The sequence below is a fragment of the Pipistrellus hanaki genome, assembly GCF_964339955.1.
Source record: "Pipistrellus hanaki genome assembly, chromosome: 2".
In the NCBI taxonomy this organism is placed as follows: domain Eukaryota; kingdom Metazoa; phylum Chordata; class Mammalia; order Chiroptera; family Vespertilionidae; genus Pipistrellus; species Pipistrellus hanaki.
Genome location: NC_140504.1, coordinates 109737546 through 109809634, shown reverse-complemented (window position 1 = coordinate 109809634; position 72089 = coordinate 109737546). Strand labels below are relative to the sequence as shown.

The following is a 72089-nucleotide window of genomic DNA, read 5'->3' as shown; positions in this document are numbered from 1 at the left end:
TTCAACTTCATTGAATTATGCCAAACTTTTTTTCTTTCTAGAAGCCATCCTGGTAGTGAGTTCTTACCATTTTCAGGTGACCTTGTCAGGTTATTAAATCCTGTGTCTCAGGTGAGTTCTCCATTAGAAAGTTTGTACTCTGGAAAAGGCACTACTGATCAAGTATACAAGATACTGGTCAGCCCTGGTCATTGGACACTCAAGTGAAGCATGGTGAGTACATGAATGAAGCTTTCATATTGGCAGAGATAGAGACTTTAGATGAAACTGACAACACAAGCTCTTCCTTACTAAGACTGATATAGATACTATTGCCCCAAATGTCCAGTCTGCTGGTAACAGAGACCAATATTGAGTCTTGATATGGGATCATTCCTGGAGAAAACCAACAGGCCACATGGTGGCAAGTTTTTTATAGGGCTTCTTTCACTATGGAGAGTAAGCAGTTAGTTCTGACAAGAATAGCCTATACATATATTCTGGGTATGTGTTGACTCTCTTGATAGCACTACTATCTAAGGCAATGGTTCTCAATCTGTGAGTCACAACCCCTTTAGGGGTCTCATGCTCCTTTCACAGGGGTCGCCTAAGACATCCTAAATATTAAATATTTACATTATGATTCATAACAGTAGCAAAATTATAATTATGAGAAAGCAATGAAAATAATTTTTTGGTTGGGGGTCACCACAACATGAGGACCTATATGAAAGGGTCGTGGCATTAGGAAGTTGAGAACCACTGATCTAAGGGTTTATAGAGTGCTGCTTCACCAGCACTGGGTCCCTCATAACCTCACATCAAACCACAAGATGACTTTATAGCCAAGAATGCAAGGGAGTAAGCCTATGACTATGTGATACTTTGGTCATATTTTATAACATGTGACCCAGAATCTGTCCGTGCTTAGAGCATGGAGACAGCCTGCTTAATGTTCAGCTGAGACACTGCTTCAGAGGAAATGATTCAAGTTGACATTCAAGTGATTATTGTGGCACCTTTTGATACTGCCTTGTTTATTTGGGAAGATAAATAGACAAGAGCAACAAATCAGCCTGAAACGACACTGGCAGCCCACTCTCAGTGCCCTTGGGGATGAAGTTAGCTACTGAAATCAAGACGTGCTAGCTCAGGGTGAAGGAAATTAGATTGGTTAGCAGAGAAGGGAGACAATGGGCAATTGTGGCGACTTTTAAACCAGATGCAGTGGTGGCAGCTGTAGTTGGTATTATTTGCTTTTCACAGTTTCCCCCAGAAAGGGATCCACTGTAATCCTGCAAGAGTTGCTAAAAACTTCTAGCCCACTAGGTTCTGCTTGCCTACTCCCTCCCATCAGGTGATCCATCAGTGCACAATGGAATGCACTGGGGAAGGCGGTCCCCAATTCCTGGGTCAGCCTACTTAAACATTACAGAGTTTCTACAACTTGACACATTTATTTTATTATGTAAAAATCTGTATTTCCCCTAAGCTTGAAACAAATAAAAATTTTATATAACAAAGTGCAAAATTGTCCTTCAAGCCCCAATTTTGATTGAAAAATGTGACAGAGAAGCACCACTTCTTGCCACTCAAATAGCTATGGATAAAATCCCTATGAGTAGTAGCAAATACTCAGTGCATTCCAGTCATCTTTCTTCTTCTTCTTCTTCTTCTTCTTCTTCTTCTTCTTCTTCTTCTTCTTCTTCTTCTTCTTTTTTTTAATGTAGCTAAGGTAGTAGAGAGTTGGCTAACTGATAGCATAACAATTCAGAATTAAAAATTTGTCATTCTGTATTTAGGTTGAGTATTTTAGTTACTGAATAATGTTCCAGTCAGGATAAATGTAAATTCAAATATAAGAAGTAATAAAAAAAATATAGCACTTCACACATAGTCAAATTTTATGAAAATACTCCTGTAATTCCCACAGAACCTGGCCCTATCTGTACCCCTTCTGATTTATCGCCAAAGATTTATGGCCAGAATATATCTATGACACTCTTTTGACCTTTCCTATATAAAGAGGGATCAGTCATTTCTGTCTTTCTCAGTCCTATGTCTTCCTTCTGTTTCTGAGTTAGTAGAATAAAGGTGGCAAATTTATAAAAAGCCCTTTTTTGAGAATTTATGGAAGAGAAATGCTATACACACTTCTATTTTTATAGAAATGTATGTTCCTGATATTTGAGTATATCAACTCTGCTAATATTCTAACAACATAACTTTTTCATGGCTTTTAAGGTCATATTTAGGCATGTCTACACAATCTAAACTAAAACAAGAGCAAAAACAGAGAACATTTTAAATTTCACAGCAAAAAAGTATTGTTTATCCAAGACGATTGTCATCATGTGAGTGGGTATCAGAGATCATATTCTGTGTATATTCTCTCTCTCTCTCTTCACTGGAGGAAAAGCCTTCATGAGAACGTGAATGCCATTATTTATGTGAAGTCTTATTTTGTTTGTCCTCTTGTTTGTAGAAAATGCTGTTGGTTTCAAACACATTATAAAAGACTTCAAATAATTCAGGGGAAGTGTCCTGATTTATGATACTTATAAATATGCCAGAATTGAGTTGAGTAGAGAGATGGAAGTAAAGCATGAGATTCCTTGCCTTTGCCCTTGTAGTTCCCTTATGAGAGGTATCTCAGCTCATTTCATATACAGAAGGAACAATACTGTATACACTGTCCATTCTGGTTCTTCATCATAGAGAAACAGATGGGAAGGGAAGCCAATCCCTATACCCTAAATCCACTACTATGTATATATTAATACAGTGATTATACAAAGAAAAATTAGAGACTCAGAGACCTCAGAGACCTCAGGAGACCTCAGATATCTTTCTTTAGTGGGATATTATTAAGTCCATGAGTCAGAACCATCATTCCAGATACTACTGAGCATGCACTTACTATGACTGTTTAACCACAAAAAAGGCTTGGAGGTTTTAAGAGTATTTTTGGATTGGAAACAGAATTTCGTATTCAATGTTATAAGCTTGGGCAATAATTTGGGAAGGGGGGAATACTAAAAGATCAAGTAATAGTAATACTTCTAACGTATTTATTGGAAACAGAGCATTTGTATTTGGTAAGTTGCACTAGAAAAAAAAATTTAGTGATTTAATATCACTGAGATGGCAGAGTAGAAGATCCTAGGTTCCATCCCCCCAAAAAGATATATGGTTAGGGAGTTATCCCTTTTCAAAAACATCCTTGTGTGAGCTCAGGAGTCCATTTAAGTAACACAGTGGATATGCCTGAGAATAACTGCACAAAAAGGGAATGAGCCCTGGCCAGTGTTTCTCAGTAATTAGAGCATTGATCAGTGAACTTAAGAGTCTCAGGTTTGATTCCAGTCAAGGGCACATACATGAGTTGCAGGGTGGATACCCAGCCCCAGTTAGGGCATGTGTGGGAGGCAACCTCTTGATGTGTCTCTCTCACGTAGATGTCTTTCTTTCTCTCTCTCTTTTCTCCTCCTCCCTCATGGGATAAATATCTCAATGAGGGTTAACAAAAAGGGATGGAAAAACAGCTTCATAGCATCAACCCATCACCCAGGCCTACACTTCTAAATGCCATGTGGGAACTCCACAGCTAGTAAAAGTTCCTGCCCTGACCAGTTTGGCTCAGTGGATAGAGCATCGGCTCTATCCTGGTGGGATCGGGTCTAAATGGGGAATCTGACATCCCACTGGGATCAGGCCTAAACGGGCAGTTGGACATCCCTCTCAAAATCCAGGACTGCTGGCTCCCAACTGCTTGCCTGCCTGCCTTCCTGATTGCCCTTAACCGCTTCTGCCTGCCAGCCTGATCACCCTCTAACCACTCTCATGCCTGCCTGATTGATGTCTAACTGCTCCCCTGCCAGCCTGTTTGCCCGCAACTTCCCTCCTCTGCTGGCCTGGTCACCCCTAACTGTCCTTCCCTTCAAGGTTGATTGCCTCTAACTGCCCTCCCTTGCAGGCCTGATCCCTCCCAACTGCCCTCTCCTGCTGGCCATCTTGTGGAGGCCATCTTGTGTCCACATGAGGTCAGGATATTTGACCACATGGGGTCAGCCATATTGTGTGTTGTCGTGATGGTCAATCTGCATATTACTCTTTTATTAGATAGTATAGAGGCCTGGTGCATGGGTGGGGGCCAGCTGGTTTGTCCCAGGCTAGGGTGGGGGTTCATGAAGGTTGTCCCAGATCAGGGTGTGGGTTCCTTTGGGGTGTGGGGCAGCCTGAGCAAAGGGCCTGTGGTGGTTTGGAGGCCGGCCATGCCCCCTGATGACACAAGAGGAGGCCTTGGTATCTGGAATTTTTTTACCTTCTACAATTGAAACTTTGTAGCCTAGAGTGGAGCCAAGCCTTCTGCTTACTCTATGGCTGCCACCATTTCTGTTTGGATTTGTTTACCTTCTATAACTGATACTTTGTAGCCTTAAGCAGAAGCCTATACTGGCAAGGGTAGGTGGAAAGCTTAGCTTCCTCTGTTGCCTGGGAAACCCAAGCCTCCCTCCTGCTCTCTGGCTGTAGCCCTCTTGGTTGGGTTTATTTGCATACTCACTCTGATTGGCTGGTGGGTGTGGCTGGTGGGTGTAGTGGAGCTGTTGTCAATTTGCATATTACTCTTTTATTAGGTTGGATAATTTTATTCTAGTAACAGTTAAACCCAATTCTTGTTTGGAGAACTGAATCCAGAGGTTGAGTGACATGGATAAGATCATATGACTTTTGAAACCTCCACTAGAGGCAGAACTATTGGAAGATCTATGTGTCTCAGTCCAAGGCCCTACTTTTATCTATTGTCTACCAAGTCATGCTACTGTTATCTAAACCAGTTTCCAACTAAGAGTGTAATAAAAATTTAGAAATCTGAGAGACCTTAAAGATAATCTAAATCAGAAGCTTGCATTGATAAAACACATACCCAGAGAGTTTCAATAGTTCTCTCAGGTGCATTAATTTAGAGCCAGAAGCCCCCAAGTCTGATTCTGGAGCTATCCTCTGCTGTGGATCATGTCAGCTGGGTCATCGAGCACCAGGGCTGCTTTTAATCATTTGTGTCTTTAACACTCTCTACTCAGTTCTATCATAATCCTTAAGTCCAACCTGGTTTATGTTTTTAACTGCTTCTAGATAAAAATAATTAACCAAAAGTTTGCCTTCAAAATACATATAGCAGTCCTTCTTTTAAATAGTTAACCATAGTTTTTCAACTAAAAATCAAAACTAGTATAGTTTCCTCTCCTTTTTTTCTTCTATACTAGTTTTTTTCTCTCCTTCATTCTTGCTTCCATATAGACATTTTTTTGTGTGTTCTTTTTTCTCCCTTTATTCTTTATATCCACTCCAAATCTTTGGTCACTTGTCTTTTAGTATTCTTTTTTTTCTTTCTTTCTTTACTTTTCTTTCTCTTCTTTTTCCTTCTTAGTCTTTCCTGTTATTACTGCATTGAGTAGCTTGATTTTCATGGTGTTTTTGGTTTGGCCCTGTTCTGTTCTGTCAGCACCTGTATACTAGCAGGTAGGACAACAGTGTGGTTGAACTTCACTGGCAGCAAGTCAGAGGGGAGATCTCTCCCACAAAATGGACATCAAAAATCAAGTCACAATTATAATAGAGAGCCCAAATAACTCAAACAAGAGGCATTCCTAGAGCATCTAGCTCAGGTGAACAAAGAAACTACACCATTGGACCCCTCAACATATTTTCTACATCAGACCATCCCACAAAGACTGGGAGGCAAAATAGTTTTATGTAATACAAAGAAGAAAATACAAAGAGACAGCTAAAATGGAGATACAAAGAAGCAACCCCCAAATGAGAGCAAAGAAGAAATTTCAGAAAAAGAATTAAATGAAATAGAAGCAAGCAAACTATCTGACAGAATTCAAAGCAATGGTTATAGATGCTTAAATAACTTAGTGAAAATTACAACAGTATGAAAAGGGAAATAGATGCCATAAAGAAATGAAGAATGATATATCTGATATCAAGAACACACTGGAAGGTATTAAAAGTAGATTGGATTAAATAGAGGATCAAATCAGTTATTTGGAATAAAAGGTAGAAATAAATACCCAATTAGAGCTGCAAATAGAAAAAAATAATCAAAAAGCAAAAATATAACCTAAGGAAGCTCTGGGTCAACATGAAATAAAATAACATCTGCATTATATAAATACCATAAATGGTAGAGAGTGAGCAAAGAACATAGAACCTGTTTAAAGAAGTGATTTGTAATTTCCCTAGCTTCTGAAAGAAAATGTCATACAAGTTCAGGAGCATATATAGTCCCAATCAAGAGAACCCAAAAAGAACTACACTTAGACCCATCATAATGAGAATGGCAAATGTTAAAGACAAAGAAAGAATATCAATGGCAACAAGAAAGAGACAGGAAATTACCTAAATGGAGTTTCCATTAGAATGTCAGCTGACTTTTTAATAGAAAAACTTCAGGCCAGAAAAGAATGAAATGAAGTACTCAAAGTAATGAAAAGCAAGGGCTTAAAGCCAAGACTACAGCATCCAGCAAGGCTATCATTTAAAATTAAAGGAGAAATAAAAAGCTTTCCAGACCAAAAAATAAAGTTAAAGGAGTACATTACCACCAAACCAGCAATGTAAAAAATGTTAAAGGAACTGCTTTAAGAAGAAGAAAAAATGGAGAGAGGGGGGATCATAGGCATAAAAAAAAAGATAATAAATTAATACTTATTAATAACTAGAGGCCTGGTGCATACAATTCATGCATAGGTGGAGGGGGGGGATTCCCTCAGCCCAGCCTGCACCCTTTCCAATTGGGGGATGTTCCCTCAACCCACAGGGATCGGGCCTAAACCAACCATCAGACATCCCTCTCGAAATCTGGGACCACTGGCTCCTAACTGCTTCCCTGCTTGACTGCCTGATTGCCCTAACTGCCTCTGCCAGCCAGCCTGATCACCCCTAACTGCCCTCCCCTGCTGGCCTGATCTTTGCTTCATCTGCCCCCCCTGCAGGCCCTGTCTTACCCCTAACTGCCATCCTTTGCTGGCCAATTTGGTTCTGATTGGTCAGTTTCTATGCCAGTCAGTATCAGAAGCTCCACCTCCCAGGCAGCCCTTGGCTCCCCACAGCACCCACATTTGGTTCTGATTGGTTGGTTCCTATGCCAGTCAGCATCTCTGGGCCTATCAACAGGGCCTTATCAGAATGGTGGGGCTGGACAGCAGCCCTGGTGGAGGCCTAGAGAAAAATGGAGTCAAGGCTGCTGGCTTGACTGGGAGAGAAAGAGAGAGGCAAGTGCTGCTCCAAAGCTGCCACAGAGGCGATGGATCAGTCCCAGCTTCTCTCTTCAGGCCTCTCTTTGGGCCTGACTTTCAGCCCCCTCAGCAGTCAGTATTGGGGCACTGCACATGCAGTGGAAGCAGTCAGTGCTGACTGGAGGACTGACTTCTGGTTAGTTGAGCCTTGTTCGTTACTGGTCGTTATGATCCTGGGTTTTTACATATTAGGATAACCTTAAATGTAAATGGATTAAATGCTTCAGTTAAAAGATAAAAATTGGACAGATACATGCAAAAGAATGAAACTAGATCACCAACTTACACCATATACAAAAATAAACTCAAAATGGATACAGGACTTAAACATAAGACAGGAAACCATCCTGAGTAATTGGGGAGGACCCAGGTTTGTAGGGGAGGGCAGTTGGAGGGGGGGGACCAGGCCTGCAGAGGAGGGCAGTTGGGGAGGACCCAGGTCTACAGGGAAGGGCAGTTGAGGGGGAGGAGGCCTGCAGGGGAGGGCAGCTGGGGGGAGGGGAGGGGGGGAATCAGGTCTGCAGGGGAGGGCAGTTGGGGGCAATCAGGCCAGTAGGGGAGCAGTTAGGCATTGATCAGGCTGGCAGGGGAGTGGTTACAAGCTGATAAGCCTCAGAGGCAGATGCAGTTAGGGGCAATCAGGCAGGCAGGCAGATGAGAGGTTGGGAACCAGTAGTCCTGGATTATGAGAGTGATGTTCGACTGCCCCATGGAACAGGCCTAAATGGGCAGTTGGACATACCTTGAGGGGTCTCAGATTGGAGAGAGTGCAGGCTGGGCTAAGGGACACCCTTTTCATGCATGAATTTTGTGCACAGGGCCTCTAGTTAAAATCTGTCACATTGGCTATCACTAAAAAATAAACAAGTGCAGGTGAGGATGTGGAGGAAAGGAAACACTAGTTGATGGCTGGTGGGAATGCAGATTAGTGCAGCCACTATAGAAAACAGTATGGAGTTTCCTCAAAAACTTAAAATGGACTTCCATTTGACCCAGGGATTCCACTTCTGGGAATCTACTCTACCACCCCCAAAACACCAATCAGAAAGAATATATGTATAATATAATTCATAGCAACATTATTTACAATAGCTATGTTTGAAAACAGTCCAAGGGCCCATGAGAAAATGAGTGGATAAAAAAGCTATGTGACATTAACACAATGAAATACTATGCAGCTGTCAAAAAGAGGGATCCCTTACTCTTTGGACAGCATGGATGAACCTGGAAAATATTATGCTAAGTGAAATAAGCCAATCTGAGAAAGACAAAAATTACATAATCTCACTTATTTGTGAAATTTAATGAACAAAATAAATTGACAAAAAAAAATGAGATCAGAAGCAAGGAGGCATGGAGCAGACTGACACACCTTGATGTGGGGTTGAGGGGATGAGAAGAGATAAACCAAAGAACTTAGATACTTATGTGCGTAGCCCATGAACATAGGCAATGAAGAATGAAGACATAGGGTGAGTGGGTAGGGGCTGAGAGGAGTGGGGTAAACAGGGGGAAATGGGAGATATCTATAATATTGCCAACAATAAAAAGTACATTTATAAATAAAAATAAAATAAATAAATAATATGAGATGTCTGTTTTTACATTTTGGAGTTTTGGTGTTTTTGTTTTTGTTTTTGTTTGTTTGCCTTTTCTGGGCAATTATATAAAAATATAAACTATAATCATTTATCATTATCTTGTAGCTCCCTGGATCTCTTTCAAAATATCTTTCTAAGGAAAATGCTAATGATCTAATTAAACTCTCGTAACACTTTTAGGTAAAATAAAGAAAGCAAACACAGCCTTCAATATCATATTTTAGACTAGCTCCCAATAATTTCCCCTAGAGCATAGACTTGTGGTTAAGCAAAAATTCATGTTCTCCTTAAGTGTGTCCACAATGGTAGTCCAGTGGTTGTGATGTCTCCTGCCACAACTACTTATGCTTTCCTTCATTCATCCTTAAGCTCTCTCTAGATCCAAGCTCCCTATAGACATCCAAAGGCACAGATGTTTATGATTAAGGTATAAGAGGCTGCAGTTCACCCACGGTTATATGTAATTACACTTTAAAAAAATATTTTATTGATTTTTAACAGAGAGGAATAGAGAGGGATAGAGAGTTAGAAGCATCGATGAGAGAGAATCATGGATGTGCCCGCAACCAAGGTACATGCCCTTGACAGGAATTGAACCTGGGACCTTTCAGTCCACAGGCCGACGCTCTATCCACTGAGCCAAACCGGTTTCAGCTGTAATTACACTTTTAAAGACACCTTGAGAGTTTGGTAAGAAATATGAAGTACATATTTAAAGCAAAATGAGAACCAGTTTGTCATTTAGTGATTGTATATCATATAACAACAATTATCAGACAGCTACCTGGTTTTTAACATTATATCTTGACATTAGTTGAATATATATTATATCTATTGACTTCTTTGATTCAAAGAAAAGTTTGTGTACCATGATTGCACTTCTATCCCAAGAAAAATAATTTACTTATTTTGAGATATTATATCATATATTTCTCCGAGACTTATGTAGGTGCAACATTTCCATTTGGCATTTACACAAGTTCCATTAATTAGATGGTTTATTTCAATCCCATTTTATATTTGTCTTAAAGCACCATTTATATTTGTTTGAAGAAAGGGCCCCAAAAAGTGAAACCTGGACAAGAATATCCTGAATTGCATGAGCACAATTTAATATAGAACCATCACATTTAAAACATTTACATGTAGAGTTGCAAATTTTCTTATTATGTGTTTTGACAGACAAAAATATATGTTTAGCAACATTTTATATATCTGTTCATTCAGTAGCAAATACAATAAATTATACATTATATAAGAGTAAATGTTCTGAAAGACTAAAAGAAAGTCTTGATTTATCTTTAAGATACAATGCTAATTTATTATTTCCAAATAAAAAAGCTAATAGCCATTACATTAGGTGAACTTATTTTAAGCTTACATTCATTTAATATTCACATAAAATGTGTTGCTTACAAGTGTAACAGTGAAGTTGGATTTTGACAATCGGTATTTGAAAGCATGTTGGTGACTCTATAGTTGTGTTTCATCTACAAGTTTGATGTTTGGAAAAACATGTGTGAAGAAACACTAAATTACCCAATAAACATATTCTAATAGCTTAAGAGTATGAATGCAAAATGTTTTATTCTAATGTTTTATTACACAGGTATTGTCTCCAGGGTTAATATAGCCAGTGTCTAAAATGTTTATGTTGCTTTTTTTTTATTGAGAATGGGTTTTTGAAAAGTATGTCCACTGAGCAAAGCTGGAAGAATACAAAGCTGCCTCTATTACCTGTGATGTCTCTAATACCTGTTTTATGCTTATCACAGTGCAAGTGATGAGTATAAAACCCTGTTTTGTGCACTTCACAACTTTATTCCTTCCTTGGAAACTAGGGGAAATTTGTTTGTGAAGGTGCCTAATTAAGGACCTTACAATTATTGTTTCCTTCCTTTTGAACTTTTACTATTTTTGTTCCTTTAAAAAATAATCTTGCTTATTTCACTTGGCATAACATTTATTATTGGATTTTCTATTAACCAAGGTTTTTTAAATCATCTAGTTTGAAAATAGGTTGAAAATAATAGGTTTAATAAAATAGAACATTATGTGGTATCTAAAATTAGTTATCTAGTTTTTAATATTTTGGATAAGGTAAACTATTTCCCCTTCATCTTTCTATTTTTAAAAAATGAATGAAATGAAATGAATTTTCACTATTAATATTTATTCTTTTTCACTGGATTTCATATGATTGTTTGAACAATTATTGCCAGACAACACTGTAAAATGTCTGTAAAGAGAATGGACTTCCCTCTTGTACTCTGTTACAATGCTGTACTCTGTTATCAAGATTTTTTGTGAATGCACAAGCCTAAATAGGTTGAAACAAAAATGTGTGGTGATATAATGGATACAAATATAATTTAGGTAGTAGGCTAGAAAACATGGTACATCTGAAGTGTCCTGTTTTCCGGACACTGTAGCCCCATCAATTAATCACTTTTACATGTCAAATTATGTCATCACTGTAGTTTTACTCTAATGTTTTCCCTACCCCTGGCTCTTCTCTCAGCCCATGTCTGAGAATCTTAGGATGTTCACTCTTACTGGTTCCAAAATTGCTCCTTCCAAGTGCTCCAGGGGGCACTGAGCATGGAGCAGATTTTGAGCAAATAAATGCGTACAAAGAACTCTCTTTTCATTTAGGTATGGATGATGTTCTGTAAAGATTTTGAGTGCAATGTCATAACCACCATCAATATTTGATAAAGCATTAAAAATATGGGATGTTACAACAGGTAAAATGATTCAATTTTATATTTTTAAATTACCCTCTAAATTTAACTCATGTTTAATAACAAAGAGATACAATATCTAATGCTTTTGAACAAATACAATTAAAAACAGGAAGTCCAGCTTCTCAATCACCGCTTTTATATAGAATATCCAAACTGAATAATCCTCACTTCATCTAAGAATCACAGAAAGGAAATACCTTTAGAAAAATTAAAATAATTCAGTCTGCCTTTCTTTATTGGATCAAATATTCAGGTAATTTTTCAGCTCAACAGTTTTCTTTGTTACACATAGCTTCAATTATTCCTGTTACATCACTTGTGGGAAAGCAATTAGAATTCTAAAATGGATACAAACCATTATACTATATACACACACATATTTTTCACTCTAGAAAAGGAACAAAATAATATTTAATGACCCATCTCATGAAAGTTATGTAGACACCAAATGTTCAAATTGATGCTTCTTCCCTTTAGGACTTAAGTTTATTTTATGCTTTCTTCTGCATTTTAAAATTCACTGGATACTTTTTGTAGTGGTAATTTGTCTACTGCCTAAGACTGGCTTATATGAAAAAGCGCTATGGAGTAGCCTTTTAAAATGTATTTTTATAGAATTTATTGGGATGACACTGATTAATAAATTATATGTTTCAATTGTACAATTATGTAATGTGTTAATTGTATATCGGATTGTTTATTCACCACCCAAATTCTAGTTAGTCCCTTCCATTACCATTTATCTCTTCATAACCTGCTTTTACCAGCCCCTACCCCTTTGCCTTTTGGTAATCACCATACTGATGTCTGTGTCTTATGAGTTTGTTCCGGATATTTTTGCTTAACTCCTTCACCTCTTTTGCCCAGCACCAGCCCAAGCCCCAGCACCTCTCATACTCTTAGAAATAAATTATCCTCATTAATACAGATGAATAAATTAAAAAGTACAAATTGGTGATCAGAATAGTCAGAGGAATGTGAAATATAATTAAGGAATAAATTCAGTAATATTATAGTAACTATGTATGGTACCAGGTAGGTACTGGAAATATCAGGATGATCATATCAGGATGACCATATCAGGATGATCATCCTGTAAAATACACTGAGTGGCCAGATCATTATGATCTCTGAATGCATAATAATCTGGCCATTCAGTGTATATCCTATATAATAAAAGGCTAATATGAAAATTGTGCCCTTGACCAAAGTAAACTCTTGAGCTGAAAAATTACCTGAATATATATATATATACTGAGTGGCCAGATTATTATGCCTTCAAAGATCATAATAATCTGGCCATTCAGTGTATATGACTGTCTAAATACTATGCTTTACACTTGAAAATAATACAAAATAATGTTGAATATAAAGTGTAATAAAAAATAAAATAAATAAATAAATACATGCATACATAAAACATAAAATTGGTGGGTTTTATTTTCTAGTTTTACTCCTGTCAGGACCTGCAGTTTGTCTCTCATTAGCCTTAATTGGTACTACTGAGCGACCTCACCTTACATATGGCTCAAGCTTACTTCTAAGCCAAGACATTACTTCTTTAATCATGAATCAGAACTTTATAAACTTAAAATGAAGGTAAAAATCCACTGTTTTTCCTGTTACTTATTCTTAATGACCTGTTGTATTTATGGTTTTAAGTTTGCCCACTAGCCATATCTTCTTTGCCCCCTGGGCTCTCCTCAGTGCATACAGTGGCTAGGGATACACTCAAAGAAGCCACTGCTCCTCCATACAGATTAATTCTATTTTCCTATCACCCTACAGTTACAAAAGTCACCATAAAATATAATTTGTGTTTGCTTTGCCTATGCTCAGAATAATACATGCTGCTATTAAAAGAAAAACACATTGCATATTCAACATGTGCTATAGTTAACACAAGTTAAGGGATACATCATCCTTCAAGAAAATCAGCTGGCTCATTCATTGCATCATTCATCGGTGTAACAGTGCGTCATGCTCATAGCTTCTGGAGGTGATTAAACTACATTCACCAGTGTGTTAGCAGACAATGTCTGGATTAGATTACCTCATTGCCTTGGTTCCTTCATCTCTGTTTCATTTTTTCATAATAAAGATACTTCACATGGCCCTCTGTTCTTTGAGTGGGGCTTTACTTATTACTGAATATCTAGGAAAACTATCCAGAGACAAAACTAAATAGGATTGAGAACACCAATGAGAAACAAAGCTGATACTTTCATAGGTACTTCTTTTAGAGTGGCCTGTACTTGTTACAGGTGTATTTTTATATGGATTTTTGTCTTCCTGGATGTTATTTTTAAATATATATTTACATGCTGCTCACCATCCCTCCAGAATTAGCCTGCTACATAAGTCTGAGAAAGCAATGTTTTGTTTAGATGGGCTATTGTAAATTATCCTCAGCCCCAGACCCTTCAGGACTGGAATCCATGTGAAGGAAAGCCTCCTTGTTGGTGAAAGTTGAGCTGCGAGTTATGCTCTGTCGGGGCTTCACAGGTGTAAGTTCATCTAGTTTAATATTTTCATTTTTTACCAGAATGGTCTTATCCATGTTTTCTTCACTATGCCTTGCAACAACAGCATCAAATACATCTAATTTTGGTGGCAAGGTTCCACTTTCAAATAGGTATTTGGCTAGATAAGAAATGCCAATGTTGGTTAAGAATGAGGTCACCATGGCCAGAGTTTTAAAGGGGAATCTCTGATTGAATATGCCATTCTTATCAGAGTAATAGCCTGGATAAAAGAACAAGGGCTGCAGGTACAGATATGGCTCCCCGCCAGTTATTCTCAGGAAGAGGCCAGAAACATAACCTGCGGCAGCTCCATACGTGTTGGTTCCCTTGACGAAGAGCACACAGAGAAGCTGCGGGAAGATGATGATGTACACGAGGTCGGAGCTGAGGTACCAGAGCCCGTAAACGGTCTTTGTGAGCAGTGCCATAGCTGTTGCAGAAGCTCCAAACACAAACACTGTGATTCGCATGACCCACACGATTTCTCTGTCTGATGCCTGCAAGAAATTACCACAGCTGGTCAAAAGAAGTTCCTGCTTTCAATTGGCTCAATCTATGGGAAAAACCAACCTAAACCACATCCTATGAAGCAAGCAATCTAGCTGGCCTCCCTGGTGGGCCTTAGGGAAGGTTGCTGAGCACAGCATGCAGGACCAGACCACCCACACCTTTCCCAGACTGTGCAGGGGCAGTGGTGAGCTCAGTTAACCTGTTATCATAGAAGAACAGCACAAAGGTAGGAGTTTGGGGCTCATTTTACATATTATGGAACAGTTATTATGTAGCAGTGAGGAGGCATGGTTTATCCTTGCTTCTTCTCTCCATAGGAACCCTACCATCTTTAAGGGAACCACCTTCAAAAACAAGTGGGAATATTTTGTTAACAGTGACCTAGAAAAATCCAGAGAAAGGCAAAGCATTGGTCAAGGAAGAAGATGGAGAAGGGCTGATGGACCCTAGTAGCCAATAGTAGCGTGGTGTTCTACAGCCACTAGATGCAGCAAAGAAACCAAATTGGGAGAGTAGGTTTGGACAAAGGTGAACTTGAGTCAAGTGAAGAGTAGGACAGATGTTAACACAAATCCCATGAAATTATTTGCCATGTTCTACTTCTACTAGGGTTCTCAAATTTCTTAACATGTTTAATTAAATTCAAAGTTATTCTAAAATATTTTAGGTTTCATTACTCTTTCACTAGACAGGAGGGTTTAAATTTTAACAATGTAACTGAACATCTTGGGAAATAATTATATTGCTTTGTTTCCTTCCGTATTAACATGAATGATAATATGCATTAAAATATCAATATATAGCATAAGTGAAATTCATCATTATTTAACCTTAAATGCTTAATGAAAGTAGGGTTGAATTTTAATATATGATATTAATAAGTATGTAATATTACATACATAATAAATATACTAACAAAGACAACAACCAAACAAGAATGTAATATTTAAAACATCTTTCTTACATTTTGTCTGAATGAGAGCTGGTAGATGTTTCGAGCAAACATTGAACTTGCTGACAAGATAGAAGAATCTGCTGATGACATAACAGCAGCAGAAACTGCACCAAGACCGAAGAAAGAAATGTACACAGGGCAGAGATACTGCAGAACAATTGGTAAAATCATGTCTGCTTCTTCATTGCTTTTGGGATCTGGCATCCCATATGCAGTCTGGTTCCAGTCTATTGAATAGAAAAAAAGGAATAAGGAGAACAAAAAGTCATATGTTCTTTGTCAATCTGGCGTCATCCTATTTACTAGATAATTTTTAAGACAATTCAGAATGTACAAATTAGCTTAATTAGGTGGGAAGTCTAATTACTCTAACTAGGTATGTTAGTCTAACTAGGTGGGACATCCATGTACTGGTCAAGTGAGATTATCTTATAGGCCTTGGCTTCTAATGGGTTTTGGTTATATTTAGTCTTATTCAAAAGACCAGCACAGAATATGATCATGATAGATCTACCTATCATTTATCTATCTATCATCTATATATTTATCATCTACCAAATCTATCATCTATCTATCTATCTACCTACCTACTACATACCTATATCTTCTGAAATTGTGGCATTCCATTATACAGAATCATATAAAAAGTATTAAACTGAAACATAGGTGATTTCTTCAATCATTTGAGAAGACATAATACTTCATCCTTAGTCTTCAGTTATAAATGCATAAATGGATTTTTAATAAATAAACTGGGGCTATTCTCACTCATCCTCTTTCTGTATATAAATGTGGGTTTGGAGCTCCCTCAGTATTACTTCTTCCCAATTAAATTCATCTTTGCATCAGTTTACAGTTACTATTATAGAAATAGGAAGTATAATAGATAAAGGAAATTCCCATTTTATTGATTAAAAAACAGATACACCTGGCCTGTTTGGCTCAGTTAGTTGGGCATCATTCCCTGCAGGAAGAAGTTACTAGTTGGATTCCTGATCAGGGTGCATGCCTTGGTTGCAGGCTGGATTTCCAGGAGGGGGTGTGCAGGACACAGCTAATTGATTTTTTCTTTCTCATAGATGTTTCTCTCCCTTTTCCTTCCTCTCTCTCTAAAACCAATAAAAACATATTTTAAAAACAATGCAGATACCAGGCTGAAATTTTCAGGTTTTTGGACTCTGTGGTAAAAGGATTTGAAACATATTTCTTAATAGATAGCTCCTTTAATATTTAGTTATACAATAGTTCTCCATCTATAGATTTGCTTTCATTGCATTCAGTTACTCACTCTCAACCTTGATCTGAAATTAGAAAATTCAAGAAATAAACAATTTATATGTTTTAAATTTCACCACAGTTTAGTGTGTGATTCAGTCTTACATGGTCCCATCCAATCTTTCCAGAGATTCATGCATGCTATACACGCTCCCACACATCCATCACTGTGGTATCAGTAACTGTCTGGTATCACAGTGCTCATGCTTAAGTAAGCCTTATGCAGTGTCACTGCATATGCCAGTCACCTCATTGCATCTCATTATGTAGGCATTGCATCATCTAACCTCATTACAAGAAAAAGAAGAATGAGTACCACACAATAAGGTATTTTGAGAGAAATAAAAACCACATTTACATCAGTTTTATTACAGCATACTGTTATAATTCTATTTTATTATTAGTTATTGTTGTTAATCTATTACTTTGCCTAATGTATGTTAAAATTAATTATAGGTACCTATAATAATAAAAGCATAATACACTAATTAGACCAGATGTCCTTCTGGATAACCTTTCTAGAAGAAGCTGGGGCTGTGAAGGCTAAGCCCCTTGCACAAATTTTGTGCATCGGGCCTCTAGTGTATGTATAAAATAAAACAGTATATACAGCAAGTCTTTGAATAATGTCATTTCATTCAGTGTCATCCTATATAATAAAGGCCTACTATGCTATGTGTCTGGTCATCCGGTTGTTCATTCAACTAATCAAAACGTAATATGCTAATGATATACCAAGGCTGCTAAATTGCTTGGTTTGACATGCCCTGACCACCAGGGGCAGACATTCAGATTTTGGTAAGTTAGCTTGCTGCTGAGGTCCAGCTGATTGGGACTGAGCAAGATGGGCCAGATATGCTCTGGAGCCCTCCCGCGGTACCTCCCCAGCTGGCCAACCTCCCACGCCCCTCCCTGGCCCTGATAGTATACCAGCGGGGTCCCTAGACCATGCATGTTTCCTCTCACAATCCACAACCCCTCAGGGGATGTCAGAGAGCCAATTTCAGCTGGATCCCACTCCATGGAAGAGCTGCCCTCTGGCGGTCAGTGTGCTCCCAAAAAGGGAGCACTGCTCAGCCAGAAGCTGTGTTCACTGCTGGTGAGCCCAGCAGCAGTGGCTGGAACCTCTCACACCTCCATGGCAGTGGTTAGAATGTCTCACTGCTGTCTTAAGCCTGCTCCCCATCAGTCAAACATCCCCTTAGGGCTCCTGGACTGCAAGAGGATGGAGGCCAGCCTGAGGGATGCCCCTGAGAATATGAATTTTGTGCACTGGGCCTCTAGTTTCATTATATTATTTATGGGATCTTATAGGAACCTAATTCTTGTTTGTTACCAATTAGCCTATGGTAAAGTTGATTTCATTATACATCATTTTGCTTAAAGTCACAGTACCTATCAGTGATGTTAAGTGGGGACTTACTATATGAGATTTGGTACTATCTGCAATTTCAGGCATTCATTGCATGCCTTGGAATGATTCCTCCATGGATAATGGGGTATTTTTGTACTAGCATATGCTAAAGAATAGAGATACATTAAAATAGCTCTTTTTTATTTATTTAACTTCTGTAATGTCATGATTACAGAATCAAATGGGAATCTTTTCCCTTGGATCTCGTCATTTTTTTCTTCCCCTTATTTTCCACTACATTGTTAAAGCCATGATTTGATTAAGCTAATTTTATAGCATTAACTGACATGTCATGATACCAGAAATAACAGCAATCAAAATATGTACTTAATCTATAAAAAAAAATAAGCTTTATATTTTTTTTCAGTGGATTGTCCTACAGCACATAGGCATAGCATGCACTAATTTACAGATCCGTCTTCTGATTGTGACATAAATGCTATATTTTATTCAAAGGCACTTAGTCACCATTATCAGACATTGTTTTAAGTGTTTGCTTGTCTCATGAATGTACAACTGGAATGCGATATGAACCATAACTGCTCTCTTAAAATTTGTCATCCAATAAATAGCTCTACAAACTGTGGGTATCATCCTGGATAATATTTACAAGCAAAACAGAGTAAAAGGTCAGCTTCTGGAGTCTATTTTAATTAGCTGAACCTACAGGGCTAATATGACATATTTGTGTAAAATACTCAAAATCTGTATAACACAGGAACATACAATTCAGGAATAATCAATAAGATCAGTAAAATTAAGGGTGAAATTTAAAAAAATCTTTGAGATAGAGTCTAACTGGGAGACAAACATTTTATAATGCTCTTTTACCAGTTTGAATGAGTTATTCTCTAAGAGACTTAGTACCTTAGTTTATCTTTATCTATACACTTATTGACTGATTTCTTCAAGAAGGAAAACTTAACTAACAATAAAAGCAACACCTTCAGGTTTAAAGTGGTCATAGTAATGGCAGGCAAACTTCTGGCTGTACTTTACTCATCGAGGGGATTTTAAAAACCCTGGTCACTGGCTCTATCTTAGATCATTAAAGTAAAATCCCTGTGGGGTGAGATAGAAATTGGTATTTTTTTTTAAAGAGTCCCTCTTCTCCTCTGCACATGATGTGAATTGTACCTTAATTGAGTAGAACTGCTGACAGGATTACATATACACAGTTGATAAATATAACAATGCCTGGGGAGGGGATGATTATAAATATTTCATTGGTGGGATGAGAGTTGAAAAATGTTTGGAGACTACGAATGTATAATACAATTTGTTGAAGACTATAACGATGGACTATGTGGGGGTAGAGGAAAGTGGGAGAGGGAGAGTAGCTGTGGTAACTGGTAACTTTTCTGGAGCCAGAGTGGGTCAATGTGAAGCTGCAAGAGAGGTACCTGTTGATGCTCCAATGGCCCCGATGAGTATAGATGGTATAGCCATCACCAGGCATCCAAAAGCTGCCAGGAAGGATAGCACCTGAGCATAGGTGGCTGAGGATGAAGAGAGGACTCTCTGGAAGTAGGCTTGCCATGGGATTCCACCCAACATCTGCATGGGAACCAAAGGGATGCAGAATTTTATTGGAGGCAAATAGCATATATTAGATACTTTTAGCATGAGATTACATTAATGCAATTACTTTAAGAATAATTGTATGTATATCACTAAAGTATAAAGAATGGTCCTACATGCCACACATCTCAATGGTTATTATTTTGTTATTATATTTACAATTGTGCAGAATTTCTCCCTGTTTGTTTCCTTTGTAATTACACAAGACAATATTTTCCTAAATCTACCTCCTCTAAGCTGCAATACAATGTCCTAGAAGTCTCTTTGTTCTTATCTGGAGGTCCTAACCAAAAAATTGTCTCAAAAAATTAAGATTCTGAAAACATGGAGTTTTAAAATCTGAATCAGTACAGTCCAATGAATATTTCTGAACTCTGACATGTGCCTGGCAAGGTAATGGCTGTCAGGGCACAAAGATGAGCAGGGATGGCTTTGCTCTGGGTCGCTGTCCACCAGGAGAGTCAGCGCAGTGCAGGGTTCTCCAAAGCAGAATGTGCAGAGCCTCCAGAAAATGCATTCAGCATCCAAATTATCAGAACTTATATTTGTAATCATTTTACCTCATGCCTAAATCTCATAGGGCTATTATTAAAGTATTTATACAATGTATCAGTAAAGTGTACATAAATAGGTTGTAAGTACATTTACTAACATTGAGAGTGTATTTAAAATTCATATTGATGAAATATTATGAAAAAAGCTTGGTGACATTGAACTATTATATAATGCATTGCCTGCTTCAGAGGTGTGTATGGGAACAGAAGTCAGAAGCAATTACTTACTTTGGGGTAACTAAGGGGTAGAAAGGCACAACTGCCTGGTAATTAGAGAAACCTACAGAAATTACATCTGAATAAGTCCTTAGGTACTGGGAGAGTATCACTAGATGGAGATGGAGAGAGAAGAGAGTACCTGGCAGAGAATCCAATAGAAAAAGAAAGAAAGAAAAAGATTCTTTTCAAGCTTTTTTTTATCTTGTAACCTATAAATCAACATATTATTAACCTTTTCCATATAAATGAATATTGTTCAATAATATCAATGATTCTATAAGTTGATATATATTAACTCAGATATCAATCTCTCTTGATAATTAGGTCACAAGTAGGATAAAATCTACCTCCACTAATAAACAGAAGCTCTGATGGCCAGGTAGAAAATGGGCTTGGAGAAGTGAGAGGTGTGAGGGCTGACTTCAGGAAGAACTGATGGCCTATTACAAAAGGCCAGGTGAGAAAAGCTGTCAGCCTTACTTTATGCTAGTCCAGGGACAGTGGGCAGTTCAGAATGGGATTGAGAGAGACCCTGAGAGTATCATGACCAGGATCAGACAGCCATTTGTATGAAAAGTGGAAGATCAGAGATCATTGGTGAGACATTTCAAGACTCACTTCTACAGTTCAGTCATTCATTCATTTCAACTTATTTTACAACTTAAAAAATGAAAATATCTTAACCATATGATTTTTTGAGCTGGAAAAACTTTAGCAGTCATTGGATATAATATTTTATCTTAAAGATTAGCAAAGCTGAGGACTAATTAGTATAGAAGAAAGGACCTTGGGGTTTTGCTTTGTCACTATTTCAATGTTTTACTCAGGCAATGGTATTGTTATTTTTTTTTCAAATTTTTTAATTGATTAAGGTATTACATGGGTCCATATCCCCCCATTTATTATTAACAAATAACCTATCATTTGTGAGTCTCCTCATTTCTTTCCATATATCATAATATACCTACTGTGCAGGTACAGTTACATACTCAGATAATGTTTGCTACTTTCTCCATTAAATTAAAAATTGTGACCCATTTAAGAATAACTTTAGCTAATACATTTTGTAATAATCCTTGGAAAAGAAAATCCCCCACCTCCATAAGAAACATTTTTTTTGTTCTTGTTCTCCTGCCTTCTTACCAGGATATTCTTTACTGAGACAGATACATCTAATTTCAGTGCTAAAAGTTAACAAGTGCCACAAAGACAAAGTGCAATCATAATAAATTGTGACCCACCAAAAGAGAAAAAAATAAATAATTTCCCCTTAATTTTGATATAAAAATTGCTTTATTTTACACAAAATCCTCCTAACTAGCAAAGTAACAAAATCTGGCAGGTAGGTCCCTTTGATTTTCCCTCTTCTCTTAATCTGTGGTCTGCCTTTATTTCTTTTGTACTCACTTCTCACTGACAGCTCCTCTGTACTAAGGTTCTGTCCTTCCCAGGTCGCCTCAAACTGCCCAGACCTTCTTCACTGAGGATGCCTTTTCTAGTTTGTCTCAGACACGTAAAGCTTTAGCACTATTAGTTTTCTTACTATGTAGAGACTAAATGAGTCAATTATTTCAGAATAATTTGACTTAATTTGGCCTAATTCAAAATAAAAGTAAAAACTTTTAGCTGGCTTGGTCCTCAGATTGAGGAGGTATCTAGGAGTATGGCATGGGGTTCCTTCATTTATAGCACAACAGAAATGTGTGCACACAATCCCATTGTCCTTTAAGGTTTTACTTGCTCTCCACTTTGACAGCAGTCAGCTCCATCCTTCCATAGAAAGTAGTAGATTCAGAAATGGTCATGAGCCAGTGGGTTAAATTTACATAGAATCATTCAAATCTTAAAAATGCATTTGGTTTTAGGAAAAAAAAAATTAGGTGGCATTTATCAGTTAAGACACCACTTACCAACAACAGAAAACTGTCAAGCCAAGTGTAGACTTCAAATGATTCGATGGTGCCCAGCCAAGGAGCCTGGTATTTGGCATGTGTAGACGTAAACCCAATGTCGGTAACTGCAGGATGTGACAGTGCGAAAGGGACGCTGATCCACTGTAATTAGTGACATTAGATTGTTAGGCAAATATTTTAAACTGTTTATTATGTGCAAGACTTAGCCACCTTGTTTTTATTTTTTTCTCATAGACCACATAGTTCAGTAGTTTCTCTTGTTCAGACAGAGAAGAAACTGGAATTATGTTCTCTGGGGAACATCATGAATACTGAGTTAGAGAAGTTAAAGTAACATAATCTCTACTTTTGTGTTTAATTGTCCCAATATTGTCAAGTAGAGAAGAAGTCACTAGAAACTTTGGAGAGAGAACATTAAACTTGAGAATATACTCTTATCTAATAAAAGAGTAGTATGCAAATTGACCATTACTCCAAGACACAAAATGGCCACCCCCTTGTTATCAAAGATGGCTGCCCCCATGTGGACACAAGATGGCTGCCACAAGACAGCCTGCAGGGGAGGGCAGTTGTGGGCAGTTAAGGGTGCCCAGGCCAGCAGAGGAGGACAGTTGAAGGGGACCCAGGCTTACAGCGGAGGTCAGTTATGGGTGCCCAGGCCAGCAGGGGAGGGCAGCTGGGAGAGGACCAGGCCTGCAGGGGAGGGCACTTAAGGGTGACCATGCCAGCAGGAGAGGGTAGTTGGGAGTGACCAGACTGGCAGAGGAGGGCAGTTAAGGGTAACCAGGCTGGCAGGGGAGGACAGTTAGGGGCAATCGGGCCGGCTAGGAAGCAGTTAGGTGTTGGTCAGGCTGGTAGGCAGAAGCAATAAGGAGCAATCAGGCAGAGGCAGGTAAGCATTTGGGAGCCAGAAGTCCTGGATTGTGAGAGTGATGTCCAACTGACCGTTTAGGCTCAATCCTGGTGGGATCAGGCCTTAAGTAGGTCAGATATTGCTCAATGGGTCCCAGAATGGAGAGAGTACAGGCTGGGCTGAGGGGCAACCCCCCTTTCCCATGTAAAAGTTTCATGTACTGGGCCTCTAGTATAATATAATAAAATTAATATAATATAATATAATATAATATAATCCACCTACCTAATAAAAGAGTAATATGCAAATTAACCATTACTCTGCTACACCCACCAGCCACAAGCCAATCAGAGCGAGTATGCAAATAAACCCAACCAACATGGCTACATCCACAGAGAGCAAGAGGGAGGCTTGGGTTTCCCAGGCAACAGAAGAAGCCAAGCTTTCTACCTGCCCTTTCTACCAGCCTAAGCCTCCACTCAAGGCTACAAACTTTATAGAAGTTAAACAAATCTAAACAGAAATGGCTGCTGGCTACAGAGTGGCAGGAGGCTTGGCTCTACTCTAGGCTACAAAGTTTCAATTATAGAAGGTAAATAAATTCCAGATACCAGGGCCTCCACTTGGGTCACCAGGGGGCATGGCCAGCCTGCAAATCACCATAGGCCCCTTGCCTAGATCACCCCATGCCCCAAGGGAACCCCCATTCTGATCCGGGACACCTTTCAGGGCAAACCAGCTGGCCCCCAGGCCTTTATCCTATCTAATAAGAGTAATATACAGATTGACCATCACTCCAACACACAATATGGCTGCCCCCATGTGGTCAAAGATCCTGCCCCTATGTGGACACAAAATGGCCATCACAAGATGGCCATCAAGGGAGGGCAGTTGGGAGGCACCAGACTTGCAAGGGAGGGCAGTTAGGGGCAATAAAGCCTGCAGGGGAGGTCAGTTAGGGGTGACCAGGCCAGCAGAGGAGGGAAGTTGGGGTCAAACAGGCGGGCAGGGGAGCAGTTAGACATCAATCAGGCTGGCATGGGAGTGGTTAGTGGGTGATCAGGCTGGCAGGCAGAAGCGGTTAGGGGCAATCAGGAAGGCAGGCAGGTGAGCAGTTGTGACCCAGCAGTCCTAGATTGTGGGAGGGATGTCCGGATGTCCATTTAGATCCGATCCCAGTGGCAAAAATGAGCTCGCGAGAGAGGAATGGGGACCAGCCAGGCACAAATGAGCTTGTGAGAAAGAAATGGGGGACCAACCAGATTGTGGTGAGGTGAGGGACAAGCTGCCTGCCCTGTGTTCCCGGGGGCCAGCAGCTGCACCTGTGCCTATGGCCCAGCCTGGCCCAGGAGAGGGACAAGCTGCACGCCCCATGGTACCAGGTGCCAGTAACTAGGGCTTTGGCCCTGGAGAGGGACCATTCACGCACCTCACAGTCCCAGGCACCAGCGGCTATGCCTGTGTCCCAGGAGAGTGACAAGCCATCTGCCATGCAGTGCTGGGCATCAGAGGCTTCATCCTCACCTGTGGCCTGGGAAAGGGACAAGCCACCTGCCCCGTGGTCTTGAGCACCAGGACCCATGCCTGTGGCCCAGGAGAGGGGCAAGCTGCCTGCCCTGTCATCCTGGGCTTCAGCACCTACAACTGCCACCCAGGAGAGGGACAAGCTGTCTGCTCTGTCATCCTGGGCACCTACGGCTGCAGCCTGGGCAAAGCCAGCCTGGGTCCTGGGAGCCTGCAGCCATCCAAAGTGAGGGAATCCGCTAAAACCAGTTTGGCTCAGTGGATAGAGCATAGGCCTGTGGACTAAAGGATCCCAGGTTCATTCAGGTCAAGGGCATGTACAGTGGTTGGGGGCACATCCCCGACAGGGGGTATGCAGGAGGCAGCTGGTCAATGTTTCTCTCTCATCGATGTTTCTAGCTCTTTATCCCTCTTCTTTCCTCTCTGTAAAAAATCAATAAAATATATTATTGAAAAAACAAAACAAAACAAAAACAAAGTGAGGGAATCCCAGGTCCTAAGTGCCTGCAACCAGCCAGAAGAGGGAATCCTGGGTCCTGGTTGCGGAGCTAGGCAGAGGTGGTTAAGGGTGATCAGGCCAGCTGGGAGCAGTTAGAGGCAATCAGGCCAGTAGGGGAGTAGTTACGGGCAATCAGGCAGTAAGGCAGAGGGGTTAGGGGTGATCAGGCAGGCAGGAAGGTGAGTGGTTAGGAGCCAGTGTTCCTGGATTGTGAGAGGCAGTTGGATATTCCTCAAGGGGTCCCAGATTGGAGAGGGTGCTGGCCAGGCTGAGAGACACCCCCGCCCCCCACATGAGTTTTGTAATTTTGTGCACTGGCCCTCTAGTATAATGTAATGTAATGTAAAATTACACACACACACACACACACACACACACACACACACACTAGAGGCCAGGTGCATAAAATTCATGCATGGAGGTGTGTGTCCCTCAGCCCACCTGCACCTTGTCCAATCTGGGTCTCCTGGGAGGATGTCCAACTGCTGGGACTAAACAGTCGGACATCCCTCTCACAATCCGGGACTGCTGGCTCCCAACTGCTCGCCTGCCTGCTTGATTGCCCCTAACTGCTTCTGCCTGTCAGCATGATCACCCCTAACCACTCCCCTGCCAGCCTGATCAATGCCTAACTACTCCCCTGCCTGCCTGATCATCCCCAACTGCCCTCCCCTGACATTCCAGTCACCCCCAAATGCCCTCCCCTGCATATTCCCTCTTTATTAAATAGGGTTTTTTTCTTTAACATAATGGATGACCTGCAGACTCAAGGGTTTGATTCCAGTCAAGGCCATGTACCTTGGTTGGGAACATATACCCATTGGGGAGTGTGCAGAAGGCAGCTGATCGATATTTCTCTCTCATAGATGTGTATAGCTCTCTACCCCTTTCCCTTCCTCTCTGTAAAAAATAAATAATAAATATTTAAGATTCTTACATATCTGTCTGGCTGTTGTGACTCAGTGGCTGAGACCCCAGGCTGGGGCTGGGACAGGATGGCTCCATGGGGAGTGAATTTGTTTTTTTGTTTGTTTGTTTTTGTTTTTTTTATAAAGGGCCAGGAAGGACTCTGGGCAGCTTTCTGCCAGGCCACTTACTCTGCTGGGACTCAGACAGGGCTTAGAAGACTGGGCACTGACATTTTGTTGTGGAGTGCTGATTAATTTGCATATTACTCTTTTATTAGATAGGATATATTAGAAAAATATATAACCATTCATTAAAGTGACAAGGAAAGACTTGATTGAGAAATTGGTGGATGAAACAAACCTTCATGCATGATTCCAGTACCTAATTTGTAGAAGAAGCAAATAAAGGGACAGGTGGTCTATGTGGAACAAGGCAAACAGCAGAATTTAGTGTGTGTGTGTGTGTGTGTGTGTGTGTGTGTGTACACACTGTTGGGTTTGGCACTTTGCTTGCATGGTAGTGGCTTACAGAAATGGGATACATAGAGATATATATGTAGAGAGAACCTTGAATTGCAAGTTAAGAGATTTTTATTTTGTTTTGTTTCAACTAGAAGCTAGAGAAATTCCTTTTGGATTTAAAAAACATTTTAGTAGAATGTCTTCATTTTTTTATCATAGACATGAACAGTGAGTTTGAAAAAAGGGAGGAGTTAGGAAGAGTAATAATGTGGCACTGATATAACCCATATAAAGCCCTGAAGCTGAGTAATTATATTGGAAATGAAAGATAATGTTACAAAAATAATTAAAAAGAAAGTTTCAACAATCTTCAATTACAATAAGAAAAAAGAGGTTTAGAGGGAAAAATAACTAACATATGGACCTCAAGTTCACAGCTATAGGATGATGATAAAATCAACAGAATTAAAGAATCTGAAAAGAAGAGATGGTTTATGCTATAAGTTGATTAATTATATATGTATGCATAGCACTTTGAAACTTAGAGAAGAAACTGTATTTAGCCTTTTATTCTACCAATTTAAAAATGCCTGAAGAAGTAACAAACAGAACTTGATTTCTTATCAATTAAATACATTTTATAGCAGAAAACGACTCTAAAACGCATCCTTACATATATTTTCCCTGCCATGGTTTTACTAGCACATTTGATCTATGAGCTTAGTATTTTAAGTTCTGGTCTCATACAAAGCAATACATCGTGAATAAATAGATTCATCACTGCCGGGACCGGTTTGGCTCAATGGATAGAGCATCTGCCTACGGACTGAAAGGTCCTGGGTTCGATTCTGGACAAGGGCATGTACCTTGGTTGCAGGCACATCCCCAGTGGGGGGTGTGCAAGAGGCAGCTGATCAATGATTCTCTCTCATCGATGTTTCTGACTCTATATTCCTCTCTCTTCCTCTCTGTGAAAAATCAATAAAATAAATTTAAAAAAAACACACAAACTTTTAAATAGATTCATTCCTGAAGCTGTGTTCATTAGAAGACCAACTGCATCTTTTATAAGACCTGTAATCTGCCAAACTAACCTTATCTTCAACATTCATAATGGAGTTTCATTTCTGGAAGTTTAAGATGTTGCTAAGAAAACTCAGAATCTCACTGTCACTTGCTTTTAGATATTTAAAAATAAAAATGTAGAAGTCTTGGAGCTAGTTAAATACTTCTGGATTTAACTAAAATATAAGTGTAAAATTCTGGGAAATGCAAATAAAACATCTAGAAGAAAAAGATGAAATATTATAATCATGTAAATTAATGTCTAAACTGCAATTCTAACTGTAATTCATTCTTTTACATTTTTCTTCTGTATATTAGAGATGCTAGGATGTAAAGAACAAAAGAGCCATATATGAGTATAAAATTCATTCTTCATTTTTTCTTTTTGATTATCTAGTGTAAACACTAGTAGAGTGTTTACACTCGATACCTTTCATGATATGAAAAAAATCAAAACATCAAGGAGAACCAAGGGTGCTTAGATCACCCACAGGAAATGAGTCATGATCAGTAGTCTTAGCTCAGTCCATGGCCTTTGCACAAGGGTATTGCTCTTATGGGATACACACCTGAGGTCATGTATATGCACAAATCATCACAGCTGCCAGCACAGAGTGTATATTCCATTTACTTAATATTCAGTATGTGTTATGTGGTGGATATTATTAAATACTAGAGGCCCCATGCAGAAAGATTCGTGCAAGAATGGGCCTTCCTGCCCGAACTGATTTGGCTCAGTGGATAGAGCATCAGCCTGAAGACTCAGGGGTCCCAGGTTTAATACCAGTCAAAGGCATGTACCTTGGTTGCAGACACATTCCCAGTAGGGAGTGTGCAGGAGGCAGTTGATTGATGTTTCTCTCTCATCAATGTTTCTAACTCTCTATTCCTCTCCCTTCCTCTTTGTAAAGGTCAATAAAATTTATTTTTTAAAAAGAGAATGGGCTTTCCTTCCCCTGGCTGCTGGTACCGCCTTTGCTCTGGCCATAGCTGCCTTTTTGCTTAAGCCCAGATCCGCCTTTCTGCCTTCCCACACTACCCAGAGGCCCAGAATGGCTGGCATGGTACAGCATGCCTGTGTTGTCGCTATGGTGATGACACAAGCATCCAGCAATACTCCTGGCCCCTCCCACGCCTACATATGCAAATTAACCCACCATCTTTGTTGGGTTGATTTGCATAATCAATCCTGATTGGCTGGTGGGCATCATGCAGCTATGGTCAATTAGCATCTTACTCTTTTATTAGTGTGATACAATTACAATAATCATGTTTTTAATTTTTATTAATCCTCACCCCAGGATATTTTTCCATTTATTTTTAAAGAAAGTGGAAACGAGTGATGGAGAGGGAGAGAGAGAAACATCAATGTGAAAGTCACATGAATTGATTGTCTACAGGACTTTCCCAGACAGGCACTGGGGACTGAACTTGAAACCCAGATACCTGCCCTGGACCTGGAATTTGTTGCATGGGCTGACACTCTAACTATTGAACCACACAGGCCAAGGCACAAAGATCACGTTTTAAGATTTTAGTTTGCAAAGTATGAACATTGACTAAAATGTGTTTAGAACAAACAAAAGTGTTTTTAATATAATATTTCTAATGTTCATGTCTCATAATTATACAGTGCTTTTTATTTAATGAAGCACAAATATATTACCTACTTTAACCTAGGATGTATATTCAATAAATAATAAATATTTTTAGTGCCTTACATAATAATTAAGCCTTTTCTTTGTTTTTAGACCACAATTAATATTGAAATCCACAGTATTTTCAAGAGGAGTACTTCTATGCTCTATGAGGAGTTTATAGATTAACTAACAGTAATGTAAGGGTAGGATAAGAAACTCATACAGGTTAGCATCAAGGTTTAAATTTTCAGGTTGTGAAAAGTGTGTTGCCTTCAAACTTAAAGGAACATCACACAAGCTTCCAGCAGATGTAGCCTTGAAGGATAGGAAGACTTAGACCTTTCTAAAAAGTAAACTGAGGGCACACTTCTCTGGCAAAATCTAACAAAACTACTAGAAATTTTTATTAAATAAAATTATAAAGAGATTTAACTTTTAATGGTATGTGATTTGCTATGTATTACTCATGATGAAAAATATCATTTCTATTAGATTTTGCCGAGTTAGTATAAGATTCCACACAATATTTTATAAAAGAAAAAGAATAAAGGAAGGAAGGTAGGAAAGAAAAGAAAGAAGGGAGAAAGGGAGGAAGAGAGGGAAGGAGGAAAGAAGGTGAGGGAGAGAGAGAGAAAGAATATTTGCAAATGACCCCACTTACCAGTCCTATGAAAATACAAAAGAGCTGTACAACGTCTGTGTAGGCCACAGAATAGAGACCGCCCACCAGGGTGTACAGAATGGCAATGAGTGCAGAAACGATGACAGAAATATGTACATTGACGTCAATAATCACACTGATAGTGGCTCCTGAAAGAACACAAACAAGAAAAGGCTCTAATCAAGGAACTAAAGTGGATTCAGATTTTTGTAAAAAAAATATATTGAATGTTCAGTGACAGCAGCAGATGTTTTTCCCAGTGTCATATGAAATGTGAAAGCTAAAGTTAGTTTTCATATTGAAAATTTCAAATCTCAGTAAATTGATTATGCATATCTATATCTATCTATCTGTCTATCTATCTATCTATCTATCTATCTATCTATCTATCTATCCAAGAGGCCCAATGCATGAAATTCACACAAAAGTAGGCCTTCCTTTCTCCAACTGGTGCCCAGGACCTGGGTTTCCCTCTGGCTGCAGGCAGTCCTTGCAGTCCCGGCTTTGTCCAGAAGGGCATCCACAAGGATGTCTGGTCTAATTTGCATATTATGCTTTCATTATTATAGATATTTATGTATATAGATACAGATATATATTAAAATTCTTTCTAATTTAAAAATTAATGCTTTACGAACTTATTTATGTGAGGATATCTGAAATTCATTATGTGATTTTAGAATCTTATGAATTATATTAAATTTAATTCTACCATAAAAACTTACATTAATTATACCAACTGTTGGAAACTCCAACTTAATATTAAATGTATGCAATATATGTACTCTCACCTATGATATAAGCATAATGATGATTTATACATATTACAATTAATATTCACGTTCTGTTTTGTATTAACTCTGACCCCTGCTATTTTTTATTACATAGCAGATGGTATAAGGTACCAAGCTTTGAGACAAATTTCTAAGTAAAAAGTAATTAAATAAATAAAATTGGCAAGTTGCATCTGTTAACATTTTCTCTTTCAGCTTTGTTAAAGTTCTATTTTATCTTATCTTATTTTATTGGTGAAGCATTCCTGTCCTGTTCCTGGGACAACAATGCATTGAATGGCCCCAGATTTCAACATCACAGTTTTAAATAATATTCACCATCAAAATTTTAAACCTACCTTAGAAATTAAGTTTATGTTTTTCTTACTGTATGACTTTGTTTTTGTATTTGTTTGTGTCTATGTTTCCATTCATGGTATTATGATATGGACAGTTGGACTACCTTGGAATTCCAGATCTGGATTTATTGATTTACAGAACTTTTACTCATTGTTCTCAAAAGTTGTAGTTTATATTTCATATTATTAAATACATATTATTAAATACAGCAATAATAGCACTGCTAACATACATACAACAAAACTGTGATTTTAATTGTAGTCTTATATTCTACTAGAGGCCTGATGCACAAAATTCGTGCACTGGGTGGGGGGTGTCCCTCAGCCCAACCTGCACCCTCTCCAATTTGGAACCCCTCGAGAGATGTCCAACTGCTTGTCAGATATCCCTTTCATGATTCAGGACTGCTGGCTCCAAACTGCCTGCCTGACTGCCTGATTGCCCCTAACCACTCCCCTGCCAGCCTGATTGATGCCTAACTGTTCCCCAGCCAACTTGATCATCCCCAACTGCCTTCCCCTGACAGCCTGGTCACCCCTAAATGCCCTACCCTGCATATTCCCTCTTTATTAGATAGTTTTTTTTCTTTAACATATTGGACAGTGTACCTGCTGTGGTCTTGACAAAACATTAAAAATGTAAACCCAAACTAAAAGTGTCATAAATAAACTCCTTAAACAGGAATTTCATGACATCTTGAAAGGGTGATATCATATGGTTGTTGGGCTTATATTTGAATAAGTATAAGGTTTATAGTTGATTTCACACTTTTTCATATTTTCTACAAGTTTCCTTTTCTTTTATAGACAATAGACATGTAATCAACTGTCCATCTTTTCCTCCAAAAATTATTTTGAAAGGGCAAAGTCAATTGGAGCCAAGTCTGTTACGTAATGTAGGTGTCAAGATGGAAGCCTTTTTCACATAGAGGTCTACTAACACCGTACTTATCCATTTTCTCACAAACCTTTGGCCCATTTTTTCCCTTCTGCTAGAAATACTCCTTCCAAGATGCCTTTCTCCTCATAATAATCTCAATCCTCTCTACCTATGAAAGTTATACTGGGCCCTTTGAAGGTTGGCCAAATCTCTGTGGCCCTCTCCCTATCCTTGCAGCCAGATCTGCTTGCTCCTTCCTCAGTGTTCCCACAGTGCCATGAACACAGCTCCAGCACAGTCCACACATGCAAACAGTTGTCACCGTTTCCTGTGAATGTCCTGTCCTATGCTCTTCCCTTTATAGGGGAATCAAGCTGGAGTTTTGCAGGTTGGGAAGAAGCTGGCGGCAGCTGAAAGCGGGACATGCCTAGAGGGGTACAGATGCTTCATAGCCGACAGACCTACGGCCCTGGCCACAGCTGGGAGTGGATTATGCCTGGGAGGTGCAGCTGCCTCCCAGGCCTACAGCCATGGCCTCAGCTGAAAACTGAACATGCTGAGAGAGGTGCAGGCACCCCCTAGGCCTACGACCTGGGTCACTGCTGGAAGCGGATCATGCCAAAGGGCGTGGCCACCTTGATGGCCCATGGCCCGGGCCAGGGCTGGAAGCAAATCACAGGAGGGGGGTGGGAAGCACTGGAGCTTCCCAGATGGATGGCCTGGGCTGTGGCTGGGAGAAGATGGCGCCAAAGATGCACAGCTGAAGCAAGGAGCAGATGGTGCTGGGGGTGTGGCCACCTCCCAGGCCTACAGCCTGGGCCAAGCTGCCAGCTCTCATTGGCAGCCCTCTGGTGGGCCTGAGGGGACTGGGTGCCACCACCTTGTATCTATGGGTGCCTCCATTTTTGTCATGGAGTGATGGTTACTTTGCATATTACTCTATTATTAGATTATTAGATAGGATTATCCCTATTCAATTGCCACCAGAGATATAAATCCAATATTGCAAAGAGAAATATTAAATATTTTGATATAAGATAATACAAAATATTTTTCAAACAAAATTTTCTTAATGCTTTGTCTTTGGTAACAAAATTAAATTTCTTTCCTAAGTAAAAACCAATTAATAAAAGGAAAAGCCTGGTAAGTAATTGAAGAATGATGACAAGATTAATCTAGCCTATCTAATAAAGAAGGAATATGCTAATTGACCATCCCATCCTCACAAAGATCGTGACACTCACAGCCAATAAAAGGGAATATGCTAATTGATTGCCACACCCTCAAATATGGAGGCACCCACAGTCACAAGATGGTGGTATCCAGTCCCCTCAGCCCTCATGTGGCACAGCTGGGTCTGCCCCCAGGCAAGCCTGGCCACATTTCGTGTCTACCTCTAGAGTCTCTCAGTCCCCTCAGCCCCACAGCCAGCCCAAGGCACAGGCAAGCCTCAGATGTTAGCTAGCCAGCCACCAGAGCCAGTCTGAGATGCAGGCAAGACTCAAATGATGGTTGCCCAGCCTTCCAGGGGTGCCTGAGGCTCAGGTAACCAGGGCCAACTGAGGCTTGTGCTGCCAGTAGTGGTGGCAGCAGAGGTGTGATGGGGGGTGCCGCCTTCTCCTGATCGCCAGGTCACCTCCCACACCTGAGGGCTCCCGGACTGTGAGAAGGGCAAACTGGGCTAAGGGAACCCTCCCCTCTAATGCATGAATTTTCATGCACAAGGCCTGTATATTAGGGACTTCTGTTGACTTTTTTCCTGAATTGGATGTTGGTTAAAGCTGGCCTTGTTGCTTATCTTGGTTCTTCCTGCATGCATACAAGCTCAGCAGATGCAGCCACAATTATGGATCACTTGTAGATTCAAACAGGTTACCAAGAACCAGGCACAGACTGATATTGTCCTGCTCAAGTCTGTCCCAAGAGGCCCAGAAGTAATACACCCAGTTACCAGACTCAGACAACATCAGAGCAAGACCCAGTAAACTTCACAATATCCAAAGGGCAATCTCAGCAGGCATTAAACCCTGCTGTAGGAAATTCTGCTTTATGCAATCAGCATCTGCATAATAGTTCACATATTATGATTGGTGTTTGAGCCTCACAGTCAGCACCCTAAGGTTCAATCTCATGCACAAATAGGACAATAGCAATCAAGACTGAAGTAAAAGGGAGGGGCCACATAACCAACACAGTGATATTTCTAGAGCACCCAGCTCAGGTGATCAAGGAGACTGCACCAGTGGGTTATATAGGACGCCTACTATATAAGGCCACTCCACAAAATACTGGGAATCATAGCAGATATATCTAATATATATAAACTAATATAAAGAGGCAGCCAAATTGGGGAGGCAAATAAACAGGTCCTAAATGAAAGGGCAGGAGAACACTTCAGAGAAAGAGCTAAATCAATTGGAGGAAAGAAATGTATCAACGAAATAATTAAAAGTAATGGTTATTAGAATGGTCAATAAATTTAGTGAGAACTACACACCATGAAATGGGACATAGAAACCATGAAAAGGAATCAGTCAAAAATGAAGAATACCATATCTGACATCAAGAATACACTGGAACCCTGGTTGGTGTTGCCCAGTTGGTTGAGTGTCATCCCATGGGCTAAAATGTTGCTGTTTCAATTCCTGGTCAGGGCACATGCCTGGGTTGTAGACTTGTTCGCAGTGGGGGGCGGGGTGTGAAGGATGTAGCAAATTGATATATCTCTCTCACTGATATTTCTTTCACTCTCCCTCTCCCTTACTCCTCTCTAAAATCAATAAAGAATTTTTAAAAGAAGAATATATTGAAAGAAATAAAAAATAGGTTGGATGAAGCAAATAATCAAATCAGGAATTTGGAAAACAAGATAGAAAAAATCCACAAAATCAGAATAGGAAAAAAAATTAGGAAGAATGAGTATATTTAAAGGAACTTGGGACAACATAAAACATAGCAACATTCTAATTATAGGGTTTCCATAAGGAGAAAGTGAAGTCAAGGGATAAAGAATTTATTTGAAGAAATAATGACCAAAAACTTCTCTAACTTGGTAAAGAAAAAAGAAACACAAGTGCAGAAAGTACAGAGAGTACCAAACAAGATGAATCCAAAAAGGCCTACACCAAGATACATCATAATTAAAATGGCAAATATTGAAGACAAATACAGAATCATAACAGCAGCAAGAGAAAAGCAGTATGGGAGCTCCTACAATGGAACTCTATATGACTGTCAACTGATTTCTCAACATAAATACTTCAGGCCAGAAGGAAAGACATGTAATATTCAAAGTGATTTAAAAAAAAAAAAAAAGCAAGGACCTACAACAAAGGCTACTTTATCCAGCAAGACTAACACTTAAAATAAAAAATGAAAATAAAAAAACAAACATAAAATATAAAACTAAGCATCTATCCCAAGCAGGGGGGTAGTGGGGGGGGGGGACACACCCTGAAAAATACACAAACACATCAAGGTTTAATAATATGTTATTAAACAATGAATGGGTTAACAATGAGATCAAGAAAGAAATCAAAAGATACCTTGAAATATATGAAAATGAACACAGCAACCCCAAATATATGGGACACAGGGAAAATAGTCCTAAGAAGGAAATTCATAACATTATAGATCTACCTCAAGAAACAAGAAAAATCTCAAAAAAAAAAAACCAAAAACCCAAAACACCCCAAAACTAACTTTACACATAAAGAAACTTGTAAAAGAACAACAAACAAAGCCAAAAGCAAGTAAACATCAGAACAGAAATAAATGAAAGAGTTAAAACACACACACACACACACACACACACACACACACACACACACACAAATAACGCCAGTGAAACCAAGAGCTGGTTCTTTTAAAATATAAAGACTGACAAGCCTTTAGGAAGACTCATCAAGAAAAAAAGGCAGAGTAGAAATAACAATCCATACCAAAGAAATACAAAGGGTTGTAAGAAAATATTATGAACAACTATATGCTAAAAATGTGGATGAAATAGACAAAATCCTAGAAATATACAATCTTTCAAAATAGAATCAGGAAGAATCAGAGAATGAATATGAATTGACAGATTACATTTAGTGAAATTAAAGCAGTAAAAACAAAACAAAAGAAAAGCTTGCAACTAGCAAATTCTTGGATGGATGGCTTCAGAGGTTAATTTACCGAACATTCAAAGAACTAACACCTATGTTTCTCAAACTATTCCAAAATTTCAAGAGAAGAAAAAACTCACAAGCTCATTTTATGAGACCTGCATTATCCTAATTCTAAAACTAGATAAAGACACTTCAAAGAAAGAAAATTTCCCTGATAAATATAGATGCTAAAATCTTCAATAAAATATTAGTAAACCCAATCTAGCAATACATTAAAAATGTTGTACAATATGAACAAGTGGGCCTTATTTTAGGGATGCAAGGTTGGTACAATATCCAAAAATTAATAAATATGATACATAAACAAAATGAAGGATAAAAATCATTTGATTATATCAACAGATGCAGAAAAACCATTTGATAAAATCCAGCACCCATTTATGATAAAAATTCTTAGCAAAGTGGGTATAGAGGGAACATACCTCAACATAATAAAGGCCATATATGACAAACCCATATGCCAATACTTCTAATAAGGAGTTAGTAAGCAAAATTTTTAAGTAACTTATAAAACTTAACACTGAAAAACAATCTAATTAAGAAATTGGCAAAGGACCTGAATAGAGAAGACACACATATGGCAAATAGACATAATGAAAAAATGTCCATCATCATTAATCACCAGAGAAATGCAAATAAAAACCACAATGTGATATTAACTCACATTTTTTCAGAATGGCTATCATTAATAAATCAATAAACAAGGAGTATTGACAAGGATGTGAATAAAGAGAAATTGTGCAGTGTTGGTGGGAATGCAGATTGATGCAGGAACTGTGGAAAGCAGGATGGAGTTACCTCAAAAATGTAAATAGAAATGCCTCATTACTAAGTTATTCAACTTATTAGAATATATCTAAAGAAACCCAAAACAAGAATTTTAAAAAATATATGAACTCCTATGTTCATTGCAGTGTTACTTATAATAGCTAAGATTTGGAAACAGTCTAAGTGCCCATCAGTAGATATAAATGTGATACATTTACACAATATATTATATAAAAATGTGGTACATTTACACTCCACTGTAAATAAGAAAATCTTACCTTTTGTGACAGCATGAATGAACTGGAGAGTTTTATGCAAAGTAAAATAAGCTAGTCAGAGAAAGATAAGTACCATATGATTTTACTTATATGTGAAATCTACTGAACAAAATAAACTAACAAAAATGTAGAGACAGACTCATGGATATAGAGAACATACTGACAGCTTTTAGAGAGGAAGAGGTTTGGGGTAGATGAGAAGGGTAAAGGGATTAAGCAAAAAAAAAAAAAAAAAAAGAAGAAGAAGAAAGGCCCATGGACACAGACAACAGTATGTTGATTGCCAGAGGGAAGAGGAGTAGTAAGAGAGTTTAGAAAGTAAAGGAAGAATAAATGGTGATGGAAGGAGAGGAGACAAAATAGGTTTTACATAAAACCTATGTAATTTTAATAACCAATGACACTTCAATAAATTGAATTAAAAAATAAAGAAGTAACTAAAGGACAAATTAAATCTATCTATCCATATGGTTTATTTATTTATTTGTGATAGGATTACAACTTTTAACAAAACATAAACCCAGCTTTTAAGAAATTTATAATTTTTTTTATGAGATTGAAAATTGAGCATGAAATAAACAGGCCATAACCACACAAAGTGGTAAGTCAATTGAAAACAAAATTTTGGTGTGTCTAAAGAAGCCACACACACAAAAAGCATCTAGCAAGTTTAGGATAGCTTCTCTGAGGAAGTGGCATCTCTAAGAAGATCTGGAGGAAACTTTTTGGTTAGCGAGGCAGATGTGAGAAAGGAAAGAGAGAGGAGTCCAAGGCAGAGGGCACCTGGGCTTGCACAGTGTCAGAGGCAAGAGGGGACTGTAGTTATGAAAAAGAAAGAAAGGAAGGGAGGGGAATAATTAGAGGAGAAAATCAGAGGTTAAGTCATATAAACCCTATGGACCTGGTTACAAAGTTTGACTTTAAGCAGAAAAGAGATATAATTACATTTGTAGTTTAGAAGGATGAGTCTGGCTACCATGAGGAGACTACAGGAAGCGACAGAACTGTAAGCAGGGAGATGGTTGTATTAATCCAGAAGAAGGAGGCAGGGGAGGCCTGACCTGTGGCTGAAGAAAGTAAAGTTGTGTATCTGATGGTGAACCAGAGAGTCCAGTAGAGCAATGTTTCATTCATTCTTACCTAAGGCAGAGAAGATGGCTGCTGCCCAGAACATTTCTCCCATTAGTGCAGGAATAAATAGGAGGCCGCCCATGCGTTTGCCATAGATCTGCTGAAATGGGTCTAACATGGTCACATAGCCCCTGGAACGCATAGGTTTTGCAAAAAACAGACCACCTAAAAGGAATGAAAACGTGTTTATGACAAAATTGCTAATTCCTAATATAATAGTCTTGGCCAATCTTTCATTATGCTACAATTTCTCAAGAGAAATGATTTTTTAAGGACACATATGTATTTAGGAACAAGTTGAAAATATGAATATAGAATCAAGCAATAGTCAGCAACCACAGGCAAATTTCTTAATACCTTTATTATTGTATGTATCCAAAGAACAATTGAGTGTGTATCTGAGGCATGTGGATTAAAAAACATGGACCAACACAGCACCCACAAAACGCCTTGATGCCTCACTGAGCACAGCAGATATTCAGATATTTTTATTAAGCCCAAGATTTAATTAAACTATTTTAGGTCCAAAAATAAGTAATGAGTACTCTGTTACATAACATTAGTGACCTTTTGTTAGTGTGATTTACACAGAGAAATTCAGGTACAATTCAAGTTGATTCATTTTAAATTATATATCCATGCTATTTTTGAAAGAAAAAGAAAAAAAAACAACAACATCATTATGTTAAAGAAATCACTATTCTGGTAGCTAAAATATCAAGGGATTTTTTAAAAATGTATTCCATAATCAAGAAATCTAATAATCTATGCATCTGCTACCAATTTTTGTAGTAGCTAAAGATTTCTGGTAACATTTTCCCAGGAATGTTATTTACATTGTTTGACTTATTTTGCTTGTTACTTATATTCATGTTCTTTACTGAGTGGATCACTGAGGTTTAAACTTTCACTTACCTAAAATCAGACTGAGAGAATATCCAATTGGTGCCTGCGCCCAAGCTAGTCCATAATCTGGTACATACACTGCTTCAGCTGTCCCATTGATGTAACCTCCTCCAACCCAGGTGGCTGAAAGAGAATGAAGAATGAGGGAAAGATACTCTCACACCTGTCACACCCTAGGCTGCTCAGTCTAGCACATTGGCCATTAGCCTCATGTGACTATTTATTATCTTAAATGTGGTTCTCAGTGTTTCCCAAAGTGTGGTACATGTACCCCCAGGGATACGGGAAGAGTTTGGTGGGGGTACGCGTTGCACTGGAGTTTGGTGGGGATATGAACTGCACTGTGCTTATCTGCGCCTAATTGTATATTCTCATGAGTACAAGGGGTACTCATCGTTACGAAAATTATAGAAGAGGTACACATATGTCAAAAGTTTTGGAAACACTGGTCTAGTGTGGAATGTTCTATGAGTGTAAAATATACATGGATTTCAAAGACTTAGTATGTTAAACAATTTTAAAAAGACTTGCTGAAAAACAGTTTGCTGTGCATGTTTGTAAATTTCATCAGCTGCATTTTTATTTTCAATTTTTATTCTTCATTAAAAATATTAAATTGGCAAGGGTTAGATAACATGGTTCATATTTTAAAAGAATTATGATATTGATCAAGATTCTTTTCAATTCTGAGAGATTAGAAAATCTTTTAAAACTGAGCTAAACTAGGATTCTTTATAAGAAACATTATAATTCAATTTTTTAATATAATTTAACAGACTATAGGTGTAATAAGCCAGTCAGAGAAAGACAAATGCCATATGTGGAATCTAATGAACAAAATAAACTAAACAAAAAATAGAAACAGACTCTCAGAGAAAAACTGATAGCTATCAGAGGGAAGTTGGTTGGGGGCTGAGTGAAAAGGTGAAGGGATTATGTGATTACGGAAAAAAAATCCACACACCACTTCCCCAAATCTCATAGACACAGAGTATGGGGGTGGGGTGGAGGGAAGTGGGAGAGGGTTCATGGTGATGGAAAGAGACTTGACTTTAGGTGGTGAACTCATAGTACAATATACAGATAATTTATTATAGAATTGTACATGTGAAAGCTATATTATTCTATTAAGTGATGTCAAACCAATAAATTCAATAAAAATCAATAAAAAAAAGGAGGAAAAGGTTATAAAGAAAACAACCTATTAGATTGAAAAAATTACTGTAAATGATTAAAAAACAAATTCTGAAATATTATCTTTATGGGCAAAATAAATAGAATGTTAAACTAGAGTAATAAAACATAAAAACTTATAATAAAAAAATGCTTTGATATACAACAGCTTATTTATTCTTTCCAATTTTTTATTTTTTTAGTTAAATCAACCACCTTTGATTTATTTTTTTTTTGTAATAGGAGAAATCTGAGAGATATATAATCACAATTTTTTTTCAATTCTCTTCAAAAATCAGTATCAGATATGGATCTTTAAGGGAAAGAGGAAATGCTACAATGAAACTGAAAAAAAGTTGTGTTTACTGTTCATAAATAGGTGGATAATAAGAGAACTTAAATAGGAAAATCTATGCCAAAATATCAGTGAATGATTTTTATTCTTAGTGATTTTGTATTTATCTAATTTAGCATATCAGACATCATAGAAAATATTTTGCACAATACAAATTGTTCCAGATATGTGTGTACATAAAAAGAAAAAAAAGACACAGGATAAAAGACCTCCTTACAATTGTGTACATTTGTAAAAAAATAAATAAAAAAAGAGGAACCAGTGAGAGGGTTAGTGTGATGAGAGCATAAAAAGGCCCTGGGCGTGGCTCCCAGAAGACCTGGGTCTTTGTTAACCATGTAAATCTGCATATTCACTTAACCCTAAACCCTTTTCAGTTCTAAAATATAAAGATAAAGACATTCATAAAGGCCAAATGAAACTACATATACTTGGCCAAGAGTTAACAAAAGAAAATATGAGTATTTGAAAGAAAAACCTATAGCCCACTAATTATTATAGAACATTATAGATTTCAGATGGCCAAACAGAGATATAGTCTTCACAGATCGGTGTGATGAACTATTTCACATAGAGAGCAAATACATCATTTTAAAATAAGATTACAGGACTAAAACTGGGCATCATTTGGATATGATTTCCCATGAGCACTCAGAGTTGCTGTTAGTATGGGTTATATTGCTGATGTTTAAAAATTAATGAGATTCTAAAAGAAAAAATATTTTTAGTAAATATGTATCCAATAATATTAAACTTTTAATTTTTTTTTCAGAAATGTTGTCAATGACCAAAAAGAACATAAAAGAGAAATAAGCCACCACTAAAACAGGACCACTTCTGGGCAAAAGAGGATAGAATAACAGCCCCCTCCTGGCACAGAGAAGGTTCAAATGAGAGAGAGAGCTGCAGGTGGAGGCTGGGGATTCCTGTTAAGACAAGCCCTGAATGAATTTTTGCCTTTTGTTTCAAGATTTTTGGAAATCTTTTCCTTCAGTGCTGTGGATTCCTAACATCTGATTGTCCTCCTGCAAGAAAATTAGTTTATCAAATGGGATAATTAGTTTCAAATCAATTTGGAATTGTGTTGCCCTTGAATTTATTGTTTAAAGCCATCACTAGTTATTGTTTACTGATACTCATCATTTCAGACAATGCAAAGTCACAACTTCTTACCCAAGTTAGTGAACAAGATGAGATGTTGACCTTATCACATTAATTACCAGATACAGAACTTGTAAGACTAAGACACTTTGCACTTTCACCTACCTTTTTGTTTTCCCTGTTCCCACCCACTGAACAGCCTAGGTTTGCTTTATTCAGATTCTAAATAGTGGTTAATTATAAGATCACTTTGTTCAAATACTACTGAGTTGAACAGTTATATATTTTTTGTAAATAAATGTAAAATTATTTTTAAAATGTACATGTAATGAACACAAAGGATCCTAAGGACAAAGAGTAGCATTTGCTTTGTCACTCTGAGAGGCCAAGGAGGCGCGGGCAGCACAGAGCTGGACATCTGCACCTACCTGTCATGGTGAAGCCGCCCACCAGCAAGCCGATGTCTCGGCCACCAACTATGATGGCCTCCCTGCGCTCCTCTGCGCTGCCACTGTTTTTGGTTTTCCAGGCAGCCCATATTCCAACAGCCAATATCAGAAGGTAGAACAGGATGATAGCTACCAGTCCTTCCACATGGAAAGCCATTTTTATTTAGAGGTCTGGAATCTTCCACAGCTGGCTACTTCATTAGACCTCTGAAGAAATTACAGTAGCACATTATAAACCAGCCATACATACATAGCCAGTCAGAAGTAAATCAATTGGCTTGTGATAAATCCTTTGCCACTTGAAGAAAAAGTACATTAAAATCACATGTTAAACTAGTAGTTACCAACAGGTGCCTATTATATTATTCTATTTAACAGTATAACATTGTTTTGAGCATTCAAGGGGAAAAATGAAAATGCTTTGTAACCTTTGTAACAGATGTAATCATGATCATTCGGTGTTTAATAAATCCTTTCCATATAAAATTAACCTTTTCCTGTACCTTAACTCAGTAATTCAGTCAAGAAATCACTTAGAGCATGTATCTGTTTGCTTTTGAGAACTAAGTTACAATTCCATCTAGAATTATTCAATAAGGTAAGTATATCATAAAAGACTACTCTGAGAATTATAGCATATTTGTTCATTTATTCATTCATTCTTCTTTCCTTTCCTTTATCAGTTTCAGGAACTGGTCCAAAAGCAATGTGAGTTGAAAATATCTTAAGAAAAAAACACACAAAAGAGGTTTAGGCAAATCTATTCCTAAAACACATCAACTCCAATTTTCAACAAGTGCCTGTGATTCAAGTTTCTGTAGCTACTAACGATGTTATGTGTAACATCTTGATCAAAATTTTTCCCCATCCACTGTCCTTTGTTCCTTTCATCGCCCCTCCCCCTCAATGGTATATACAAGAAACCATTTAAAAATTACATTAAGTCCTTAAAAATGCAAAACGGCCAAAGACATTAAAATCAAGACTCTCAGAAGACAGATGCCAACTTTTAACATCTTTACCTTTTCTTTGCTTCCCCCCCATCATGACCACAGCTATTTCACGCACCCAATTCACACAAACAGGCTTTTGGGGAAAACTGCTATTTGTGCACGCAGGTGGGTAAGGAAGAAAATAAAGTAACACACTATAAACCAGCCACACATTCTAAGCCAGCATTTTCTTCCTTGGGAGAAGAGCTAGCTTCCCTAGGACTCAGGAGGAAGGAAAAGAAGCCAGCCTACCCGGGAAGTTCCTTTTGGGGCCACAGCTGGGTGCTCCAGGACCCTTCCTGGGCCCCTCTGCCCACCTCTTGCGCGAGGACCTTGTTGCTTCTCTAACCAGACTTTCTAGCCGCTGGAACCTGAGAACCATGAGTGCAAGGGAGTGGACGGCCCGCACATCACCACCAAGAGGCAAAATACCCTATCCCTGGGCTCTGAAAACGTCCTGCTCCGTGCCTACCTGAGGGATCCCCACGCGGAGAATCGCTGAGCCTGTCTGGCTGCTCTGGGACCGCTGCCCCCGGAACCGCGGAGGCGGGGTCTGCAAGGGTGCAGTGGAGTGTGTGTGTGTGTGTGTGTGTGTGTGTGTGTGTGTGTGTTCGCGCGCGCGCGCCCGGGTGAGTGGGAGGGTGTGGCCGGGGGTGCAGGGGTGGGGGCAAGGCCAGGCGCTTGGGTCAGGATCCCCGCGCGGGCGGCTCTTCTCCAAGAACCTGGGCGCACGAGGAGGAGGTGACAGGTGTGGGCGCTGGCGGAGGGCGCGTGACACGGGGCGAGGCTGCTTAACATCCCAGAATTGGCAAAAGTCCCCTTTATAAGAGCGGCCGGCGGGGGCGATCGTCAGATCTCAAGATCGGACGTCAGAGGAAAGTGGTGCTGGGCGGGTGCTGGGGACAGTGCCCTTCGGAGCACGGTGGGTGCCCAGGAAGCACAGCCTGAAGAATTGGGGCGCAGCCTGGGCTCCAGGCCAGTGCCACCCTGACACCCCCTCCCTGACAGTTGCAGGGAGAGTCCTACCACTCCCCCTTCTCTCCTCCAGGAAAGAGGGCGTGATTCCCTAGGGTCATTACCAATTCTAATTTGCCTGGACTCTGGTTGGAAGCAGGGAACTGGGAGGGTCTCAGACAATTACATTTTCAGGGAGCAGCTGGAAGTGCAACAGAGAAGAGGGCTCTGTGTTCTTCCAAGACTTTGTAGGTATGGTGTCTTGAGGCTTCTCTCACTGAAAGCCCAGAAGTATGCGTGCTCCTACTGCCTCCCTGGCCTCAGGGAGCCCGATTCTGGCTTCCCTGGAGATGGGTTCTCTCCAGCAGACATTTCCAGAATGTTTCAAAATCATTTCAAAAGTCCCCTTTCACTTTTAAATAGAATCAAATGAAAGACTCTAGCAGTTGTCCAAAACAAGTTACTACATAAAATAGGCAAGACAGGTTTCCTTGTAGAGCAACTAGGTTGCTTGCCCACAAAAATTTATTCCAGAGCTCCAAAGAACTTTGTATAGAAGTTTAAAATGTCTATCTGTCCACACTTAGATATCTATATTTATATGCTACCTAGATTACTTAGTCATTCATGGATATAGTTACATATCCATAATACACATAGCTATCTTTATTACTTCCATGGTTCACCTAGCAGTGTATTAAACAATAAAATAGGAGAATCTAAACTGATAGAACAAATAAGAATATTTTTTAATTCTTGTCCACCTTTTTCTAGGCAAAATTTCTGATGATCCCAATTTTTTTTTACACTGGATATGGAAATGAACCCGCAAGTTTATATCACTACTCCTTTTCTTTGTTCTTATACAAAGAGTAACTGCATCCACCACCGTGTGAGAATTAAGGAAGCCTCCAGAAGTTCAGAGGGAACAGACAGGGAGAAGGGCCTGCATGGACAGCTATGTCTTTCTGCTTTTCTGAAAAAGGCTGAGACAGCCTGTCAATATAACCCTTTTCACATGAAAGGGTTATACATTGAAGCAATTTTGAGTAATGGACTCTGGACTTTGGCCACAGGTTTAATTTATGTCTTACCTACCAGAATAGAGTTAAGGTGACAGTGACAAGCAGCTAGTCGTGTCACAGGACTGGCATGTGCGATGGCAGTGTGTGAAATCTGCACAATGCTTAGGTAAGGAAACTAGACTCAAGTCCAAAGAGGGACAAAAGAGATGGCTGTCCTCTCAGATATGCCACTAAAGCTTTTACGTATATGAACTGGGAATGCAGCCAGGACAGGGCTCTCTTTGGGGCCCACCTAATCCACTTTAAGAAGCCAGACTTGCCAGACTAGATTCAGTGCCAAATCTGAGAAGATGCAATGACCTTGAAGGTGGCAAAAAAAAAAAAAAAAAAAAAAAAAAAAAGTTTTGACCTGGCAGAACAGCTATTTTCAAGACAAAAAAGCAACAGTTGAAAATAACTGCTAGTGCACTGAGTCTACTCCTGTAAGGACATTTCCTCATTTGCCAAATCTTTTGAGCTCCTGTGTCTGATCTAAGGATGACACTGCAGTGAATTTCTGCTCCAGGACACCTACTCATTTGTCTCCAGTATGTACCCCTGTCGTCAGTCTCCTGAGAATATGTGATCATGCTTCGGGTCAGAGAAATACATGTCAATGGAAGATCCATGGCAGCTTTGGGGGATAAAAAGCAGACTTTTCATTTCCAAATAATTTATTTATTTCAGATACATTTTCTAAGTGGCTTTTATGTTCCAAGCACTGTCCTAAGTACTAAGAAACATGTAGAAAATTATATAGACACCCTGCCTGTAAGCAATTTATCTTTTGTGAAAGGAAAGAAGGGAAAAAATAAACAAAAGTTCTACTTCAGAAGGCTATTATAAATGCCATGGAAAGATGTATTATATCTGTATATAGATGTTAGGCAAAGCACAAATGAAAGTCCTTAATCAGATGGGACCACAGGGAGATTTATTCATTCAAAAAACACATGGTAAGCATCCACTATTTTCTAGGAATTGTCATATGTACTAGGTATATACCCAAGTGACAAACCAAATTAACCATGTTCAATGAGCTAATGGTCTACAGCCTCGCTACTCAATGTGTGATCTGGGGAGCAACAGTGTCAGCATCATCTTTTTAAGATAATAGTGGTGATTTGAGAGCATCACTTGGCATTCATGTATTGAACATGAATGTAAATGCTGATGAGATTTGGGGGATCTATCTTAAGTCCTTATCCTTTATAATGTCTTAGTTTTCTCATACAATTTTTCTTGAACCTTTCCTAACTTTAATTGATTACATTTAGCTTCAATTGAAAGTTGGCCTGTCATTTCAAAACCAGAGAGAGCATCGCAATCACAGAGTGCTTTGTAAACTGCAGATTCTATGGCCCCATAGCAAAAATTCTGATTCACTAAGTCTTGGGCAAGAATTTAAAAAACTTTGTTTAGTAGGGCACTATTTTAAAGAGCAGCTTTAGATTAGCAACAAACTTGGGCAGAACTTATTGTCAATATACTGCCTCCCTCCATGCATGCCTAGCCTCGTTAACATCCATCATTAGTATCCCCCACCGGAGTGGTACATTTGTTATAATGGATGAAGTTACAGGGACACATCAATACCCAGAGTCCACAGTTCCCATTAGGGTTCATTCTCAATGTACTTTCAGTGGGTTTGTAAAATGTGTAATAGCATGTATATTTTATTATAGTATCATATGGAGTAGTTTCATTGCCCTAAAAATCATCTGTGCTTCATCAATTCATCTCTTCCTTCCCACCATTTCCATAGTTTGCCTTTTCCAGAATGTCATAGAGTTGGAAATAAACAGTAAATAACCTTTTCAGATTAGCTTCTCTCAATTAGTAATAGCATTAAAGTTTCTTTTATGTCCTTTCATGGCTTGATAGCTCATTTTTCATTGCTGAGTAATATTTGTCTGGATGTACCAGTTTACTAAAGAACATTTTAGTTCCTTTCAAGTTGAGCAATTATTAATAAAGCTGCTGTAAATGTCCATGTACAAGTTCTTGTGTGGGCACACATTTTTACTCCTTTGGCTAAATACAAAAAAGTGATTGCTTGATCCTATATGGTAAGAGTATATGCCCAAGTTAAAAAAAAAATATATATATATATATATATATATATATATATATATATATATATATATATATATATTTTTTTTTTTTTTTTTTACAGAGAGGAAGGGAGAGGATAGAAAGTCAGAAACATTGATGAGAGAGAAACATTGATGAGCTGTCTCCCACACAACCCCTACTGGGGATGTGCCTGCAACCAAGGTACATGCCCTTGACTGGAATCGAACCTGGGGCTCTGCAGTCTGCAGGCCAATGCTCTATCCACTGAACCAAATTGGTTAGGGCCCAAGTGAATTAGTTTTTAATAAAGTGTCCAATTATCTTTCAATGTGGCTGCAGCATTTTGGATTTTTATTAGCATTGAATGAGAGTTCCTATTATTCCACATCCTCACTGGCATTTAGTATTGTCAGTGTTCTAAATTTAGCCCTTCTAATAGATGTGCAATGGTATTGCATTTGTGTTTTTATTTGCATTTCCCAATGATATATGATGTGGAGAGAGTATATTTTCATGTGTTTATTTGCCATCTGTTTATTTTTATTATGGATATGTCTTTTAAGGTCACTGCCCTATTTTTTAAACCAGGTTGTTTGTTTTTTATTAAGTTTTAAGAGTTCTTTTTATATTTTGGATAACAGTATTATGTCAGATGTTTTGTAAGTATTTTCTCCCAGTCCTTGGCTTGCCTTTTCATTCATTCTCTTAGTAATGTCATTTTCAAAGCATAAATTTTTATTTTAATTCTAGCTAATCAATTATTTCTCTAATGGGTTGTGCCTTTGGATATTGGATTTAGTTAAAAACTGGTCAAATTGTATCTAAAAAGTCATATTCAACCCTGGGTCATCTATATTTTCCCTATATTATAATATTGAAGTCGAGTGTTGTATTTGACACTTAGGTCTGTAATTCATTTTGTATTAATTTTTGTGAACGTTTTAAGGTCTGTGTTGAGATTTCCTTTTTGTTTTCTTACATGTGGATATCCAGTTGTTCCTGCACAATTTTTTTTTAAAAGATTGTCTTTGCTTAATTATAATGTCTTTACTCTTTTGTCAAAGATCAGTTGACTATATTTGTGTGGTTCTATTTTTAAGTTATATATCCTGTTTGCCTTTTCCCCCAGTGCCACCCTCTCTTCATTGCTGGAGTTTAATAGTAAGTCCTAAAGTCAAGTGACATCTGTCCTCCAACTTTCTTCATCTCCTTTAGTGTTGGCTATTCTGAATCTTCAGCTTCTCGATATAAACTTTAGGACAAGTTTGTTAATATTCAAAAATAACTTTCTGGAATTTTTATTAAAATTTCATTGAATCTACAGATCAAGTTAGGAAGAGCTGGTATCTTGACGATATTGAGTCTTCCTAGACTATTCATTAACTTGGAATATCTGTTCATTTATTTAGTGTTTTTTTATTCATTTTTTAATTCATAATTGGGGTTATATAGTTTTGCTCATGTAGATATTGTACATATATTGTTAGATATATTCCTGTGTCATTTACTTGAGTGCTATTTTAATTGATAATATATTTTTAATTTGTTCCCACTTATTCATTGTGGGTGTAGAAACACAGAAATATTAAAAACGTTCTCTATTGATCCTGATCAGTTAGATTGGGGGACTCTTGCTGTGTTTCAGATGAAAAGAGTTTTGAATTTAAAACAGACAACTCTAAATCATATTTGCTAATTGTGGGATCTTCAGCAAATTATTTTGTCCTCCTTGAGTTTTAATTTTATGTTCTGTAAAATGGCAATAATAAATGTGCAAGGTTAGTATTGCTAGCAAGGGAATGTGAATATTAATGTGAATGGCAAATGTTCAAACACTAATGCTCAATATATGGCAAGCAACTATGCTGCACTGGCTTCTGTAGTTGCTTTGACTTTTCCTAGTAGCCTGCTGGTGTTTCATCCCTTCCTTCTTTCCTTCCTTCCTTCCTTCCTTCCTTCCTTCCTTCCTTCCTTCCTTCCTTCCTTCCTTCCTTCCTTCCTTCCTTCCTTCCTTCTTCCTTTCTTTCTTCTTTCTTTTTCTTTTTTATTGTTTAAAGTATTACACATAGTAGTACATATATCTTTTTTTTTCCCCATTGACCTTCCCCCAGCCTCTCCTAATCCCTGTAGCATGCCCTCATCCCACCCCCCAAATGTCTTGTGTCCATTGGTTGTGCTTATATGCATGCATACAAGTCCTTTGGTTGATCTCTTTTCCTCTGTCCCCAACACTCCCCAGACTTCCTGCTGTAATTTGACAGTCTGTTTGATGCTTTAATGCCTCTGTATCTATCTTTTTGTTCATCAGGCTCTTTATTTTTCATAAATGAGTGATATCATGTAGTATTTTTCTTTCATTGCCTGGCTTATTTCACTTAGCACAATGCTCTCCAATTCCATCCATGCAGCTGCAAATGGTAAGAATTCCTTCTTTTTTATAGCAGTTTAGTATTCCATCGTGTAGATGTACCATAGTTTTCTGATCTACTGAACTGCAGATAGGCATTTAGGATATTTCTAAATCTTAGCTATGGTGACTTGTGCTGCTATGAACATAGGGGTGCATATATCCTTTCTGATTGGTGTTTCTAGTGTCTTGGGATATATTCCTAGAAGTGGGATTATTGGGTCAAATGGGAGTTACATTTTTAGTTTTTTGAAGAAACTCCATACTGTTCTCCACAGTGGTTGCACCAGTCTGCATTCTCACCAGCAGTGCACTAGGATTTCTTTTTCTCTGCATCCTTGCCAGCACTCGTCATCTGTTGATTTGTTGATGATTGTCACTCTGACAGGTATGAGATGGTACTGCATTGTTGTTTTGATTTGCATCTCTTGGATAACTAGTGACTTTGAGCATGTTTTCATATGTCTTTTGGCCTTCCTTCTGTCTTCTTTCAAAAAGTATCTATTTAGGTCTGTTGCCCACTTGTTTTATTGAATTATTTATCTTCCTTTTATTAAGTTGTATGAGTTCCCTGTAAATGTTGGAGATTAAACCTTTATCAGTGATAACATTTGCAAATATGTTCTCCCATAGAGTGGGCTTTCTTTTTGTTTTGTTGATGGTTTATTTTGCTGTGCAAAAGCTTTTTATTTTGATGTAGTCCCAATTGTTTATTTTCTCTTTAGTTTCCATTGCCCTAGGAGTGGTATCAGTGAAGACATTGCTTTGGTATATGTCTGAGATTTCACTGCCTGTGGATTCCTCTAGTATTTTATGGTTTCCTGACTTATGGTTAAGTCCTTTATCCATTTTGAGTTTATTTTTGTGTATAGTGTAAATTGGTGATCTAGTTTCTTTTTTTTGTGTGTGTGTGTGCATGAATCTATCCAATTTTCCCAACACCATTTATTGAAGAGACTGTCTTGACTCCATTGTATGTTCATGCCACCTTTGTCAGGTATTAATTGAGCATAGTGGTTTGGGTTGATATTTGGGTTCTCTATTCCATTCCATTGGTCTATATGTCTGTTCTTGTGCCAGTACCATGCTGTTTTGAGAATAGTAGCTTTGTAATACAGCTTGAAATCGGGTATTGAGATCCCACCTACTTTGTTCTTTCTTAAGATAGCTGTGGTTATTTGGGGCCTTTTTTATTCCAGATAGATTTTTGAAGAGTTCTTTCTAGGTCTGTCAAATATGCTATTGGTATTTTAATAGGGAATGCATTGAATCTATAGATTGCTTTGGGTAGTATGGACATTTTAATGATGTTGATTCTACCAATCCATGAACATAGTATGTGCTTCCATCTGTTTATATCTCCCTTTATCTCTTTTTTCAGTGTCCTTTAGATTTCCACATATAGGTCTTTTACCTCCTTAATTAAGTTTATTCCTAGGTATCTTATTATTATTATTATTATTATTATTATTATTATTATATTTTGGTGTGATGGTAAATGGGATTGCTTTTTTAGTCTCTCTTTCTGTAAGTTCACTATTGTGTATAGAAATGCCATAGATTTTTGGGTGTTAATTTTGTATCCTGCTACATTGCCAAATTCATCTGTTAAGTCTATTAGTTTTTTTTATGGAGTCTTATGTTTTTTTATGTATAATATCATGTCATCTGTGAATAAGGACAGTTTTACTTCTTCTTTTCCAATGTGGATGCCTTTTATTTAATTTGTTGTCTAATCACAATGGCTAATACATCCAGTATTATGTTGAGCAGGAGTGGTGAGAGTGGGCATCCCTTTCTTGTTCCTTAGGGGAAATGGTTTTAGTTTAAGCCCATTGAGTATGATGTCTCATGACTCATACAATTTTACATTGGTTTGTCATATATGGCTTTTATTATGTTTAGGTATGATCCTTCTATTCCCACCTTGCTGAGAGTTTTTATCAAAAATGGGTGTTGGATTTTGTCAAATGCTTTTTCTGTGTCTACTGATATGACTATGCTATTTTTATCTCTCAATTTGTTTATGTGATGTATCATATTTATTGATATGTATCATATTGTACCATCCTTACATCCCCAGGATAAATCCTACTTGGTCATGGTGTATGATCTTTCTGATGTACTGCTGGATCCAATTTGCTAGAATTTTGGCATCTATATTCATGAGGGATATTGGCCTGTAATTATCTTTCATTGTGTTGTTTTGGTGTTAGAGTGATGCTAGATTCATAGAATAAGCATGGAAGTGTTCCATCTTCTTGAATTTTTTGAAATAGTCTGAGGAGGATGGGTTTTAGTACTTCCTTGAATGTTTGGTAAAACCTCCTGTGAAGCTGTCTAGCTGTGGGCTTTTGTTTGCTGGAAGCTTTTTGATGAATGCATCAATTTCTTCCATAGTTATTGGCCTATTGAGATTTTTAGATTCTTCCTGCTGGAATTTTGGAAGGTTGTATTTTTCTAGGAATATGTCCATTTCCTCCAGGTTGTCCAGTTTGTTGGAATAGAGTTGTTCATATTATTTACTAAGAAACATTTTATTTCTGTGGTTTCTGTTGTTATTTCATTTCTTTCATTTCTGATTTTGTTTATTTGGGTCCTCTATCTTTGCTTATTAGTGAGCCTAGCTAGAGGTTCATCAATCCTTTTTATCATTTCAAAGAACCAGCTCTTGATTTTGTTGATCTTTTTGTACTTTTTTTTTGCCTTTATGTTGTTTATTTCCACTCTGATCTTTATTATTTCCTTCCTTCTCCTTTCACTGGGCTTTTTTTGCTCTATTTCTAACTCTTTGAGTTGTAGTGTTAGGTAATTTACTACCATTGTTTCTTTTTTTTTTTTTCAGTAGGCTTGTAGAGTTATAAACTTCCCTCTCAAGACTGTTTTCGCTGTGTCCCTTAGATTTTGGATTATTGTGTTTTCATTTATTTGTTGGCATGATGTGCTTTTTTTTCTTCTTTTTGATCTCTCTGGTAACCCAGTCATTGTTTAATAGCATGCTATTTATTCTCCATGTGTTTGATTTTTTTGGATTGTTTTTATTGTAGTGGATTTCCAGTTTTATACCATTGTGATCTGAGAAGGTGCTTGATATGATTTCTATCTTCTTGAACTTGAAGTGACTTTGCCTGTGACCCAATATATAGTCTGTTTTGAAAATGACCCATGTGCACTTGAGAAGAATGTATATTCTGTGCTTTGGGGTGAAATGTTCTGAAGATGTTAATTAATTTTATCTGATCTAATGAGTCATTTAGGAATGATGTTTCTTTGCTGGTTTTTTGTTTAGAGGATTTGACCATTGGTGATAGTGGGGTATTAAAGTCTCCTACTATGATTGTATTGCTGTCAATCTCTCCCTTGACATCCTCCAGAAGTTTTTGTATGTATTTGTGTGCTCCTGAATTGGGTGTGTACATGTTTACTAGAGTTATTTCTTCTAGTTGGATTACTCCCTTTACTATTATGAAGTGGCCTTCCTTATCTCTTTTTATGTCCCTCACTTTGAGATCTAATTTGTCAGATATAAGTATTGCTACCCCAGCTTTTTTTTTTCCATTCACCTGAAAAACCATTTTCCATCCCTTCACCATCAGTCTGGGTGTGTCTTTTTTTATGAGGTGGGTTTCCTGTAGACAGGAGATATATGGGTCATGTTTTCTTTTCCACTCAGTTACCCAATGTCTTTTGATTGGGGCATTTAATCCATTTATATTTAAAGTTATTATTGATAGGTACTTGTTTGTCTCCATTTTTTATTCTTTATCCCTGTGCTCCTTCATTTCCTATTTCTTGTTTTTACAGAAGACCCTTTAGCATTTCTTGCATTGCTGGTTTGGTGGTAATAAACTCTCTTAGTTCTTTTTTGTCTGTGAAGCTCTTGATTTCGCCCTCAACTTTTATTGATAGCTTTGCTGGATACAGTATTCTTGGTTTCAGTCCCTTCCTTTTCATGGCTTTGTACAATATATTTCATTTCATTCCCTTTTTGTCCGATGCGTTTCTGTTGAAAAATTAGTCGGTAGTCTGATGGGGGATCATTTGTAGGAAACTTTCTGTCCTTCTCTGGCTACTTTTAAGATTCTTAATTTTTAGCTGGTGTTTGCCAATTTAATTATAATGTACCTTGGCCTCTCTGACTTTTGGGTTTCGTTTTGTTTGGGACTCTGTGAGCTTCTTGGATTTGTGTGGGATTTTTCATCCCTGTATTAAGAACATTTTCTGTCATTTCTTCAAACAGGTTTTCTATCCTTTGCTCAGTTTCCTCTCCTTCTGGCATCCCTATTATTCATATGTTGTTTCATTTCCTGTTGTTCCCAAAATTCTCTTAGGCTCTCCTCTGCTTTATAATTTTTCCCCCCAGAAGCTGCTCTGCTTGGGTATTTTTTTTCTACCTTGTCTTCTAGCTCACTGATGTGGTCCTCTGCTTCTTCTAGTCTACTGTTGATGCTTTCTATTGAGTTCTTTATAGCATTGATGTCATTTTTCATTTCTTCTTGGTTCTTCTTCATTTCCTCTTGGTTATTACACATGTTGTTGAATTTGTCTTCCATTATTTTCATCCACTTTATGAGGACTTATCTATATCCTTTCTCTGACAGCCTCCTTGCCTCCATTTCGTTTACTTCATTTTCTGGTGATGCCTGCTTTGCTTTCATATATGGGCTGTTTCTTTGTTTCCCAATTTCCTCTCCTCTCTGGGTGTCTGGTTTTTGAAATATAGTGGCAACCATACTTTGGTCAAAACTGCTGTTTGAATTTTAGCCTTGCTATCTGACTTCGACCTTCGATTACTTACTGAGGAGTGGAAAATTACTGACCTTGCCTGGAGGGTAGAAAGTTACTACTCCCTCCCCCTCCTGGACCTGAAGGCCAAATCAACAGTCTGGGTTAGTCAAGGCTAAAAGAACAGAACGAACCAAGAAGGGAGATTAGGCCATCTGGCCGATGCATGCAACCACAAGGTTAAGCGATATAGAAATGACCTCCACTCCCTTATTTGAAATGTGCATAAAAAAGCTGGATTTGTAACTGCTTGCTGCTGTTTGTTGCCTGCTCCATCCTGGCGGCTGCAGCCCAGATTCGAATCTGTAATAAAATTTGTTATTTGACTCCGCAATTGGCTAGTTGGAGTTGTTTCCCGGGTAGGGGTCTCTGCCTCTTGGGTGGTCTCTTCTCCATTCAACAGTTTTGTAGTTCTTGCTGTCCTGCATTGATTTATAGGCTCAAAATACAATACAATAAGGCATAATGCACAAGGCACTGAACACAAATTATTCATGATACTAATAACCCCAAATAAAGGTGACTACCATTGAAAAGAGAATTAGGGGATAAGAAAAAAGAAGACAAAGAGAAAGACAGAGAGAGAGAGAGAGAGAGAGAGAGAGAGAGAGAGAGAGAGAGAGAGAGAGAGAATGCACAAATGAAATTGAGAAAGGGAAAAAAAAGATAAGAAAGAAAAGAAAGATAATAAAAAAGAAGAGGGGAAAGAACTATTTATATGGGGAGAAAATTCCAATAGAACAGCTATTAATCCCAACAAATGCTAGCAAAAAAAAAAAAATACCTAGTGATGAATTCAAACTACAAACAACAACTAATATCAAACAAGGTGAGAGAAAACAGAAGCAAAAAATCAACAACAATATAATCAACAATCAAGCACACAGCAACAAAAGGACAGAGAATAAAATGAATAGTGAAGAAAGAGAAGAGTGAGGTATGTATGGATTTATAGCAGGGGATTGGAAATTAGATATATAAGTAGGGTGAAATTTTAATGGGGTAAAAAGAAGGAATAGGGAAAATCTAAAGCAGGAATAGGTTAAGTAAAACAGGACAACAAAAGGGGAAAAGTGAGGAAGAGAGTGTTGGCATAAAGGTAAAGTTGAGATAGAGTAAAATTATATTAAAGGAAGATGAAATTAGAATGTAGAACACTAATTCCAAAATAAAATAGAGAGAAAATAAAATGACACTTTAAAAATAAATTTAAAATAGTCATAGTAATAATACTGATTAAAAATAAAAATGTAATAATTAAAAAGGTAAAATCAAGTGAGGAAAAAGAAAAAAATAGTTTCTTAAATAAAAGATGAAAAAATAAATAAAAATGTTCAGTAGTGAAGGTCATTCACTTCCTCTACTGTTCTATTTCACTGGTCTGTTTCCTAATCAGGTCAATATTGAAGTTCACTGTGTTCTGCTCCTCAGTGTTGTAGGCCACAGTCCTGAATTTCATGTAGGCTGTACTTCATTGCTTCTTATACTCCTTTATTTGTGTTTTCACAAGAATCAATTTGTGATTCAACCTCTGGTGGCAGTGTTTCTGGATATACCTTCAGGTCCATATGTCTTCTGTAGCGAGTGTTTAGATTTTATTTTCCCTGTCGCACCTAATACTGGTTTGGGGGAATTGGCTGCCCCAGAACTGGTTCTCTGATCATCATTCCCTTCTTTGATTCCCAGTTTCCACAAAAACAACTTTCCTCTGCAGTCTCTTAGAGTGTCCCTAATTAGGTGATCTTATGTATTGGGCTTAGTAATCAAAAGCTAGGATTTAAAGAGAAAAAAGAGGAGAAAAAAAAAAGAGAGAGAGAAAAGAGCCAGTGTATGTGTGCAAACTCTGGCACTGTGGTGCAAGTCTGTGCAGTCTTTTTCCCTTTGGTTCTAAGCAGCCCTTATTTTGAACCCAGTTCAGCTATGTGTTGCTTTTTAGAGTTCCCTTCTGTTAGCAGCCCTAAGGATCCCCTTCCACATTCAAGGATCACACCAGCCCCAATGGCCCTGCAGCAGACTTTTATGGGTGCAGACTTCCCTGGACCATCCAGCTCCCACTGTGCACATTTCTCTCTCCTGCCCAGACATCACCTTACCCCTGGCAAAATCTGACATTTTTGTGAGGAGGTGCAAAGCTCCTCCGAATCTGTGTGCTGGTACCACTTGGGGACCGGTGTTCCCAGGTTGGCAGCTATTTTCTGAGTGCTATTGTTTATATTCCCAGGATAACATCCACTCTCTCCTTCAAGATGGTGTGGTCTCTGCATCACAGCTGGTCACTTTGGGAGGGATCCCAGCAGCAATGGAGGCTGCCCAGTCAGGGGAACCCAGTCCGGAAATCCCCCCAAATCCTCTGGAGTATAGCTGTTCCTCAACTCACCAACAAACACTCCCCGTGGGACCACACACACTCCCTTCATTCTCTCACACACTATCTTGAAGTCTGCTTTCCCATTGACAGCCATCTTCTTTCTTTGGACGTGGCAACTATTTTTTTAATATGGTTTTATTGATTTAAAAAAATTAAGTTATTGGGGGCTACATTGGTTAATATGATCATATAATTTTCAGGTATAAGCTTCTATGTTACAAGATCTGTATATTGCTCTGTGTGCCCACCACCCAAAGCCAAATTTTCTATCATCACCATATATTAGGACCCCTTACCCCCACCCTTTTTTCTCTGGTAACCTTCCCCCTTTTCCCACCCTGCAATGTTGTGTTCACAAGTTTCAGTTTTATATAACACACTAGAGGCCTGGTACACGAAATTTGTGCACTGGTAGGGTTCCTAGACCTAGCCTGTGACCAGGGCCGATTGGAGCCTTCCAACTGCTGGCCAGGGCCTTTCTTCATTCTGCACCACCCCTTGGTGGTCAGTGCATGTCATAGGGAGTGATCAAACTCCCAAGGGGACAATTTGCATATTAGGCTTTTATATACGTATATAGATATGAATGAAATACAGTACTTAGTTTTTTCTGCCTAACTTACTTCAATTAACATAATGTTCTCAAGGTTCATCCATGTTGCAAATTGTGCTATTTTATCCTTCTTATGGCTGAGTAGTATTCCATTGTGTGTAAGTGCCACATCTTCTTTATCCAGTCCTCTATTATGACAGGACACTTAGGTTGTTTCTCATGTCTTGGCTATCATGAATAATACTGTAACTAACAGAGGGATGCGTATATCTTTGCAAATATATGATTTTAAGTTTTTTCTGGTATATACCCAGGAAAGGAATTATAGCTCTATTCTTAATTTTTTGAGGAATCACCAGACTGTTTTCCATAGTGGTTGGACCAGTCTACATTTCCACCAGCAGATAATGAGGGTTGCCTTTTTTCCCACAACCTCTCCAATACTTGTTATTGCTTGTCTTGTTGATAATAACCACTCTAACAGGTGCGAAGTGGTATCTCATAGCTGTTTTTATTTGCATATCCCTAATTGCTAGTGAGGTTGAACATCTTTTCATATATCAATTGGCTGTTTATATGTATATTTTTAAATATATTTTATTGATTTTTTACAGAGAGGAAGGGAGAGAGATAGAGAGCCAGAAATGTCGATGAGAGAGAAACATCGACCAGCTGCCTCCTGAACACCCCCCACTGGGGATGTGCCTGCAACCAACGTACATGCTCTTGACCGGAATCGAACCCGGGACCCTTCAGTCCGCAGACCAATGCTCTACTACTGAGCTAAACCGGCTTCGGCTGTTTATATGTATTTTTGGGAGAGATGTATTTTTAGGCCCTCTGCCCACTTTTTAATTAGGTTGTTTATTTGTTTGGTGTTGAGTTTTATGAGTTCTTTATATATTTTAGAAATTAAACTTTTTCAGAGCTACTGTTTACAAATATCATCCCCATCTTGTTGGCTGCCTGTTTGGTTTGTTGTCAGTTCCTTTGTGCAGAATATTTACATATGATATAGTACCATTCATGTAATTTTGCATTTATTTTCCTGGCCTTTGGGGTCAAGTTCATAAAATGTTCTATTATATATGACCAAGGTAAATAATTTGTAACCTATAATTTTTTCTGTTACTTATTGTTTTAGGTCTTAAGTCTTTGATCCATTTTGAATTATTTTTTGTACATGGGGATAAACTGTAATCCAGTTTCATTCATTTGCATGTGACTTTCCAGTTTCCCCAGCACAATTTATAGAAGAAACTGTCTTTATTCCATTGTGTGTTTCTGGATCCTTTGTTGAAAATTATGTCTGTATGCATGTGGCTTTATAGCTGGGCTCTCTATTCTGTTCCATTGATCTGTGTGTCTGTTTCTCTGCTAATACCATGCTGTTTTGATTATCATAGCTTTGTAGAATAATTTGAAGTCAGGGAGCATGATATCTTCAACTTCATTCTTTTATCTCAGTATTGCTTTGGCTATTTGGGGTCTTTTGTGGTTCCATACAAATCTGATGATTTCTCATTCTATTTCTTTAAAAAGTGACTTTGGGATTTTAATGGGGATTGCATAAAATCTGTATATTTATTTGGGTAATATGGTCATTTTAACTATGTTGATTCTTCCAATCCATGAACACAGGTTATTTTTTTCCATTTTTTTTGTGTGTGTCTTCTTCATTCTCTTTTAATAATGCTTTGTAATTTTTGTATTTTGGACTTTCACATTCTTTGTTATGTTTATTCCTAGGGATTTTATTCTTTTGGCTGCAGTTGCAAAAGGAATTGTTTTATACATTTCTTTTTCTGGATTTCAGGAAGGCCGTGGATTTTTGCACGTTGATTTTGTATCCTGCAATTTGACTGTATTTGTTTATTGTTTCTAATAGGTTTTTTGTTTGTTTGTTTATTTGTTTTGTAGCGTTTTAGGGTTTTCTATATACATAATCATGCCATTCCCAAAAAGTGACAGTTTTACTTCTTCCTTCCCTATTTGGATGCTTTCATTTCCTTCTCTTGTCTTATTGCTCTGGCTAGGATTTCCAGAACTATGTTGAATAAAAGTAGTGATAGTGGATATCCTTGCCCTCCTTTTGATATTAGAGGAAAGGGTTTCAGTTTTTCACCATACTAAGGGTTTATCCCATACTAGAAACCCAGTGCATAAAACTCATGCATGAGGGAGCATTCCTCAGCCCAGCCTGCACCTTCTTGTAATCTGGGACCACTGGCTCATAATCGCTCACCTGTTTGCTTGCCTGATCCTCCTTAACTACTCACCTGCCTGCCTGATTGCCCCTAACCCCTCTGCCTGCCTGCCTGCCTGCCTGATCATCTCTAACTGCTTGCCTGCCTGCCTCATAGCCCCTAACCACCTTTGCCTCAGCCTCTGCCACTGCAGCTTCGTCCAGAAGGTCATTCAGATGTCTGGTCTAATTAGCATGTTATGCATTTATTATTATAGGTGGTTTATTTGTGTGTTTTTTAGTGAGAGAAAGGAAAGGGAAAGAGAGGAAAATGTTGATTGACTGCCTCCTGAACACCTACTTGGAATCAAGCCAGTAACTTGGGCCAGTGGCCTGACCAGAATAGAACAGGTGACTTCTGGGTGCATGGAACTATGCTCAACCAACTGAGCCACATCAGTCAGGTCCCTGGCAACTTTTCATTTTTAAAAAAATATATTTTGTCGAAACCGGTTTGGCTCAGTGGTAGAGTGGTGGTCTGCGGATTGAAAGGTCCCAGATTCAATTCGGGTCAAGGGCATGTACATTGGTTGCGGGCACATCCCTGGTAGGGGGTGTGCAAGAGGCAGCTGGTCGATGTTTCTCTCTCATTGATGTTTCTAGCTCTCTATCTCTCTCCCTTCCTCTCTGTAAAGAATCAATAAAATATATATATATATATATATATATATATATATATATATATATATATATATATATTATTGATTTTTTTTTTTTTTTTTTACAGAGAGGAAGAGAGGGGGATAGAGAGTTAGAAACACTGATGAGAGAGAATCATTGATCAGCTGCCTCTTGCACACACCCCCACTGGGGATGTGCCCACAACCAAGGTACATTCCCGTGACCAGAATCAAACCTGGGACCCCTCAGTCCACAGGCTGATGCTGTATTCACTGAGCCAAACCAGTTTTGGCCTTGGCAACTTTTCAGGGATGTCCTCTTCACATTACATGGGGCTAATTCCTTTATATTCATTTAGCCTCAGCTTAGACATGGATCAAATAGAGCTTTCAGAATCCCTTCTATTCTGAGTCTGGGTAAATGTGCCCATCCTTGAAGCTCTTCTGCTGGGGCACTTACTACTACATATCAAGTGTCTGCAGGTCATATGTTTATTTCTCTATTAGCCTGTGAACTATGTGTAGAAGATCATATTCCATTCATCTTTATTTTCAGCACTGGATTATTACTAGTTAAAAACTTAGTTGAATTAAACTGCTTTGTCATTTTACAGAAGAAAAACTTGAGACTTAAAATGAATAAAGATCAGACCTTATTAAAATAGACCTCTATGTACTGACAATTATAATAACACTAGAATTAATCACTTGGCTACTAATGAATTAGAATCAAGTGCTATTGCTCAGCAAATGCCAAGTTATTTTTTTCTTTCCTCTTATGATAAATGGTATAGGATGACTAAATCGTTGTAATTTTAGAACAAGAAATCACACAGGAACTTTCCAATTGTGTACCTCCATCATGGTTTTAAAAAAGTACAACAAAGATGAATAATGTATTTTAGGGTAAAAAAATACCCTCTACGTTGGTGTCATATCCAAATATTGCATTTGTTTCTTTTTAATAGAGTAATTGATTCAGGTAAAATTCATATGACATAAAATTAACCACTTTAAAGTGAAAAATTCAGTGACATTCAGTATATTCACAATAGTTGTGACCATCACCTCTATATAGTTTCAAAACATTTCCAAAGTAAAACCCTTATCCATTAAGTAGTTGCCCAACTTCCTCATTCCTCCCAGCCTCTGACAAATACCAATATTTATTCTATCTCTATGAGTTTATCTATTCTGGATATTTCATATAAATTGAATCATATAAAATGTGACCTCATGTATCTGGCTTCTTTCATTGAGCATAATGTTTTCATAGTATATAATTCACATTGTAACATGGATCAGTAATTTGTTCCTTTTATGGTAAAACAATATTGTATTTTAATTATATGTATATAACAGAATTTAGTTACCCACTCATCTGGTGATTACTATTTGCTTTGTTTTCACCTTTTGGCTGCTGTGAATAGTGCTGCTATTAAACATGCATGTGTGTATACATGTTTGAGTCTCTGTTTTAAATTCCTTTGGTATATATGTAGGGTTGAATCACATGCTCATATGGTCATATTTAACATTCTGAGGACCCACAAAACGGTTTTCAAAAAGGCTTGGCCATTTTGCATTTACACCAGCAGTTGTTAGGGTTTTCAATTCATCCAAATCTCATGACCTGTTTATTTTTCTTACTTATGACATAATAGCAAGAATGTCAAGTGATATCTCTATACTGTTTTAATTTGCTTTTCCCTAAAGACTAATGATGTTGAATATCTTTTGCTAATTTTCTTTTTGGCCATTGCCATTTTCTTTGGATATATGTCTTTTTAAGTTTCTAGTCTATTTATAATTGGATGATTTGTCTTTTTTCCTTTTGACTTGTAATGGTTTTATGTATTCTGGATATAGAATTTCATCAGATATATAATTTATAAATAATTCCTCTCATCTATATGTTATTTACTTGAAAATATTTTTATTTGATTGTCTATGTGTGATGTTTTTGTTGTTGCTGTTGTTGTTAATGCATTTGGTGTCATATCTGACAACATCACCAAATCCAAGATCATGATGATTTACCCTATGTTTCTTCTAAAGGATTTATGGTTTTGAGTTAATTTTGTATATTGTATGAGGTATAACTTCATTCTTTTGCATGTGGTTATCCATTTGTCTTAGAACTATATGTGAAAGATATTACTCTTTCCCCATTCAGTGATTCTGACATACTTTTTGAAAATTAATTGACCATGAATATATATGAGTAATAAATAATAATCTGGCCACAGAGGTCCAGTGCATGAATCTGTACATGGTGGGGTCCAATCATCCATGCTAGGTAGAGGTGACAGGAGTGGTTGGCTGGCCTGTCTGCTGGTCGAACTCCTGCATATATAATAAATTAAAATAAATGTTAATTTATTTTGCAGAAGTAGAAGAGTTAATGATCAAATTTTTATGGAATTATAATGGGTCCCAAATAGTCAAAACGATCTTGAAAATGAAGCAAATTAGTAAAATTATACTTAATAAATTTCAAGACTTACTACTAAGCTACTCTATTTAATAGTATAAGGGCAGACATACACTGAGTGTCCAGATTATTATGATCTCTGAATGCATAATAATCTGGCCACTCAGTGTACACCTTATATATAACAAAAGGCTAATATGCAAATTGATCATTAACTCTTCTACTTCTGCAAAATAAATTAACATTGACATTTTTACAGGAATTGTACCTGTAGGTTGTTTTGAATAAAATTGACATGTTAGCAATATTAAGACTTTCAACCCAAGAACATGTCCTTGCTTAAATTTATTTCTAGGTATTTTATTATTTTAGATACTATTATAAGTTTCCTCTTTAGATTTTTTTACTCTAGGTATATAGAAACACAACTATTTTTTTAATTCATCTTATACCCTGCTATTTTACTGAATTTGTTTATTAGCTATTTATTAGTTCTAAGTGTGTGTGTATTCTTTGGGATTTTTCTACATATTAGATATGTTCATTAGAAAACAAAGATAATCTTCTTCATTTTCAGTTTGGATTTATTTTATTTTTCTTGTTTAATTACTTGGGCTAAAATTCCAATCCTATGTTAAATAGCAGTGGTAAATTCAGATATCATTATCTTGATCTTAGCAGGAAACTACTAAACCTTCACTATGATATTAATTGTAGGTTTTTCATATGGACCTTTTATCATGTTGAGGAATTTTATTTATATTCCTAGCTTTTTTTGGTATTGTAATATATTACATTGACTTATTTTCTCAGGTTGAATGATCTTTACTAAGATTAAGTCACACTTGGTCATGGTGTAAATTTTTTTAGTAGGTTGCATTCTGCTCATTAATATTTAGTTGAAGTAGCTGTATTAATAGTAATATGGAATTTTGGTCTGTAGTTTTCACTTCTTGTAGTGTCTTTGTCTGGCCTTTCTTATTAGGAATATTTTGATTGCTGATTCAATCAGTTTAATAATTATATATCTTTTTAGATTTTCCCATTTCTTAATTAATCAGTTTTGCTAGATTATGTGTTTCTAGAAGTTTGTCCATTTCATCTATACAATTTGTTTGCATGTAAATGTTGTCTTCTCTTATAATCTATTTTATTTTTACATATTCAGTAGTAACGTCTGCTCTTTCACTTATAATTTTAGTAATTTTAGTGTTCTATTTTCCATAGTAAATCTAGTTAGTATGTCACATTTGTTATTTTAAAAGAACCAGCTTTAGGTTTAATTGTATGTGCATGCTAATCTTTATTACTCCCTCCCTTCTATCTTTAAGCTTAGTTTGTTGTTCTTTTTCTATTTTATTCAGGTACAAAATTAGGCTATTGATGTGAAGTATATCTTCTTTTTAATATAGGTGTCTATGGCTATAAATTTCCCTCTGTACATTGCTTTTATTGTATTCCACAAATATTGGTATATTTTCTTTCCATTTTAATCTATTTCAAATTATTTTTACTTTCTTTTTGTGTTTTATTCTAGGGCCTAATATATATTTTATTAGGATGTTTTATATTTTAATTTTAACATATTTCTGAATTTTTCAGGTTTGTTTGTTTGTTTGTTTTTTGTGTGTGTGTGATATAGATTTTCAGTTTCATTCCCTATGATTGCTAAAATACTTTGTATAATTTAAATTTTTAAAAACTTATTAACACTTATTTTGGTCCCTATACATGTTCTATCCTAGAGAATGTTTCATATACATTTAGAAGAATATTTGTTGTGCTGTTGTTGAGTGGAATATTTTTTATATGTCTTTAGGTTAAATTGAATTACATTGTTGTTCAAGTCCTATGCTTTCTTTTTAATCTTCTGCTGGTTATTCTATCAGTCATTGAAAAATGATTAAAATCTTCAAATATTATTTTGGTAATTTTAATTTATTTTATTATTTGTTTTTGTGTATGTCTTACAACTTCTGTGATGCTTCATTTATTCCATTATTATCCTCCTTTGTTTATTGACAAAAAATGTTGTCTCTAAAAAAATTGTAATGTCATGTCTGAATCCCTTCTGTTATATAATGAATTTTGTTGCTCCAAAATTTGTATGTTGAAACTTAAATACCAAGTAGTATATTTGGAGATAGAACCTTAAGGGGATAGTTAAGATTAAATGAGAACATAAGGGTGAGACTTTCATCTAATAGGACTGGTGTCTTTATAAGAAAAGGAAAAGAAATAAGAGCTTTCCCTCTGCAAGTGCACAGATAAAAGGTCAAGTGAGGATTAAGTGAAAAATTGGCTGGCCCATGAACCATGAAAAAAAGCCTCACTAGAAACCAACCTTGCAGGCATCTTGATCTTGTATTTATAACCACAGTGTGGTTCTGTTATTGCAGCTCAAATTTTACTAATGCATATTTTGGTACACTCATGGGGTACTGCTGAAACAAATACCTAAAACTGGAGGAGGCTTTGGAACAAAGTAATAGGTAAAGATTGGAAGCTTAGATTTCTTTGAAGAAAATATTGAGAGAAATTTAGAAATGAAAGGCAATTCTTGTGAGGACACTGAAAGAATAGAGGATAAGTGTAGAGAAAGATTCTTTCATCTTGATAAGATATATGTCATTATGAACACAATATTGATAAAAATATGAACATCAAAGGTGCTTCTGGTAAGGTCTCCAACAGAAATGAGAAACATGCTATTGGAAACTGGAGGGAAGGAAGGTGATCTTAGTTATAAAGTGCCAAAGAACTTGGCTGCACTGTGTTCTAATAGTTTTATTGAAGATAATATATGTGTATGATAAAACTCTGAGCATTTACCTGAAAAGATATCTCAGCAAAGTGTTGAGCATGCATCATGGCTTTTGTGTACTGCTTGTAGGAAAATGCCAACAGAGAGAGAGATACATTGAAGGAATAGTTTTTAAAAAATAGAGCTAGAATATTTAGAAAATTCTAAGTTTAGTTATATTGAAAAAATAAGACAGCATGTTCTGGAGAGAACACCAAGATTACGGCTTCATAAAAAGATTTCCGGTGGATTTAATCAGCCAGCTCAGTTTAACTCAATAACAGAAATGGGATTATTCTAGCAGAAACAGCCAGCTGAAATTAAATGGTAAAGAGATAATGGGACAAAATAAAGAAAGGTTGTGGACTTCTGTGATTCCATAAGATGGGACAGTAGAGTTTTTTGACATTGAGCAGGTGTTATCCTTCAAGAAAAGAAAAGATCAATGTTGAATGTGGCTCAGGTGTTATTAGGGCTATACTCCCACCATAGGATGAAGGTGGAAGGCTGTTTCCTCTCTAGTTTCAGAGTATAAGGCCAACTCCTCTATTTCAGTGGGCCAAAATGCCACTACCCAGTGCCTAGGGGTGCTGTCACCTGAAAGCTGAAAGGACTCACCACCTAAGATCTCAGGAGCAATGCTATTATCCAAGTAAATAGTCCTGAAGAGAAGAGTATTGAGCCAAACAGGACTATTCTGTAGCCTTAAGGTCTAATAGGATTTCCTTGGGGCATTTTAGATTTGCTTGAAAACCATTACTTCTTTCTTCTTTACAATTTTTTTTTCAGGGGTAGGGGGTGGAAATGTCTATTTTCTGCCTTTTCCACCAGTGTTTTTGGAATTTTGAAACCACACAACTTGTCTGGCCTCACAGATTTGAAGTTGGAGAGAAATTTTGCCTCAGGATGAATCATAATTTGATTCTCACTCATACCTGATTTAGAATTATGGCCCCTAGAACTGTGAGAAATTAAATGTCAAATTTGGGATGTTTGTGGCTAATACTTATTTAAATATTTTTATATAGTATCTTTATTTCTCTCTCTCTCTCTCTCTCTCTCTCTCTCTCTCTCTCTCTCTCTCTCTCTCTCTCTCTCTTTTTCTCTCTTTCTCTCTCTTTCTCTCTTTTTCTTCTGGGATTCCTACAATGCATATATTTGTCCACTTGATGGTACCGCACAAGTTTCTTAGTTTCTGCTATGATTTCTTCATTCTGTTTTCTTACTGCTTCTAATCCCTGATCATTTTAATGATCTTCAAATGTACTAATTCTTTCTTCTACCTGATCAAATCCATTATCAAACACTTCTAGTGATTTTTTTTGTTTGTCATTATAGTTTTTACCTTCAAATATTAGACTAGTTGCATTCTATAACTTGTATCTCTTTGTTGATATGTTCATCTTGGTCATGTATAATTTTCCTTAGTTCTCTGTCCATGATTCTCCTTATTTTTTGAGTGTATTGATGATATTTATTTTTAAGGATTTGTCTACTATTCCTTGTTGTATTTCATAACTGAAATATCTGTTCCTTTAGCTCACTTTCAGCTGATGTTTCCACAGATATTTCCTTGAATGCCAGAATATGAAACAAACAAACAGACAAAAAACCCTAAAGAGATAGAGATACAGATAGAAAGATTAGAGAGATAAAAAGTGGCAAACATTGTGGTGTTCCTTCAAAGTTCAGTTCTCTTGATAATCTGATTTACATCGAAATTAAAGAGAACTGGTAATGGCAACAATATAAATATAAAAGAAAATATAAATGTATTTTTATTTGTAATATTTTCTCCCCCTATGTAAAAAACAAGATTGTTATGTATAAAGCAATAATTATGAAATTCTCTTAATGGGAACATAATAAATAAGATATAATTTTTATCACAATGAGAACATAGAGAATAGAAATAAAATGAAGCTATATATGAGCAATGGTTTAAAAAATTTTTGAAATTAAGTTAGTGCTAATCCAAATTATTGTAAGTGACAATGTTATTTGTAATCTTCAGGCAACTACTAAGAAAATAACAAAGAAATAAAAACAGTAAAAGAAATGACAACACCCATATGTGGTCTGGCTTAGTTGGTTGGATCATCATCCCATATATATAAAAAGGTGGTAGGTTTGATTTCAAGTCAGGGCATGTAACCAGGTTGTAGGTTTGGACCCTGGTCAGGGCTCCTGCAGGAGACAGCCAATCTATCTTTCTCACATCAGTGGTTCTCTCTCTTCTTTCCTCTCTAAAAAAAATCAATAAAATAAGAAATAACAATTAATATAATACACTAAAAATATGTTTAAAACAAAAGAAGACAGAAATGAAGTAACAGCTAAAAAAATGACATGAAACACATAAAGTGATATAAACCAAAGAGCAAAATGGTAGATGTAAATTCTACATTATCAGTAATGACTTAGATTATAAAGGGATTAATATTCCAAACATATGCAACAAAAAGAATGAATTAAAAACCATGATCAAGCTATATGCTGAATCTCTAAGAAACACATTAACTTCAAAGAAACAAATAGGTTGAAAGTAAAAATATGAAAAACATATCAAGAACTAACCCAAAATAGGGCTTGAGTAAATAAATTAATACTAGAGAAAATAGTTTATAATCATAACTTTACTAGATAATAAATTGATATTTTGTAATGATAAAAGTATTAATATATAAAAATATTTTAGCAAGTAAAAACTTATATGCATCTAACAATAGAACCTAAAAACATGTGAAACAAAAACTGATATAACTTAAGAGAGAAATAGACAATTCTACTATAATAATTGCAGACTTAAGTACTAGACTTTTAATAATGAGTAAAAAAAAAAAAAAAAAAAGCTGAAACTGATTTGGCTCAGTGGTAGAGCATTGGTCTGCGGTCTGAAGGGTCCCAGGTTCAATTCCGGTCAAGGGCATGTACATTGGTTGCGGGCACATCCCCGGTAGGGGGTGTGCAGGAGGCAGCTGGTCAATGTTTCTCTCTCATTGACATTTCTAGCTCTCTATCTCTCTCCCTTCCTCTCTGTAAAATATTAAATATATTAATAAATAAATAAATAAATAAATAAATAAAATAAACCACCATGGTTTAAAAAAATGAGTAAAAAAAGAAACTAGATAAAAGATCAGCAAAAAAATAGAAAGCAGAAAAAATATTAACAGACATCCACAAAGCACTTGACCAAATAACAGTAGAATATAAATTCTTCCAAATATTCATGAAACAATTTTCTGAATAGAGGATATGCTGTACATTAAAGAAGTTTCTGTTAATTTTTTAAAAATTGAAATTACACAAAATGTATTCTGTGAATGCAGTGGATGTAATTATAAGCCAATAACAAATAGACATTTTGAAAATTAAAAAATATGTGGAGATTAAACATAATTAGCCAAAGAAGAAATCACAAGGTAAATTAAAAATAATTCAACAATATGAAAAGATAAATACAATATATCAGAACTTATGGGATTCAACAAGTGTGGTATTAGTAGATACATTTTTGCCTATAACACAAGAAGAAAAAGCTCAGGCCCTGGCCAGGTAGCTCAGATGGTTAGAGTTTCTTCTCCATATGCCACGGTTGTGGGTTTGATCTCCAGTCAGGGCACATACCAGAAGTAATAACAATCAATCAATAAATGTATAAGTAGAAAAAGAAATATCTCTTTCTTCATTTCTCTCTATATATAATAAATTAATTAAAAATTAAAAAAATAACTTATTTTTTTTTAAACACTGCCTGATAAAGGGGAAGATAGGACCGGCGAGTTGCTAAAGATATATTGTAAACCATAATCTAATTAAAGCTTGTATCTAGAATATATATTTAAAATTCACTAAGTGACTGGCCAACTGACTGACCGTTTGACCAGCTGACTGGTACCTATGATGCATAGTGACCACCTTGGGGCGGATGCTCAATGCAGGAGCTGCTGAGCTGTGTTGAGTTGGCAGCTGAGGTTCTCAGGTGATGCACCTGGAACCAGAGAGGAGAGAGTGTGATTCTGGGGTGCATCACCCAAGAACTGCCCTCTTACAATCTGGGACCCCTCAGGAGATGTTGCAGAGCTAGCTCCAGCCCGATGCCCACAGGCCAGGCTGAGGGACCCCACAGAGCACAAATCTGTGTGCTGAGTCTCTAGCCCATTGGCTCCCTACTTTGGGTCTAGCCCCCGACTGGGCCTCTAGCCCATTGTAGAGGTCATGGGTTGGGCCCTTACAAAAACTTTTTTATTCAATTAGCTAAATGATGAGATGTGCAGGACCTACTGGCTGCGGCTCCAAGATCTGATGCCCACGCTGGCCCATCTGTTTAATATCGATTTCCAGTGGAAGCAGCAAATTTTCCTGCTACCACTCTCAGTTGGGAAACTAGCCACAGCTTCCCACCTTCTGGGAAGACAGTAGTGCCAGCAGGCAACCTCTGAGGAGAGAAGGAAGCAAAGGAGCAGTTCAGGTTGGAAAAAGGATGTTCCCTCCACCACAGGACTCTGCCAAGGTGGAAGAGTCTGGGTGGGAGCCTGACATTGTTCAGGGTCCTGCCCTAGGCCAACTGGATTCCAGGCTAAGTAAATCCTGTTTGTTAAATAAATGCATTTTGCAGCTAAGTGCCCACAAGTCATCAGTTACCACCAAACTTACAGTAAGGTGATATGAAAGAAGAGAGACAGATACAGAGAGAAAGTGACATAATATTGGGAACAGAGAGGAGGGAGCCTGATTCTGGAGTGCATCACCCAAGAACTGCCCTTTTGCAATCCAGGGGGGAATGTCGGAGAGACAGTTTTGGCCCGATCTTCACAGGCCAGGCTGAGAGATCACATCAATGCATGAATCTGTGTAACAGGCCTCTAGTATGTATGTCTGTGTATACACAGGGAATGAAATTCATGCACTGGAAAGAGGGGGTCTCTCAGCCCAGCCTGCACCCTCTCCAAGTCTGGGAGCCTTCGGGGAATGTTGGGCCTAAGCCATCAGTTGGACAACATTGGTGCTACTGTGGAGGTGGGAGAGGCTCCTGCCACTGCTGTTGCACTCCTCCAGCCCTGAGCCCAGCTTCTGGCTGAACAGGGTTCCCCCTGTGGGAGTGCACTGACCACCAGGAGTCAGCTGCATTGATCATCTGCCCCCTGATGGTCAGTGTGTATCACAGCAACTGATCATTCTGCCCTCCAGTTGATTTGCATATTAGCCTTAAAATATATATAATATTATATACTAAATAAACATACAGTATATTTAGAAGGCATGGGGGAGCCAGGCAGAAAACCTTTCTCTGTAGCGGAGAGGCTCTCTGAAACCCCGGACCCATCAGCTTTTATTTACTTGAAAATATGTTTGCCCTTTAGGAATGCAAACAGGTATGTCAATGGTGTGTGTGTGTGTGTGTGTGTGTGTGTGTGTGTGTGTATACATATTTATTTAACTATATGAAGATGTTAGTTATGTGATCTGTATGATGATACTCTGTGTGTGCATTATACAGTTCTTTCAGTTCATCTATATATTTGGGCATCTATCCTATCTAATAAAAGAGTAATATGCAAATTAACCATCACTCTGCTACACCTACAAGCCATGCCCACCAGCCAATCAGGAGTAAATATGCAAATTAACCCAACCAAGATGACTGCAGCCACAGAGAGAGAAGGAGGCTTGGGTTTCCCCAGCAATGGAGGAAGCCAAGCTTTCCGCCTGCCCTGAACTGCCTTGGCCTCTGCTTAAGGCTACAAAATTTCAACTATAGAATATAAATAAATCCCAACAAAAATGGCTACAGCCATGGAGCTAGAGAGAGCAGGAAGCTTAAGTTGCCCCCAGCAATGGAGGAAGGCAAGTTTCCACAGCCCTGGCCTGCCTTGGCTTTCACTTAAGGCTACAAAGTTTCAATTATAGAAGATAAATAAATGCCAACAAAAATGGCTGTGGCCATGGAGTGGCAGGAGGCTTGGCTCCACTAAAGGCTACAAAGTTTCAATTATAGAAAATAAATAAATCCCAGCTTGGGTCACTGGGGGGCATGGCCGGCCTGCAAACCACCACAGGCTCCTCACCCAGGCCATCCCATGCCCCAAGGGAACCCCACCCTGATCTGAGACACCCTTCACGGTAAACCACTCGTGCACCAGGCCTCTATCCTATCTAATCCTATCTAATCCTATCTAATAAAATAATTATATGCAAATTTACCATCACTCTGGGAGGTACCAGATCTTCAAGGGAGGGCAGTTGTGGGC

The 72089-nt window shown here is 37.7% G+C and overlaps 1 protein-coding gene across 1 annotated transcript; it reads right to left on the bottom strand.

Annotated features, from left to right (window-relative positions):
- Nucleotides 1–14026: 14026 nt before the first annotated feature.
- Nucleotides 14027–42691, bottom strand: SLC5A7 (solute carrier family 5 member 7; the record flags this gene model as incomplete). Its single annotated transcript, XM_084871344.1, has 8 exons — nucleotides 14027–14656; nucleotides 15634–15851; nucleotides 19717–19870; nucleotides 22578–22721; nucleotides 30193–30341; nucleotides 38560–38715; nucleotides 39466–39579; nucleotides 42514–42691. The coding sequence occupies 8 exons, from the start codon at nucleotides 42689–42691 to the stop codon at nucleotides 14027–14029; spliced, it is 1743 nt and encodes a 580-aa protein (XP_084727470.1).
- Nucleotides 42692–72089: the final 29398 nt, after the last annotated feature.